Here is a 71,335-nt window from a genome sequence, read left to right as displayed (position 1 = left end):
CAAGCATCATGCTTTGGCTTCAGCAGCAAATTCACCTTTTACAACAAACTGGACACCTTCTGGGGTGGTCCCCCTCATGCTGCCCCAGAACTTTCTCAGGGAAGAACCATAGGAAGTCATCCTGTCTACACCGGCAAGAGATTCCCTGCCTTTAGAAATATGGAAACTCAAGGAGCTATGGACGCAGGGTCTGAGCAGAACATATCACATTCCATTCTTGTCAATGGAATGAGGAAATCTGCTGGGGAAATTTCTCATTCTCCATCCCAACTAAAGAGGCACTTTAAAGCAGATTGTGAAGGATCCAAGGATTATTGTGGGTCATGGATATGAGGAACTAAAGCTTTACATGGAGCCACAGGACTGGGCAGACTGACTTCTTGGCATCCACAGTTTCATGAGGAGTTGGAGATCCAGGACTCACTGATAGGCCAGAAATAAGAGGTAATGTTCCAGTATCGCTCCCAGGTTATAAGAGATCTGAGGCCAGAGGGCTGCCCCATCACCCTGAAGCCTCAGCCATCAGCCAATCTAAACAACAGCAGCCCTCCTTGCTGCCGCCCCCCCGCCCCCAATTCCCCAGGTGCAGCACAGGGTCCCTGCCAACTGCAAGCACCACATCCCCACCTCTAACTGCTACCAAGAGCACTTGGAGGAGGAAGGCAGATCTGGGGGAGGATCAGGGGACAGGGCGGAGGACCACAGACAGCCAGCTGCCTGCAGGGAAGAAGACCACCCCTGCCCCCTTTTGATTTCCGACCAGAATTCTGGCTCCTAAGCCTAAGCCCATGTCCTTACATCGTAAGATCTCGGTAATTCTGTAATCATATTCAGTTGCCATCACATATTGGACCTGCAGATTCATTACTGCTACCGCTGCTGCGAAGTCGCTTCAGTTGTGTCCGACTCTGTGCGACCCCATAGACGGCAGCCCACCAGGCTCTGCCGTCCCTGGGATTCTCCAGGCAAGAACACTGGAGTGGGTTGCCATTTCCTTCTCCAGATTCATTACAAGGACTTCTCAATTTTTGGTAAAGAAAATTTTAAAAATTCACCTTCTTTCCAATATGAAATATTAAGAGATTGTAAAAGTAGGTGCCCAAAATATGATACAATCCTTTAATAACTGACTGATCTCTGATGGATGTTTGAATCGTGACCGGCTTCCCAGCCGGTGGTTGGGTAACGAATCAACATCCTTAACGGCCCAGACCGCGCGAGCGGCCCAGCGTGTACTGCCCTCTGGCATCACCCCGGGTCCGCCGGCCACGGCTTGAGCCTCAGTTCCAGGGACTCGGACAGCAGAGCCCGGCAGAGCTCGGGAGGTGCTGAAGCGCCAGGAGAGACTGTGACCACGACAAATTCAGGTACAAGTTGCCCACTGAGGGTGGGAAGAGCTTCGACTCTGGCCAAACTGCAGAAGGCGAGGAGCTCGGAGGAAGAGCGAAGGGTGTCACTCCGGAGACGGTGCGTCAAGGCGAGAGCCATTGAGGGGGAGGATGTGGACACGTAGAAGGCCCAGGGTGCTGACTCTGAGACATTTTGTGACAGTTTCTGGTTGTTCCTCTGCAGGTAATGAAAGGTTGTTGCTGAACGATAAGACGCGGGATTCTTGGCCTCCGGAGGAGACGAATTCAATCCGGGGCCAGAGACGAGGCTGGATCGCTCAGAGCTTTTGTGTAATAAAGTTTTATTAAAGTATAGAGAAAGCTTCTGACATAGGCATCAGAAGGGGGCAAAAGAGTACCCCCCTCCTAGTCTTTAGCTGTATGTTATATAGTCACTCACAGTCTGTTAATGAAATGAAAGGAATGTCATAAAATTTAGAATGGCATCAGATAATCCATCCCAGGCCATAAAACGATTGACTTGAATCTTGTAGAAGGGCAGAATACCAACAAATAGTTCCGTTTACATAGATTAGGGGAACAATACCTGAGTAAGTAAGGCCGTTTGGCGGAACCAACTTGAAGATAGAGTCTGGGGTTCATTAACATAGCTTAAGACAACATTTCCATACGAAAAAGGAATGTATTGGTTAACTCAAAGTTTGAGAGTAGTTAGCTTTAGGTGAAACCAGGTGTCATGGCAACACAGAATGTTAAGAGAAACCTCCTTTTAAATTTGTATAGAGAAGGAAAAACAGATCGCTGGTTTGTTTCTTCCTGCCGCTTAAGAGAGATAAAAATGTCTGGCACTTACAGCCTCTTTCCTCCATCTGGAGACCCCTGGCCTTCCTGCCTGTTACCCTCTCAGTAACAGCAGGTCGTCTAAAACAACCTCACACAACAGGGCTGCAGGTCCCCTTCACAAGCTATGGAGTCAGTTCAGAGGCGAGTCCCCGAGGGCGAGCGCGGACCTTCCTGCTGCAGAGCCCAGGCGCCTCCCTCTTCTGAAGCCGGTGAGCACCTCCCTCAGCATTCACCTTCAAGTGAAGCGGAAGTGACTCCAGCTCTGATAGCCCCTGTATTGATGGGTTACAAAGGATCATGAGGTGACCATCACCAGGCAGAAAGCACAAGTACTCTACCTTGTCTGTACTCTACCTTCATAGTGGGACCCAGAAGAAGCCTCATCCGTGGAAGTTCTAGGAATTTGAACCCCAAACGCAATGCCCCCTCCGCATACGTTTAAATCAGATATATTAACCTTTTGCCATTATGCGAGAAGGGGCACTCCTGTTTCCTTTGAGGAAGAAGGGCACAGGGAGAAGAAGCATCTTGATGGCATCGCAGCAGCCGGATTTGTAACACTTCACCACACACCTGCTCAGCTGCTTTTCTAGAAGGATCTTTGGCACTTTGGAAAGAGCAAAAATAGTTATGTGGAGATGAGAACCAAGCTCACAGGACAATGATTAGCTGAAAGATCGGATATTAAAATGCAGACCTGTAATCGGACTGTGGGGGAAATCCCAAGAAGGGATGAAGACGGTGATCAGTTCTCTTGTTACCAAATCACAAGTCCAAGTGCCTGATGCACTGTGAGGCAAATCAAAACTAGAACATTGGAGTCTGGACCAGAGAAAGGTTTTATTACAGGTTCATACAAGGAGATGGGTGGCTCATGCACTAAGAATCCCGATGTTACAGAAAGCTTTCAGCAAGCCCCGTTAAAAGCAAAACGTGAGGGAGGGGCGTGGTTAGTTGTTGCAAACTTCTTGATGCCAGATCTTTTGCTCTTGAGTCATTGCATGGTCAGGTAATAATGTTCCCATAAATCTCTACTAAAGGAATGTATTCTTTGTCTTGACAAGAAAGGGCAACGTCCCAAGACACAACTTTCACCCTCCAAGGTCCCTGTCCTGGCTAAGAGGAGGCAGATTTCAGTTGACAGCTCCTTCAGGGCCAGGTTCCCACATGCTGCTCACCTGCCATCCCTGAGGGAGCCACGCACCCAACACAACTGGCCCTCAGTCTCCTCAGGCCCACCCAAATGGCGAGACCAGGTCTCATAGACTGCCACCCATGCAGACAGCCATTGCTACTCATTGCTACTAGATCAGAGAGACAGGGATGGGGGAGAGGTTCACCGCTACCTCAAGGGCTGGGCTATGGCTAGTAGAAGGCCTTAGTGAGGGCTCTGGAACCCTGCAGGAAATAGTGTCCAGCCTGTTCCCTGGGCCCTCCTGCTCACCTGCTGGCCCAAACCTGGGTGAGCTGGAGGGCTTCCCGGAAAAGGCCTGAATCTGCCTCTTACCTTACTTTCCACCTGATGACCACTACACCACTGTCCCTTGGCTCAGTCGCTTTCCTAATGGTCCATCATTGATTGTTCCTTGTGGGCAGAGCCCACTGTGGCGCTGACCAATAGCTGAGCAGGACAACTAACAGGGTGTCTCATTGATAGTTGGTTGCTTGTGGGCGGGGCCCACTGAGGCACTGATCAATGGCTTGGCTAGACCTGTTGCCTAGTGACAGATGGGGTGGGGGGCAGCAATGAGGCACAGCAATGGCTGCCTGCTAAGGACTGTGCTCGTCCTGCTCTGTTACACTCTGATGATGCATTCAGAATATGGGCTTTAGGGTAATCTCCTAAATCACTGTAGAGATGTATCTTAGACTTTTCAACAAGTATCAAGATCGGTGTCAGATACTTTTGAAAGTAAGAATTTTATAAGTTTACACTAAGGAAACTTGAAAAAAATTCCCAGTTCATCTGTCAGAAGATGACTTTCATGTACTTAAGTAGTGTATTAAAGTTTTGTGCTATATCATGCATTGGTCTGAATACTGCTTTTTAAAAAATAATTTTACTTATTAGTTTTTTTAATGTATTGGCTGTGCTGGGTCTTTGTTGCTGTGTGGGCTTTTCTCTAGTTGCAGCAAGCAGGGGCTACTTTGTAGTCGTGTGTGGCTTCTCTTGCTGCTGAGTAGAGGCTCTGGGGAGCACAGGCTTCAGTAGTTTCAGAGAAAAGGCTCGGTAGTTGCAGTTCCTGGGCTCCAGAGCACAGGCTCAATAGTTGCAGTGCACAGGCTTAGTTGTTCCGTGGCATGTGGACTCTTCCCTGATCAAGGATTGAACCTGTGTCTCCTGCATTAGTAGGCAGATTCTTTACCACTGAGCCACCAGGGACGTCCTGAGTACTGCTTTTAATAGAGTATTTTCTTTTTTACTGTAAGCCAAATGAAAGCAAGTAAGTCCAATACTTGCTACTTACCTTTCAGTAAAATACTTAGTTGTGCCATGTGTTACCCAAGATGAATTAGAAAGATAGCATCCTTCTTTTCTGCATAAAGCAGTGAGCAGTCTAGAGAATTGTATGCATATTTGCAAGGGGTTATTGAAATACTGGATGTGAGGTACTTAGGAAGACACTCATAAGACATGCTTAACAAATATGCCTTCCCTTAGGAAGAATGTCATCTTGCATCTTGTTGGGAATAAGGAGTATTTCCAATAGGAGCTAGAGGTGAGGGATCATTCTAGGTGATCATATTTTTCTAAAGCGGCCAGGGGTATAGGAAAAGTCTTAGATGGTGAATGGAGGTGAAGGGAATACCCAAGCTTGTATTTTTCCTGTGTTAAGTTCTTTGATCTAACAGGGAATATGTTCATTTACTGGATGTTAACATTTGGCAAGAAAATATTTTCAAAAGCTACAGTTGAACTGTCATCTTGCCAATATATCATTTTAAATTTTCCCCAAAGAGGGGGACACATCTAGGCTACAGAAACTTCAGTCTCACTTATACACACTTTCATGTCGTCTTAATGGATTGAATGGCTGTCTCCAGAGAAGGTAACACTTATGTTACCAAAGATTTCTTTATCTAATATGTCAGCACCTTTGAACAATGTTAAAAGAATTGTAAAATATTAATTAGAATAAGAAAAATTCTTAAAGGAGAGCTTATGTTAGACCTACAAGTTTTATTTCAGAGACTTTATCCTAATGGAATTACCATGGATAAGTAGGTGATATTGGTTTTTAAAAATAACTTAAACATACAACAAAGGAGATTTGTTAGTAAATTATTGTAACTCCAAATAACAGTATCATACATGGAGCCATTAAACATGATTTTTAAATTGTTGAATGACATAGAAAGATTGTCAATATTAAGTGGGAATAAAGCAGACAAATAATATATGTGGTCTGAGCCCAGTTTTGTAAAATTATGTATGCAGAGGAGAATAGGGTTAGATGTATACACACAAGTGGAAATATATTGAACCTATATGATAACTAAAAGCCATTAATAATAAGATAAATTGAATTTATAGAAAGGAATTTACTGTAAGAAAAAAATTTTTAAAAAATTAACCAGCATTTATTGAGTGCTATATGCCAGACCGATTATAACTGCTTTACACATATTATCCTGTCTAAATTTTGAAATAGTCTTAGACCCTTCTAATTTTATTTTGCAGGTGAGAAAACTGAGAAAAAGACATTAAAAATCTTGCCCAATTTTGCACAGCTAACAAATTGTCGATATTGGCTTGAACTTGAGTGGTCTGACCCCTGAGTCTGCACTCCTGACCACAATTCCGGACTTCCTCTTACTTTGCCAACATAGAATGTAGAAAGATCATGTGAAAATTATCTTCAATTTCCCTCTCTGACTCCACTTTTCATCCTTTTCCATCCAGACTTGTAAAGTGGAAAGATTATGGGATGAACTATATTAACAGGTTCCTCGATCCTCCAGCTACTGGCTGGGTTTTGTCAATGGGGAATGCTTTGCAGAAGACTGAAGGGAGGGAGATAGTGATGGCACAGGGTTTATTTCTCTCCCTACTGAGAGGCTAAGGCCTGTATCATTCTGAAGAAGGATTCTGTTCCTTTCACAGGGGCTTCTATGAGACTCTTTCCTTCCATTTTCTAGTAACTATCTCATCTCTTTGGGCCTAGGGATGGCTAACAGCTGTTCTATCTTGTGATTCCCCTACCAACCACAGTTAAGTTGTCCCTTTGTAAATCAGCTCTCTCAATCCCATTTTAAGTGTCCTAGTTAGAATCCAAACTGATACAGGGTGTGATCCCTGTTTTTAAAAAGCTGACATAGGGCACTTGGGGCATATACCTCAGGAACAGGAAAGCTGAAGACTGTATAAAAAGAGATCATCTGTAGGAGTAAGGTTGATGGTTACAAACTAAGGTGTTTTAAGTTGCATATTCCTGGCCACCTGCATCTTATTCTCCATTCTTATTTTCTACTTTTAGACAGATTAGCTGTAGAGATGTCTGTAAAGCATGCTGCATGGTGATCAAGATGCGCTTTGAAGTTTTGCAATCTCGGTGTCAGAAGTAATTATATCAAAGTAATTCTCACAATGGTTTTCAGAGCAATTTACAGAGCTTGTGACACACATGGACACTGAGTCATAGAGCATTTTATAGACAGCTCTTCATCTGAAACAGATTTACAAGGTCATTAGATAGGATCTCTCTAGAAACAGAAACAGAAAATGGAAACTGAGACAGATTTGAGTCAAAATGTTTTATGGACTTATCTCCTACTCAAGATAACATAAAGCTATACTAACACAGTTCCTTCCCTGCTTTCTCAGTCCTCTAATGTTGAGGCCTTTCTCATTAACTACTGAACTCTTACAAGTCTGAGCAGAACAGATGTTCGAGGACTCGCAACTTGTGAGACGTCAATAGCCAAACACCACAAGTCATGACCTGGTCACTCTTCCACTCCCTTGAGGCATCTGCCTTCTTCTTTTGTAACCAACATGATTGATGGTGAAAATATACAAAAGTTTTATCTCTCTCTCTCTCTCTATATATATATATGTGTATATATATATATATTTTTTTTTTTTTTTTTTTCTTCCAAAATTTGAGGCAAGGACACAGCTGAGTTCTGACTCACACAGGAAAGGGTTGGAGGAGGAGGTGGTGGAGAGTAAGAGATTCTAGAAAGTCGCTTACACAAATAAGGAAAAAGCCAGCAGATCATCTCTTAAAGCTAACGCTGCATCTGCTAGTTCTGTCTGTAGTTGCTTCCTTAACTATATTCAGATCTGTGCTTTCTATAAAATGCAAATAAATTCTGCAATACTTGAAAAGACAAATTTCATGAATGTAATTGTGAGACTGGCTTGTCTGGAACTGATTGGCACTTAGAATTGACACTGATTTCCATATTCCCACGGTTTACTGCTAACCAGAATCTTGTGGAAGAATCCAGGACTGCTGACCACTGTAACCTTTACCCAGGTCTCAGTCTGCTCCATTTCACTCTTTTTCTCCTGAAGATCCCAGGGATTTGGCCTGGTTCTTCTCTTGTTTGGAAGGTTCTTTCTCTATAATGAAATGAATGGTACAGACAAAAAATGTAATTGCCTACTGTCCCTCTACTTTAATATTGCCTTTTTTCATTTGCCTGGTTTTTGTTTGGAACCATGAATCATTTTAAAAATAATATGTTACAGAACTCCAACAGAAATTTGTGGATTATACTGTGACAGGGGTATTGAAGAAGCTGCAGACAAATTGTTAAAGACATAAACACAATTTCATTGCTTAAAAATATCATGTGTTTTATAGAACAACTGCAAACTCAATAATAACCAATATTAAAACAACAAGAACATTTCCAGATTCATAAAAGCCAAAGTTCTCACAAGGATTTATGTGACCATACATACATAAGGCTTCCCTGTTCATCACCAACTCCCGGAGCTTGCTCAACTCATGTCCATCAAGTCAGTGATGCCATCCTCTGTCATCCCCATCTCCTCCTACCTTCAATCTTTCCCAGCATCAGGGTCTTTTTCAATGAATCAGTTCTTTACAGAGATGGGAATCAATCTTTAAGAGATGGGAACACCAGACCACTGTACCTGCCTCCTGAGAAAGCTTTACACATGTCAAGAAGCAACAGTTAGAACCGGACATGGAACAACAGACTGTTTCCAAATTGGGAAAGGAGTACATCAAGGCTGTATATTCCCATGGGAATACAATCTTCCCTCATAGCTCAGTTGGTAAAGAATCTGCCTGCAATGCAGGAGACCCTGGAGAAGGGATAGGCTACCCACTCCAGTATTCTTGGGCTCAGCTGGTAAAGAATCTGCCTGCAATGTGGGAGACCTGGGTTCGATCCCTGGGTTGGGAAGATCCCCTGGAGAAGGGAAAGGCTACCCACTCTAGTAATCTGACCTGGAGAATTCCATGGACTATATAGTCCATGGGGTCACAAAGAGTCAGACATGACTGAGCGACTTTCACTTCACTTCACATACATAAATGATGGGCTCCCCCATCCTCACCCCCATCACTGCCATCCTCTGAATCTCTACCTGGTATGTGCCGCTGGCTCTGATATTTACAGGGAAAGCACCCTATTTCCTTCAGCTTGACTCAACCATCCCCTTCTTTGTAATTAAGTGAAAAATGGCCTGCTTACGAGTTAAACTATTAAGAGGAAATGGAATAGGGAGACCAGAAATAAACCCACAGACCTATGGCCAATTAATTTATGACAAAGCAAGAACATACAATGGATAAAAGACAGTTTCTTCAATACGTGGTGCTGAGAAAACTGAACAGTTATAGCCAAAACAATGAGATTAGGACATTTCCTTCATATCATATACAAAAATAAACCAAAGTGGTTTAAAGACCTAAATGTAAGACCTGAAACCATAAACTCCTAGAAGAGAACATAGGTAGAAGATTCTTTTGACATAAAATCACAGCAATATATAGATGTATAATACATAACATTATATTTTTTATATATGATCTGTCTCCTGAAGCAAAGGAAACTAAAAATGGGACCTTATTAAACTTAAAAGCTGCACAGTAAAGGACATAACTGATGAAATAAAAGGACAACCTATGGAACAGGTGGCAATAGTTACAAACTATATTGCCAACAAAGTTATGTTGCTTTTTCCTGAACACTTTCCAATGGCTTCTCTTCTTGGTAAGAAGTAATAGAGTCATTACAATTGGTCCCCAAGGCCTCCAATTACCTCTAGGACATCACGGTCTACTGCTTTCCACCTCGCCTTTCTGTTCCAGCCACACTGACCAAATTCCACTTATTAGACACTACTAAGAATATTCGAGATGGGCATACCAGACCACATGACCTGCCTCTTGAGAAACCTATACGCAGGTCAGGAAGCAACAGTTAGAACTGAACATGGAAAAACAGACTGGTTCCAAATAGGAAAAGGAGTACGTCAAGGCTGTATATTGTTACCCTGCTTATTTAACTTATGTGCAGAGTACATCATGAGAAATGCTAGGCTGGAAGAAGCACAAGCTGGAATCAAGATTGCCAGGAGAAATATCAATAACCTCAGATATGCAGATGACACCACCCTTATGGCAGAAAGTGAAGAGGAACTAAAAAGCCTCTTGATTAAAGTGAAAGAGGAGAGTGAAAAAGTTGGCTTAAAGCTCAACATTCAGAAAACGAAGATCACGGCATCTGGTCCCATCACTTCATGGCAAATAGATGTGGAGACAGTGGAAGCACTGTCAGACTTTATTTTGGGGGGCTTCAAAATCACTGCAGATGGTGATTGCAGTCATGAAATTAAAAGATGCTTACTCCTTGGAAGGAAAGTTATGACCAACCTAGATAGCATATTAAAAAGCAGAGACATTACTTTGCCAACAAAGGTCCATCTAGTCAAGGCTATGGTTTTTCCAGTGGTCATGTATGGATGTGAGAGTTGGATGGTGAAGAAAGCTGAGTGCTGAAAAATTGATGCTTTTGAACTGTGGTGTTGGAGAAGACTCTTGAGAGTCGCTTGGACTGCAAGGAGATCCAACCAGTCCATCCTAAAGGAGATCAGTCCTGGGTGTTCATTGGAAGGACTGATGCTGAAGCTGAAACTCCAGTACTTTGGCCACCTGATGCGAAGAGTTGACTCATTGGAAGAGACCCTGATGCTGGGAGGGGTTGGGGGCAGGAGGAGAAGGGGACGATGGAGGATGAAATGGCTGGATGGCATCACTGATTCGATGGACACGAGTTTGAGTAAACTCCGGGAGTTGGTGATGGACAGGGAGGCCTGGCATGCTGCGATTCATGGGGTCGCAAAGAGTCAGACACGACTGAGAGACTGAACTGAACTGAAGAATATTCCTATCTCAGGACCTTTGCGCTTGCTATCCTCTCATCTCAGAACGCTCCTTCCCAGTATCCACATGGTTTGAAATCACCTTCTTTTTGTTTGTGCTCGAAGTGTCATCAGAGGGTACTTTCCTGGTTACTTTAAACATAGCACCCACCTTCATTATCCCTTTATTGTTCATCATGGCACTTTTCACTAAAGTGCCACATCATGGCACTACTTTGTCTTTATATTTATTCATGGTGTCTCTTCCCATTAGAAAGTAAGCAGGAGAAGAAGGCTCTTGTTTGGCTGCTATACCCCTAGTATCTTCAAAAGTCAAAGTATTAGTCACTGAGTCGTGCCCGACTCTTTGTGACCCCATGGACTGTAGCCCACCAGGCTCCTCTGTCCATGGAATTCTCCATGCAAGAAGACTGGAGTGGGTTGCCATTTCCTGCTCCAGGGGATCTCCCCAAGCCAGGGATCGAACACGGTTCTCCCGCACTGCAGGCAAACTCTTTACCCACTTAATGCTAGGCATTTTAGTAATAAAAATAAAATGTACAGCAAGATTGCCTTGCCTCAGGCACACCGCTGAGGGATTCATAAGTAGCATATAATTACATCTACAGAGCCCACGTTCTCTGTTTCAGGCGCGGAGCTTAGCGGCTCTGCAGGAGCTCCTGCGGTGGAGCCCGCGCAGCCTATGAGGTCCGGCCGGCGCGGCCTGTGGGTGGAGCTGCGGATCCGCTCCGCCCGGGAGCCGGCGGCTGGACGCGGCACCGCTCGAGCGCGCCCAAGGCGCATGCTCCGCGGGAGCCGAGAGCCCGCTCGGAAGCGAAGGAATCTACGCTGCACGGCCCGGCGGCAGGCGGATCTGATTGGGAGCGCTAGATTGCCTGAGCCTGGCGCCGGCGCGGGCGCGGGCCTCGGGTCCAGCTGGCTCCGCCCCCTCAAGGCTCCCTGCGGCCGCCCCAGCCTCTCGAGCCGGCGCTGCGGCTCTGGACAGCGGCCCGGGAGGACGGCTGCAGGTGAGTGCCGGCCCTGCTGCACTGTTGGGGTGAGGGCGCCGCAGCATCGGCCTTCCTCCGCGGGCTCCGAGGCCAGGGCCCCGCGCCCTCCCGGGTGCTCAAGTCACACCGCCTGTGATCCTCTGCAGGATCCCTCTGCGCTGGTTCCCGGAGCACCCGAGGGCACCCGGGAGTTGAGGGCTCTCTTGACGTTGCTCATCTTTCCCTGGGCTGCAGCGACACCCAGGATTTCTGATTCCCAGCTCCCCCACTTTCTCCTCGTCCTTTACTCGCATTAGCTCCGCCAGGCAGCCCCCAAACCTCGCTTACTTTTTAACCAAAGGCGTGGTCAAGGAACGGCTTGATACCTGTCCTGGTGAATATCCCGGCAATACTATTTAACCACTGGACATTTTACTTCCAGTAATAAACCTGGGTGAGCCTGAGTTTCCTGGAAAAAGAATTTAACGGTACTGCAGAGAGTTGTTGGAGGCTTAATGAACATAGTAGGACCGAAGCACACTGCCTGCGAAATCTGGAGCATAGCAAGAGCTTAAATGGGAGTCAAAATTATTAGTGTTGTTGTTATTATTAGGTAGATAACAAGCTGCTTTGGAGCTTGTCTTTTCTTCAGCTACTGAACTCTGGGCTGCCCAATCCTGTTTTTCAGAATCTGTTGTGTGTCCACGCTTTGCTGGGTCCTGGGGGGGGGGGGGGGGGGGAGGGGTTCACAGTTGACCCAGAGACTGGCTCTGCCCTCAGGCTGGTGTAAAATGAAGACAGAAAAGTACTTCGTTGGGTTGTTAACAGTACCTAAAGAATTGAGATAAAGTTGCAGAGCCCACTGAATCCATCTTGGAGGAGACTTTTTCTCCTTGAACTTCTTAGTCGTGTTTGGCTATTGCCTATAGAACTGTTATGAACATCTTTATACAAGTCTTTGTATTGGGATACACTCATCCATATCTTTTTCAAAAATTAATTAATTTATTTTAATTGGAGGATACTTGCTTTACAATATTGTGATGGTTTTTGCCATACATAGACATGAACCAGCCATGGATGCACGTGTGTCCCCCCGTCATGAATCCCCCTCCCACCTCCCTCCGTACCACATCCCTCTGGGTTGTCCCAGAACACTGGCTTTGAGTGCCCTGCTTCATGCATCTAACTTGCACTGGTCTTACATATGGTAATATACATGTTTCTATGTTATTCTCTCAAATCATCCCACTCTCTCCGTCTCCCACATAGTCCAAAAGTCTGTTCTTTACATCTGTGCCACTTTTTCTGTCTTGCATATAGGGTCGCTGTTACCGTCTTTCTAAATTCCATATTTATGCGTTAATATACAGTATTGGTGTTTCTCTTTCTGATTTACTTTGGCCTGTATGGGCTTCCCTGGTGGCTCAGACGGTAAAGCGTCTGCCTACAATGCGGGAGACCCGGGTTTGATCCCTGGGTCAGGAAGATCCCCTGGAGAAGGAAATGGTAACCCACTCCAGTACTCTTGCCTGGAAAATCCCATGGACTGAGGATCCTGGTAGGCTACAGTCCATGCTGTCGCAGAGAGTTGGACACGACTGGGCGACTTCACTTTGGTCAGTGTAACAGGCTCCAGTTTCGTTCACCTCATTAGAACTGACTCACACGTGTTCCTTTTTATAGCTGAGTAATATTCCATTGTGTATATGTGCCACAGCTTCCTTGTCCATTCGTCTGCCATCATTCATATCTTTAAGGGACTATATTTATTTTAAAATATGTGGGAGGCTGGGACTGTAGTCCCACTTTTGCCTCTAAACCATTGGCGTGTCCTTGGAAGAGTCACTTCATTTTGCCTTTAATATCCATCCTCGAGGTCTTTGCTGTGCTATGATTTTGTGCCATCACTGTTAGAACTATATGGTCTGTGTTGATCCCTGGAGAGGGTCTCAGACGCAGAGAGGGGCAATCTTCTTTCCTTCTATTTCTTGTGCAAGCTCTCTTATCTTTTTCATTTCACTTTTTTCCCCTTGGGTGACAAATTCAAATCCTAACATGTAACTTTGTGCAAAAAGGGAAGTGAGTAACTAGCGAGAATAGGAGCTGATATCAGCTGAACTTCAGAACATTTATTTATTTTTTTTCTTTTATAACTGAGATTTTATTGGTTGTTTTGAGGATCACTACACAGACATTTCAGTTTGTACACAATTCTTCACATACATACCAGAAATCTAAAATATCATGTAGTTGTGATTCTTAACAGTTATTCCAGTGACTTCCCAGCTTAAAATTTGGAGCAAACTTTCCTTAACAGGATATCAAGTACCAATATCTTCAAATATTGATATGTTGTTACATCATAAGTCCCACTGATTCACAATTTAATATCATATACACTACATACCCAAACTGTCAATCGTTCACAGCACATTAACCAAGTTACTAGGAAAACTGGACTACCACGACCAAAGATGTTATAGTATAGTGCACAAAATTCTGACCAGGAGAGCCAAGATCAAAAAGTGGTTTGCTGTAGGAAATAATTCTACCAAAACAATATGGGAAGAGAAGTAATTTAAAGTGTTCAAGACATTAAATGCACAACTGACTCCAAACTGCCATTTAGTATGCTTTTGTATTATAGGATATAAAAGCTACCCCCCATCTAGGGAATGTTAAGCTGACACGCAAGACAATCAAAGCCTCCCATATCCAATATCCCACTATTTTCTGGTTGTACCAAAAAATAAACAACCAGCAAATGATTTCACCTCTTAAAAAAAAGCATTTACACTTAAAAAATGGGATGGGGTGGGATTCCCTCCTTTTTAAAAATGCTTCTAGAGCTACTAAAAAACTTGCATTTACAAAACAGTTGATAAAAATATTCCTCTGGATTGTACAAGAAGGGAAACAGGGACCACTGACAGGACTGAGTGTGTGGTTGTTAATCAGACTTGGCTTCTTTCTCTTCTGCTTCATCAGAGGCTGGGCTCTCCTCGTTTTTAGTCTCTCCATTTTCTGCAGGCAAGTCTTTAGTCTCTTGGTTGGCCACTTCCGCCTGTTTTCCCTTTGCTCTTCTTTTCCCTTTTGTTTGCACTTTTTTATCTGAAGATTTAACCTTTCCCGCCGCCTTTTTTTGCTTCGTTTCCACTTTTGCAGGAGCCGGTTTAGCGGACAGCCTCGCCGATCTCCTCTCGGGGCCCTCCTCCGCCGCCCCGGCGGAGCTGACCTTCCTCTTGGGCATCGAGGCGGCGGGGCGGCCGAGAGCCGGGCGCCCGAGGGCCGCGGCGCGCCGGGAGCCTTCGCGAGGCTACCGCTCCCGCTCCTCCCGCCGCCTGAACTTCAGAACATTTAAATCACAGTTAGAGAGGAAAAGGTGGGAGGTTACCAGGCTCTGGAATTTTGGTGATCTTCCCTTTTCTCAACATATTCTCTTCTGAGTCCTCTCTTCCGCTCTTGCTGCAGGAACATTACGTTTAACTTTGTGGTGAGGAGGTGGGTGGGTGTTGGTGGGCTCCATGTGTCACAAATTAACTGAGGGTGGTGTGTGGGAGGTTTCCTAGTTAAAAAGAATTCCTGAATTTTTTCTTTGAGGTGTGGCTTGAGTCATTTGTTCCGTATTTGTCCTTTGCCTAACTTTTACCTGACGTAAACTGGTTAAGAACCTTGTATGGAAGCATTATTTACCAATGTAATTTTGTGTAGTAAAATTGGTATAGGCAAATAACAACAGACTGTTTTATACAGAATGAAAATGTGGCTCTGGGGTTTGCTGGTCGGTTTGGTCCTTGGGACCCTGCCTTCCCAGGCATCTGGATGGAAGCAGACACCTGTGGATCCCGAAACAAATATGAATGTGGTAAGTTTCTTAAAGGCATCTCCTTCTTAAAACACATCTGTGATCAATGTTATTTTCTGAAATCCAATTACATAGCTACATGAAGCTACAAACTGCATTCTCTTTATATCTCATTATGTTTTTCACGTTCTCTGAATCTCCAGTTCAGTTAGCTGGACTTTACCCACTAGGTAATGTGTATTTTACAAACCTCTTTTTACTGATGAAATCAGTACTTAATCATAAGTAGTTAATCATACTTAATAGGATAAGTGGTATTTTTAGACATTCATTTCATTTTTAAATCTCACTGAATTTGTCTAAACAACAATAAAAAAGTGTTAAAACTTCCAAAGAATGTTAATACTGAATGTATTGAACAAGGACAGATTACAGTGTTCATAGTTCAGTCCAAAAATCAAAGTATCTGAAAACAATTTTATTAGAACGAATAAGCAAAAATAACCCCTCAAGTAATGAAAACATTTCAAAGTTATTAATCTTAAGCAGACAATTAAATCGGAAGATACTTTATTTAGGCATAAAATATCAGGATATTATAGATTGCTACAGAAAACAGCAGGTTTAAAGCAGTGACACAACTGAAGAATCAGGCAGCTTTGGAGATTTTGATAAATTTATAGTCAGTCAAGAGAGTGCAACCTGTTATCAGGGTTCTTAAGGTTACCTTTTATCTCTTGTTCCTAATTTTTTCTTTTTAAGGTTTTTTTAAAATTAAAAACATTTTTCCTTTTTAATTTTTTACTGTAAGAATGATAAACTTAAATCCTTTCAAGTATTTGTGGTAGAGAGAATCACGAGCACTTATTTACATTGTCTTCTGGATAACTGAGTTAGCTGTATGCCACTGAGCTCCTAATTAACAATTGCCCAATGGATTAAGGGGTACAAACTGCTATATGTAAAATAAAGAAGCTTCAAGGATATATTGTACAGCACAGGGAATATAGACAATATTTTATAAAAACTATAAATGGAATTTAACCTTTAAAAATTATGAATCACTATGTTGTATACCTGAAACTTATATTAAACATCTACTATCATTTCAGTTCAGTCGCTCAGTCGTGTCCGACTCTTTGCAACCCCGTGGACTGCAGCAGGCCAGGCCTCCCTGTCCAGCACCAACTCCCTGAGTTTATTCAAACTCATGTCCATTGAGTCGGTGATGCCATCCAGCTATCTCATCCTCTGTCGTCCCCTTCTCCTTCCACCTTCAATCTTTCCCAGCATCAGGGTCTTTTCCAATGAGTCAGTTCTTCCCATCAGGTGGCCAAAGTATTGGAGTTTGAGCTTCAGCAGCAGTCCTTCCAATGAATATTCAGGACTGATTTCCTTTATGATGGACTGGTTGGATCTCCTTGCAGTCCAGTGGACTCTCAAGAGTCTTCAACACCATAGTTCAAAAGCATCAATTCTTTGGCACTCAGCTTTCTTTGTAGTCCAACCCTCACATCCATACATGACTACTGGAAAAACCATAGCTTAAACTAGGTGGACCTTTGTCGGCAAAGTAATGTCTCTCTCTGCTTTTTAATATGCTGTCTAAGTTGGTCATAACTTTTCTTCCAAAGAGTAAGCGTCTTTTAATGTCATGGCTGCAGTCACCAATTGCAGTGATTTTGGAGCCCCCCAAAATAAAGTCAGTCACTGTTTCCACTGTTTCCTCATCTATTTGCCATGAAGTGATGGGACCAGATGCTGTGATCTTCGTTTTCTGAATGTTGAGCTTTAAGCCAACTTTTTCACTCTCCTCTTTCACTTTCATCAGGAGGCTCTTTAGTTCTTCTTCACTTTCTGCCATAAGGGTGGTGTCATCTGCATATCTGAGGTTATTGATAGTTCTCCCGGCAATCTTGATCCCAGCTTGTGCTTCATCCAGTCTGGTGTTTCTCATGATGTACTCTGCACATAAGTTAAACAAGCAGGGTGACAATATACAGCCTTGACGTACTCCTTTCCCTATTTGGAACTAGTCTTGTTCGATGTCTAGTTCTAACTGTTGCTTCTTGACCTGCATACAGGTTTCTCAGGAGGCAGGTCAGATGGTCTGGTAGTCCCATCTCTTTCAGAATTTTCCACAGTTTATTGTGATTCACACAGTCAAAGGCTTTGGCATAGTCAGTAAAGCAGAAATAGATGTTTTTCTGAAACTCTTTTGCTTTTTCGATGATCCTGTGGATGTTGGCAATTTGATCTCTGGTTCCTCTGCCTTTTCTAAACCCAGCTTGAACATCTAAACCCAGTTCATAGTTCATGTACTGCTGAAGCCTGGCTTGGAGAATTTTGAGCATTACTTTGCTAGTGTGTGAGATGAGTGCAATTGTGCAGTAGTTTGAGCATCCCCTCGATAAAAAAAGAAAGGAAACCTAATTGCCCCGTGGATCTTTCCTTCTGTGAATTTGATCATTATTCCTTTTCATCTTTCCCCCTGGTTTTATTGAGATGTAATGGACATATAGCATTGCATTAGTTTAAGATGTATAAGATAGTGACTTGCTCTGGGTCTGTATCATTTTATCTTGTTCAACTCTGCCTTGACATTCTAGTGTAGATTTATTGTTCCATTGATTAAAAACAGATTAATGCTTTTTATCCTTCATTTCCCAGGATGGGGTCTCTTAAAACAAGGAAAATTGTAGATTACAGAATTAACTGGCATATTTAGAAAAGAAAGAAAGACGTGCTTATTTGTGCCTGGGAGCCAGGATGGAACCAAAGAAGCCCAAAGCTCTGGTAAAATAAGGCACGCTTGGTGCAGAACATGTTAGAATGGTGAAACCAAGGTTTAACTAAGCATCTCTGAGTAGAATGCAGGGGTAAAACAAGTGGAGGATTTACTCTTGTGATGGAGATTGGCTACTAGATTGAGCAGACTAAAATTTCAGTAATGATTGGTTTCTTAAATAAAACTTGGTCATTGACTTTTTGTCTTCTCCTTTGCTCCACAGAGTGAAATTATCTTGCGCTGGGGATACCCTAGTGAGGAACATCAGGTTGTGACAGCAGATGGGTATATTCTTTGCCTTAATCGAATTCGCCATGGGAGGAAAAACCGTTCGGACAAAGGTATGGGTGTTTTCAGTGGTGAGGTAGGAAAGTTCTGAAATTTTAATTGCTTTGCTGAAATTTGGCTGGTTTTTATATCAGTCACAAATTCAGATTTAACTTGAAAACATTGAAATGGGATTGTCTTTTAGACCAAAGTACACAACATATTACATTTATGCAAGGTATATTAAAACACTTCTTTTAACGAAGCAAGGACAAGAATCATCTAATTTCATTTTCACTTAAGGATTCAAAGGTCAGGTTTGCTTGAGAATATGCTAAAATATCTCATTGTTATAACAAAGCATTTTTATTTAATAAAGTGATTTGAACATTAAGTAGATAGCTCTTGCTATTTGAAAATTACTTAATTTTTTGAGTAGGTAATGTCACATAGTTCAAAAATTGAAGAGAATAAAAAACTTGTAGTAAAATACCTCCCTCCTATTTCATTCTTTACCTTCCCAGTTTTTTTATGTATCCTTCCAAAATTTCTTTATTTTAAATTTCTTTATCTCTAAAAAAGTGTCTTTAGAAACAAACATAAATGATTATTTTCCCTGTTTGCCTTTTAATTTAGAATGTGGCATATAACACACATTTTTGTTTCTTGAATTTTTTTGTTTAATGTTTTGAATATTTTTCATACAGTACAAAGAGCACTTTATCATTCATCCCTACCAATACATAGTATTCCACTGTATAACTGTCATGATTTATTTAGCAAGTGTTCTCTTAGTGGCATTTGGACTATTTCTACTCTTCTATTTAACAAATACTGCTGCTGTAAATAACCTTGTTTGTGTGCAAGTTTATTATAAGACACTTTCAGAAATAGAATTTTTGGGTCAGAGGATAATATGTGGATTTGTGATTTTGACGTGTATGTGTTAGTCACTCAGTCATGTCCGACTCTTTGTGACCCCATGGACTGTAGCCCTCAGCGCTCCTCTGTCCATGGAATTCTCCAGGCAAGAATACTGGAGTGGGTTACCCTTCCCTTCTCCAAGGGATCTTCCCAACCCAGAGGTCAAATCCAAGTCTTCTTGCATTGGCAGGCAGACTCTTTACCATCAGAACCACCAGGGAGGACCCAGATATTGTTAAATTACTTTCCATGTGGTCTTATTCTGGTAACTATGCTTATTAGGAATACTTGAAAGTTCTTATAGCTTTGGCTTAAAATATATGCGTATTTTTTCTGTGTCTCATAACTCAAGCAAAACTGTGGTTTCCAGTGCAGATTGAGGAATTTCTAGATAGACTTCTTGAAATCACTGAACAGACATCAGAATAAGGATCTGATCCTTAGTCAATTGTCTCTGTAGATATAGATATTTTTTTAAACACTTTTTGTGTTTAGAAACTTTCCTTAGGCTACTAAGGTGAGATTAAGGTAAATGAATAACTGTGACTTCTTCGAAATTTTATGTGAGTAGGAAATTTTTATTCAAAGTGAATTTAAAAGCCCTCTGTGTTAATTGAGCTTTATATTATTGTCTATTTTTCTCTTAATAAAATCTGATTCATCTATGTTTTTCTCCCATAAATTCTAGCCGTAATGAGTCTTTTGATGATGCTACCTGGTGAAGACAGCCAGTGCTCTTTTTGAAATTTAATTTCTGACTCTTGAGAGTTTTATGATTTATAGATCCTCTTAAATGTATGTTACAAAATGAGAAATGAGTTACAACAAGGTCTTCTATTTTTCTTCTGCTCAAAACACACAAAACATTTCAGAGTGAACATATGATCTTGGTTTCCTTCCTCTTTTTTATTTTTAAACTGAGCCTCCTATACAGATTTCAGATTCAATATAAAGAAAGATATGTATTGATACTGTTTCTCTTAAAAGTGGCTAGTTGGCTAATATAATTAGTAATGTGAGCCATTGTTAAAAGATATAGGAAACCTCAGTGAAAACAAGCTTAGAGAATGTGCCTCCTTTTTCCATATCCACCTCCAGGCTTTTCTCTCCTATGTAGCAATTAAAGCAAATAGTGCCAGGTACCTTCCTATGGTATTTATCTCAATCACTGCAGGTGAAATTGCTGTACCCTAGGAGGTGAGCATCCTTCTTGACTTGCTCTCAGGTGATAGGAAGAAGAGATGGGGGAATTCTGGCTGCCCATAAGTACTTTTGTGCTTTCACCTCTGTAGGTCTTGGGTTCTTTGTTTTTAAAAACAGTCGATTGCCTGAGATGATCTCAAAGTTCCCCGTTAGTCTTTATTTCTCCTTAGTTGTATGGGTTAGATTCCTTTTTTTTGCAGGGATATGTGGATTGGGGCAGTGGATATCTTTGGTCTTCAGAATGGGGAACAGATTGAAGGCACTTTAAGTCTGGTCATAGCATCAAGCCCCCACCCTTCTGCTCTTCTTTGCAGAGGCCTCCCTGTAGAGGATCAGTGATGTGTATGTAACACCTGCTGTGAGCTAAGCTCAGAGACAAGTCTGGAAGCAAGCTATGAAGGTGGTCAGTTATCTAAAGGAGTTTGTGATTCTCCTCAGAACGGCATAGGTGCTTCTCTGACGGTTTGCGTTTCCATGGTCCAAGGCTGAGCACGGAGCTGAGGTTCTGCCTGTCCTTCACTCCCATCCTGGAGCAGCGTTGTCAGTGGTGCTAGTTTGGCTTATTTAAGCCAGATAGACAGAAAAAATACATAAAATCCTTCACACCCAACTTGGAAGCTGGCTCATCCATGCCTCTTCCTCTCCTGACTTCCTCTTCTGTTAATAACACCCTCATTATCCTAATGACCAGGACCAGAAACTGCAGTCACTCTTGACTCCCATCCTCCAGGAGCTGACAAGTCCTCTCTAGGCTCCCACGTTACATGGCTTCCGTTTAGCCTTTTCCTCTCTGCCAGGCCACCACCCTGCCTTAAGCTCTTGTGACTGCTTACGTGGCCATCTGAAATAAATAAACTCAGAATCTGAGAGAGAGAAAGAATTTCAAAATAAGGATAGGGCAGTTCATTCTGCTTATCTTTTAAGAAATTAATGTTTTTAATGCATAAGAAAATAATGCCATATGTCTGTACTATTTATAAGTCATTACATGATCCTTTAAAACATAAATTCGTTTATCGAGAATGAAGTGAAGCTGTTCTCCCCACTCTTCTTTTTTTAAAAAATAATTCTTTTAAAATTTATTTTTGACCATCCTGGATCTTCGTTACTGTGTGGGCTTTTCTCTAGTTGTGATGAGCAGGGGCTGCTCTCTAGTTGTGGTTCGCAGGCTTCTCATTGCAGTGGCTTGTGGGCTTCCGTCATAGCTCAGTGGGTGAAGAATCCACCTGCAATGCAGGAGACCCTGGAGAAGGGATAGGCTACCTACTCCAGTATTCTTGGGCTTCCCTTGTAGCTCAGTTGGTAAAGAGTCTGCCTGCAATGTGGGAGATGTGGGTTCGATCCTTGGGTGGGGAAGATCCCTTGGAGAAAGGAAAGGCTATCCACTACAGTATTCTGGCCTGCAGAATTCCATGGACTGTATAGTCCATGCTGTCACAAAGAGTCAGACACGACTGAGTGGCCTTCACTTTCACTTTTTTGCTGAGCACAGGCTCAGGGGGGCAGGCTTCGGTATTTGTGGCGAGTGGGCTCAGTGGTTGGGGCTTGAGGGCTCTAGAGCACAGGCTCAGTAGTGGTGTCAGACGGGCTTAGTTGCTCTGCCTGCCGAATGTGGGATATTCCCTGATCAGAGATTGAACCTGCATGACATGCAGATTCTCTACCACTGACCCACCAGGGAAGCCCCTGCCCTTCTTAGTGTAGTTTTTTTTTTTTTCAGTTTTTGTGTTCTGTTGTGATGCTACAGCCTTACTCCTAGGTTCAGGCATGCTAACAACCCTTCTATAGATGGTTGCAAAGTTGGAGTTTCTGTGAGGGGACTAGGGTTGTGCTGTGCCGCGCTTAATCGCTCAGCCGTGTCTGACTCTGCAACCTCATGGACTGTAGCCCGCCATGCTCCTCTGTCCATGGGGATTCTCCAGGCAAGAATTCTGGAGTGGGTTGCTATGCCCTCCTCCAGGGGATTTTTCCAACTCAGGGATCAAACCCAGGTCTCCTGCATTGCAGGTGGATTCTTTACTTTCTGAGCCACCAGGGAAGCCCAAGAATCCTGGAGTGGGGAGCCTGTCCCTTCTCCATCTTGCCAATGTCACCTCCATTACTTATTTATAGATACCACGTTCCTTGTGGAACCTTCGTTAAAGCTGCGTGGTGAGCGTCTTTCAGTCCTGCCTCAGTGGCCCCTTCCGATTGTATGTAGAGCCTCACTTGGGGATCATCAGAAGATTTTTATCACAGGCCTTGGCTGCATGGCTCTTCTACCATGTCAACTGCTTTCCTTTCTACCAACCTCCTTGCTCTCATCCATCTTATGTAGTTCTGCAGGATTAAACTTCTTAGAGCCCAAGTATAATTATATGATACTGGCATTCAACAATCTTCATGAGTATGATAAATAAAGATAACACCATTCCTTAATGTTGTGTCCTGGCTGATGTCTGTACCATTCACCCTCATTTTGTATAGCAGTGGAGTTTTGAAGTTCACCTTGGATATGTGCAGAGAACTTCATGATTCCCCAAGTTAGTGATTACAGTCATAGGATAGGATGTCTATGGTGTCTTATTCGGTAGAATGGGATAGACTATCTCTTTCATCTGGTTTATGAGGAGTGCTTGAGAACCATTGATGTTTACCCATCATCTAAGAAACATTTCTCATTTCTCATTGGCACAGATTTAAATTGGCACCATAGCCAAATTGCAAATGGTATCGTTGAAGTTGTATCAGTTCATAAGTATTAAAGAGCCACTCTTTCACACTCTCAAATCCAAACGAGTTATTCCCCTTTTGCTAATTTCTTTCTGGGCCTCAGACTCAATCCACTGGAATGGTGATGACCGTGCCTACCATCTTCATTTCTACACATCCTTAAAAACACTTTTTTTCTCCCACGCTTGCAGCCCCACCCAGCTTAACTGCCCACTGTCCCTGGTTGCTTGAGCAGGAAGGAGACCACTTCCCAAACATCTTGCTGACAACCCTCTTGAGGTCCTTTCCTCACTGTTGTGGGGTTGACTTAGGTGTGTACTCCTCCCTACCCCGCCCCCCAGTCCCTCCCGCAGCCGCTTTTTGAAGGCGGCGGCTGTGTCTTTGTCACCTTTGTGTTCTTCACAGCAACCAGCATGGCCGTATTGTCTGTGTGGCTGGCCTCATTCAGAGTTGTGTCTGGCAGTCATCAGAACTGGGATTCTGGAGGAGATGAACGCAACAGATCCTCTCTCAAGTAAAATAAAATAGACACTTGTGCACACACAGGTTTTATATTCGGATGCAGAGAGTTTATGGACCCAGTGGAGAATCCCCTGATTTAGACCATCATTTACCTGTCTAGTCAAACCTCTACGAATTAGGCGGCTTGAAATGTGTATTTAGAAAGCTCTTGGTGACCTGTAGAGCATGTGTGGGCTGCTTCTCTGTGTTACACAACCTTCTCCCTCAAGTGTTGAGCTCCCCCTCCTTTACACTAATTCTGTAAGGGAATTGAAATTCAGAAATTCATCCTTCATAGGGAAGTGATCATATTTTCATCTGCTGAACCTTATTTCAGAAAGTCATGGGATGCTGGCACTGGAAGGATCTCAGAGTCCTGCCTGAACCGAGGATTTAGAGCTTGCATTTTTAACAAAACTCCCTAGTGGATTCCAAGGTAAAATCTTAGGGTTTGGGAACCTGGGTTCTCGAGCAGCGCACCCTCATTTTACTGGGCAAGACAGTTAGGTTCAATGAGGGAAAGGAATTTGCTTTACATCAAAGGCTAGTGGCCCAGCCAGTCTGACTCCAGGTTCAGTGTTCCTTGAACTGGTGTGTGACCTTATGTATTTAATAAGCATTGAGTAAGTTGAATCTATGGGAGTCAAAATATTTATTTTATTTGGCTAAAACACAGGAATAAAGGCCTTGTTCCAAATAGGTAAAACAGCAACAATTATCAGTGAGGCAGACTTACTTCCTGCTTAATTGCGAAATAAACTGTGAACTAAAGCGGTCACCAGATAAAGCGCCAATAGTGGAATTTTGAGTTATAATTGAAAATTCACAACCTGACTTGTGAGTTAGGTTTTTCAGGAAAAGGCCATCAGCCTGTGGGTTTTTTTTTTAAATTAATTTTGATTATATGTTTTAGGATTCCAGCCAATTTCTGAATTTTCTGTTCTTATATGTGATTCCTAAGGAAACCGTTTCCAAAATGCAGTGCCCTCCCAAGCTAAACAGAGGCCTTGATCAACTGGGATGCAATTCCTCCCCCCGGGGTGGCACTGGACACACGTAGGGCCATTAGTCAGTGCCTGGACTTGTTGACTCTGGCTCTCTGAGCTCATGCCCTTGGGCCTTGATGACGCGCTGGGTGTGTGGTTCAGACCCTCTGCCTAACTGAGTGCTGCGAGGCAGTGTTAGCTGCACGGCAGTTTCTTTTGAATTTGCAGATTGGGGCCAGGAGCAGAGTCAGAGTGAAAAGAGGAGATCCTTGGCTCAGCACCCCTCCTTCCTCTATAGAGGAAGCCCTTAGCCCTTGCCTAAGACAGCAAGCCCTGTCTTGCTCCTGTTTGACCTCAGTGTTGTATCAGGGAGGAATTCCCCGGCCACTCACACCCAGTCAGGCCTCTGGCCACACATTCCCATAGCTCTGTGTGTTTCCCTTACAGCAGTTAAGACAGTTAAGACAGTAAATAGTAGTGTATTATGTGGGTGATGATGCTTATAATCTTGGGCTTCCCCACTAGACTATGAGCTCTCGGAGGGCCCAGACCTTTTCGGATTACTTGATAATCTCTCCAGTCCAGGGTTTTCGTCTGCCTGCTAGTGCAGTCCTGGTCCTCCTGGGGCCTGGGTTGACCAAAGTATCTACACTTTATGATGACCACAGCGGGGTAGGATCACCCGGAGCTCAGAGGCACGGCACCTCTGTTAAGGCAGGCTGTGGTAACAGAGAAGGGTGTGGAAAGCAGAAAGGCAGTTTGGCATGGAGGTAATGGGCACTTTAATGTCACGTGATCACACGGTTCCCAGCTCCACCATATACTAATTGTATCTGCATCCTGGGGCAAATTATTTCTTTTATTCTATGCCTCAGAGACCCCATCTATAATGTGGGAAGAGTAACATAAATGGTCTAGCGCCTTCGTGGGTACATAGTAAGCTCTAATTAAGGCTATGCCCTGGGAAATGCACATGGTGTATCTGTGTGTGTGTCGATTTGTTGTTGTTGTTCAGTTGCTAAATTGTGTCTGACTCTTTGCTACCTCATAGACTGTAGCATGCCAGGCTTCCCTGTCCTCCACTATCTCCTGGAGTTTGCTCAAATTCATGTTCATTGAGTTGGTGATGCTGTCTAACCATCTCATCCTCTGTCACCCTTTTCTCCTCCTGCCTTCAGTTATTCCCACCATCAGGGTCTTTTCCAATGAGTTGGCTCTTCGCTTCAGGTGGCCAAAGTACTGGCACTCCGGCTCCAGTCCTTCCAGTTAATATTCAGGGTTGATTTCATTTAGGATTGACCAGTTTGATCTCCTTGCAGTCCAAAAGAATATCAAGAGTCTTCTCCAGCACCACAATTCGAAAGCATCATTTCTTCAGAGCTCAGCCTTCTTTATGTTCCAGCTGTCACATCCGTATGTGACTCCTGGAAAATCCGTAGCTTTGAGTATGCACTGTTTTTTTTTTTCTTTCCTTTCCTTTCTTCATTCCTTCACTATTGCATTTATTTATCCAATTTACCTGCAGTGATGCAGGCAAACTCAGCATCAGGTGCCACTGATGCTGCAGTGAATGAGACAGAATGGTTGCTGCCTTCTTGTTGCTTAGCAATCGTCGTGACCAAGGCTACTGTTGGGGAGAAAGGTGCCCTGAGGACGGGGTATTTCTCTTCCCTGCTCTGTAATCCCAGTACTGTTGTGTTCCTTCCTGCTGAGGGTCATGAGCTTTCTAGCAGGGTAACTGTGAAATGTGAGTGCAGTGATCTGGACTTCCCTAGTGGCTCAGACTTTAAAGATTCTGCCTGTAATGCAGGAGACCTGGGTTCAGTCCCTGGGTTGGGAAGATCCCCTGGAGGAGGGAATGGCAACCCACTCCAGTATTCTTGCCTGGAAAACCCCATGGAGAGAGGAGCCTGGCGGGCTACAGTCCATGGGATTGCAGAGCGTCCTGATCTAGGATTGCCAGTTGTGTAACTCTGCACAGATGACTTAGCTACACTGTACCTCAGAGTCCTTATCTGAAAAATGAGGGTAAAAGCTAGCACCCAACTATTCCCTTAATTTCCTACTGCTGCTATAACAAAACACCACAAACTTAGTGGCTTAAAACAGCACAGATTTTTTTATCTTACTGTTCTGCAGGTCAGAAGTCCTAAGATCAAGGTAGGGCTGCCTGCTGGAGGCACTTGGAAAAGATCCCTTTTCTTGCCTTTTCCAGCATCTGGAAGCTACCCACCTTACCTGCCCCCTTCTCTATCCTCAAAGCCAGTAGCATTTTCCAGTTTCTTTCTCATTCTGACCTTTGTCATTCAGAGGGATCCTTGTGGTTACATTGGGCCTACTGAATAACCTAGGATGATACCCCATCTTAAGATTCTTAATCACATCTGCAAAGTTCCTTTTGCCATATAAGGTAACATGTTCACAGGTTCCAGGAACTAGGAATGGGTTTCCCCAGTGGCTCAGTGGTAAGGAATCCACCTGCCAGTTCAGGAGATTTGGGTTCGATCCCTGGGTTGGGAAGATCCCCTGGAGAAGGAAATGGCAACCCACTCCAGCATTTTTGCCTAGAAAATCCCACGGACAGAGGAACCTGGTCAACTACGGTCCATGGGATCTCAAAGAGTGACTAAACAACTTAGTGACTAAACAACACAACATCTTTGATGGGCCACTGTTTAGCCTACTGCCCCAACTCAGCGAGATGTGTGGTTTCTTATCTGAGATGGTGCATGTAGTGTTTAGCATGGTACGTGACACAGTCAACACTTAGTGCTCTTACTGTAACTGAGATTATGTTTCTGGGGCTAAAGAATGCCCGTTCATGTCGTCTTTCTTCACAGAGCTGTTCTAATAATAATTAATTACTCTAGTACCTTTGTTATTATTATTGTGAGTCACTATTATTTATCAACCACTGTGTCATCCCCCACTTTAGATAAGAACATCTATATTCCAGAGAGGCTGAGTAAATCCTATAGGGTTTCATACCCAGTAAGAACCAAAGACTGTTTCGTGCCAATGTCCTGATCTTTGTGATCTGCTCCTCCACCTCCTCCTTTCGGTTCTTCATTGGACCTCAGCTGAGTTCTCACAGTGCTTTCCAGTGTGGTGGAGGCCCGTTCAGACACTGCCCTGGTGGAGAAGGCCAGTGCCTTGGGAGGTGGGAGGAACTTCCGTAGGCACCCGGTCATCTTCCTCTTGTGCGGCTATGAGCTCAGCAGATTCATTTTTGAAGCCTGAGTAATCCCTTCCTGGCTCCCACCCATGTTTGGCCCTATCGGGGCCATCACGGGACTGCATCTCTTTGCTGGCTTTGCGCTGACTACGTAGGCAACTGATAAAGTCACTCACCCTCTCTGGGCTAAAGGTGCCCATAGGCCTTTTCCTCAGCCTGCAGCCCTTGTCCAGCCAGTTTGGACAAACTCACAGTAGGGCTCTTCAGGAAAGATAGCCCTGGTCCCATTGTGTTGGTCTGTTTCTCAGACAGACCAGGCTGCAGGTGCTGGCATGCGTGGACTAGGCTAGTCCTTGGGACAGTCGCCTGTGTACACAGGGGTGCACAGTAATAGCTAGCTATTACTTCAATCAGCTTCTCTCAGCAGGATGAAGAGAAATCTGATTAAAGTAATTCACTGGAAGATGTGAATGACAGTAGGCTTAACCCTCCTAGAGAGAAACTTCTTTTTCCAAAGTGGAATATTGTGGTTCTGCCTCCCATACTGTCTCCTCTGTCCATCCACTAGAGATTTCTTTCTTCAAAGCACCTGGTCTGACTCCCTCCAGAATAACTTCCCTCTTCTGCTTGTCGTTGCCTGAGGGCCTCCATGTGTTGCAGAATGACTCTCTGTTGTTAGCCTTTCCTGTAGCAAAACAGTTTAAGAGTACACACCCTGGCATTAGTTTATGTGGGTTCAAATCCCAGCTCCCCCACTTACTAACTCTGATCCAGTCTTAGGCAAATGACTTGACTTCTCTTAGCCATAATTTCTTGTTCTGCTAAATGGAAATAGTAGTGACTTCATAGGATTTTCATCACAGTGCTTTAGAACACAGGGGTGCACAGTAATAGCTAGCTATTACTTCAGTCAGTTTCTCTCAGCAGGATGAAGAGAAATCTGATTAAAGTAATTCATTGGAAGATGTGAATGACAGTAGGCTTAACCCTCCTAGAGAGAAACTTCTTTTTCCAGCAAATCCTTGACTGGTGGCAGGTTGGGAGAGATGACATAGTGCCTTCCTTCCTCCCCCTGCCCCATCCCATGGGAGCCAGGTAGGAGCAGGTAGGAGAAGCTGGCAGACTGTCCCAGTGTCCTTGTCTATTCTGCTGCCATTTTGCATTCACTAAAGGTCAGAGGGAAGGGACAAGCAGGTTAGCACCCATTTTCCACCCAGGCCTGGATTTGTTAGTATTTTCTTTTTGTTGGTGGCCCATCATGTCTCATGGAGTCACGGGCATGGGAAGCCAAGTGGGTTATATTCTGTGTGGCTTCTTCCTCAGAGGCCCCTTTTGTTCTGGGAGGAAGGGGAGCTGGCCCCACTTGCAAGGATGTGTGCCCCTGAAGGAAGTCCTTCATATCCCCTCTGTGCCTAGATCAGACAAGGCACCACGCCCTGCCGGGAGTTCCCCAAACCGCTCTGCGTCAGAGCTTCTACAGTGCCCTCTGGGGTCCCGTCTGGCTGAGGCGCGGGATGCAGCGCCAGGTTACTGCAGAGCAAGGCTGCCGAGCCCTTTGTGGGGAGTCTGTCTGTCACTTGAGATTTGTCTCAACCCTTCCTCTCCTGGCTGAGTGAACTTTCTCTTTCCTCTGAGTTTTACTGTGTGGTGGTCTAGCCCTTTCCACACGGGGCTGGAAAGTAATCGTGTCTGTCTCCTTGACTAGAATGAAGCTCCATGGGGAGCACTGCTTACCCACTTTCTTATCCCTGAATCTGGCTCAGTGACTGACACGGAGTATGTACCAGGACGGGTTTACAGAAGATGTAATGTGTGTTTCGAATCACTTGATGATGATGATGATTTTTTTAACTTCCAGTGCTTTCTTAGTATCCAGTGAAGCTCTCAGTGAACATTCCTCCGATGGTTGAGTTGGACGGAGCTGAGAGGCTTGAGGTTGCTGTCAGGCGGAGCCGTTTCTCAGCCATGTGCTTCTCTGCCAGCCCCTTTCCTCCCCTGCTGGGATTTCCCAGGAGAAAGCCATGGGGTCTGCCCTCCCCTTTGCAGTTCTTGGCCCAGATCCTCCAGATTTGAAAACACCTGACTTTGGAAGACCAGATTCACTCCTTTCTTCCGGTCTGGTGTCACCTTTTATATCTGTGGTTGATTGAGCTTTTGGATCCAGCTTGAAGTGAGGGGTGGGGGAACCCCAACAAACAAAAAGAGAATTAGAAAAAAAAACGTGACTTTGATCCACTCCCATCCCCTATGACTGGTGTCTTAACAAGTCACTGAATTTTCTCTACCCTACCCTGCCCTGCTTAAAAGGATCACTACTGCAATCCAGGTAGGTAGTTTGTTTCATTTTGAAACACTTTTCTTTGTTTCTTGTTCTGTTACACACAGACTCTTTTTAACCATGGATTGCAATAGAGGTTGTTTTAGGCAAAGCCAAGTCCATGGAAATTCAACATGTGGGGTAAATACAGGAGCGTAAATACAAACCAAATAAAGGTTTGGGAAACCCTTCCATGGATTATAGAGCAAGGGGTCTGGGAATGTTTTAAGCCTCATGCAGGGGTAAATGGCAGGTTCCGGGTTCAGTAGAGGTATTTGCAGATGTTGTTGAAAGCCTCTTAGCTGCCGTAATTGGCCCCTCAGCCCACCGTGTGTGGTGGGCACACACCTGAGTTGGCTGCCTGCACTTTCCTGGGCTTCATGCTCACCTCTTGCAAAAGCATCCGTGGCTCCTAATTGCTTGTGGAAATCCAGGAGTTATTTACTGGTGGTGTTTAAAGAGTTTCCTGGTATATCTTCAACCTGCCAACTCCCACGTTTCTCCTTTGAACCTTCTGGGGGGATAGGGAGGGAACTGTAGAGAGATTTCAGAGGCATTTGAAATATTCCCTCAAGAAAAGGTAGGGAGCTGACTCCTGGTCCCCACAAACTGGCACCTGCCTCCCCTTCCCGCTCAGTCCTGGCTGCCCCACCCTTTATCCTGCTCTCCCCTCCTTGGCTCTCCCATCCCCCCTGGAACCCGTCCTCCTTTCTCAAGACTCTGCCCTGCAAAGTTGGCTATTACACAGCCTCGGGTTTTCCATTAAGTGTCTGAAGAGGCACAGGTTGGAACCAGCAGCTAGGAGTTTCGCTTCCTGTGTGCTAACCTCCTGCCTTTGCTTAACCCTCCCCAGCGGATACCACCGAGCACAGACGCGCCTTCTGTTAGTGAGGACCAGCCCCAGAGCCTCTTGGAGCAAGGCATTCCTGCCCCACTGGTCCCCTAAGGTCTTTCCTTGGTCAGCCTGACTTCCTGGTCTTTTAATGTCCAATCATCTTTCCCATGAGCTTCCGTGATAGCTCAGTTGGTAAAGAATCCGCCTGCAATGCAGGAGACCCTGGTTCGATTCCTGGGTCAGGAAGATCCACTGGAGAAGGGATAGGCTACTTATTCTTGGGTTCCCTTGTGGCTCAGCTGGTAAAGAATCCACCTGCAATGTGGGAGACCTGGGTTCGATCCCTGGATTGGGAAGATCCCCTGGAGAAGGAAAAGGCTACCCACGCTGGTAGTCTGGCCTGGAGAATTCCATGGAGTGTATAGTCCAAGGGGTCGCAAAGAGTCGGACACGACTGAGCAACTTCCACTTTCACGTTTCCCATGGCCCAGTCCCAAAACACCTTTGATGGGTGAGAAGTGTCTTCATGTGCCCAAGAAAAACAGCTCCCACGCTCTCTTCACACATTATGTGCAGTACAGTTACCCCTGAATGGTAACACCACCTCGGTGTTTTGTTTCTATTTCATCATTTGCTTTGTGATCTTTTGCGACTTCTCTGGTTAGCATGATATCATGTCAGTTTTGATGCTTTGTGCTGCTAACTCCTAAACATGATTGCCTTCCAGGTCCCAAACCAGTGGTGTTCCTGCAGCATGGCTTGCTGGCAGACTCTAGTAACTGGGTCTCAAACCTGCCCAACAACAGCCTGGGCTTCATCCTGGCAGATGCTGGTTTTGACGTGTGGATGGGGAACAGCAGGGGAAACACCTGGTCTCGGAAACACAAGACTCTTTCAGTTTCTCAGGATGAGTTCTGGGCCTTCAGGTATCTTTTGAGTCGATTATGGCAGGGATCTATTTCCTTGGTACCCTCAGTGTAAATATTGGGGAGGCAAATAGATGGGGAATTCAAGATCATATGACATGAAACCAGTGGTTTATGGAAGGTTTCTACACCTTAGCTTTCTCCCTTCCTTCATAAACATGTAGTCCAAATGTTAGGAATTTAATAAATAGCAGTAAGGTAAATTATAAATAAATGGTTACATTGAAGGATTAGATTCAATAAGGAATTTTTAGTTATTTTGGCATTCCTGGTGGTGTGGGTTCTGCTGAGTAAATTGTGTCCCATAACCTTCTCCTTTCCTTCATAAACATGTCCTCCAAATGTTCACTTTTCTTATTTCCAGAAGGTCTCTTCTCTCTCTTAATTCCAGCTGGACCAGTTAATCACTGCATGACATTAAGGATGCATGTGGCAGAAGCCCTCTGTGTCTGTAAAATGGGGATAATAAATACCTGTCTCGTAAGGTCACTGGGGACTTAACAGAGAGGATGCAAGCTGGAAAGAGGCTGGCAGAGAGCCTGACACGTTGGGCGTGGTGGTAACAGCACATGTGTAAAGTCAGCACCAGGGACTCCTTCAGGCTTGCTTCCCATTTGTAATACCAGAACCCACCCAAGGCCATAAAACACAAGAATGAGAGCTTTTACCAAAGGCCTGGCCAGGAGTATATTTGTTGTTACATTATTTGTAATAGCAAAAAGTTGGAAACTCCCAAATGCCCATCAGCAGTGAATGGACAAATAAAGTGTGATGTATTGACACAGTAACCAACCGACAGCTATATGCAAGGGCAGAGACTGAAGTCTCATGCAGGAAGATACGCACTGTTTGATCCCATTCATAGAAAATTTAAAAAATGGATCACACTGTTTTATGAAAAATGAGGAAAGCAGTTCTTTCAGGAGGCATGGTTATCAAGAAGCCCAGAGAAGCTTCTGCAATCCTGGTAATGTTGTTTCCTGTACTCAGGACTGGTGTACCCAGCTGTGTTCAGCGTGCAATGACTTATCAGACCCACACACTTGATATTTGTATGCTGTTGTATTTGTATGCAATGTCTCCATGGAAAGTTTCCTTTTTTTGGATTACAGTTTTGATGAGATGGCAAATTATGACCTACCAGATTCAGTTAACTTCATTCTGAATAAAACTGGCCAAGAACAACTATATTATGTGGGTCATTCTCAAGGCACCACAATAGGTATGTATATAGTAAAAATGGAAGGTTGATAAAATGTCTTGTTACAGAATTTGTGTTTGCCCTTAAAAGTGAAATATTAAAAAATGTTAGTTCAGATGGAGTTTTGTGTTTGTTTTTTAATGCCGAGCAGAAATGATGAAAAGGGCAAAGAATTTTTGTAAAATTGAGTCTTCTCTGGAAATTCATACTTAAACATAAATAGGTAAACATGCTGTATATGGTTCCCATGATTGAAGGAATTAATGTAAGCCACAGCCTATTACGGGGCTTCCCAGGTCGCACTAGTGGTAAAGAATCTAACTGCCATTGCAGGAGAAACAGGAGATACAAGAGATGTGGGTTCAATCCCTGAGACAGGAAGATCCCCTGGAGTAGGAAATGGCAACCCCCTCCAGTATTCTTGCCTAGAAAATTCCATGACAGAGGAGCCTGGCGGGCTACAGTCCAGGGAGCCACTAAGAGTAGGACACGACTGAGCATGCACACACACAGAGCCTGTTACATATCTTCCTAGTTAAATACTATGGGGATATGAGAGGGTAGATAGATGATAAGAAGTTTTATAAATGTAGGGACTTTTATAAAGAAAACAAGGAAATGTGCTGATTTTTTTAAGTGAAATAGACTAAAGCTAATTTTAAGGATGCCATAATATACTTTATTTACAGTTTTTAAAACTCACAAGTATTTTTAATTTATGCTGATGATAAAAGTAATATGTGTTCATTGTAATAGAAACAAAATTTAGCAAAGTTTCAAGAAAAAAAAAAATTGCCCATAATTTGAGCAAACGAGTTCCCCTGAATAGGGACTAGAGACCTGTGTCATAATTGGTTTAATTCCCCCTTTAAGGGTAAGCTATGACTAATATCTTTGTGTTCCTATCACACAATCTCCTTAGAATACTTTCCTAGACAGAAACTATGATATGAAAGGTAAAAATGCTTTAAAGTGTCTCCAGATATGTGGTCAAGTAGCATTGCTCTCATTACCAGCCCTCCCCTCTCTGCCAGCTTGAGAGCCTTCAAGCAAAAAGTGACACGGACATAATTGCCCTTCTTATTAATGGACTTAACCACTTTTTAATCTATATTCCTTCTTCCTTGACTTGTTTATTTGTGTCCTTTGCCCCGCTGCTTTCAAAATTGACATTCTGGGGCCACGTTTAAGGCAAGAAGTGACCCAAGAGGAAGCTAAAAGATATTTTAGAGCTGCTGCTGCTGCTGCTAAATCGCTTCAGTCATGTCTGGCTCTGTGCAACCCCATAGACGGCAGCCCACCAGGCTCTCCCATCCCTGGGATTCTCCAGGCAAGAACATTGGAGTGGGTTTTAGAGCTAGAGGATTCTAAATGTGTAAGTTCCTTTTGAGTCCATGGTGATTGCTTTGAATACCTTTGTACATCGTTCTTAGTGATGAAGGCATGGAGACCGTGGGGTGAAGCTATTAGGAATACAGTCTTCAGTCACTGGCTTACATCATAAAGGAATGGGAAACGTCTCCTGGTTCTAGCAACTTGGATTTCTTCCAGTGTATATCTAGGTTGAAAATTGAAACAAGCACTTAACAAATACTTGATTTACTTATTTAACCAAACTCAGTGTGTGCACACATAGGCGTTCTGTGTGTGCATGTGTGCTCAGTCGTGTCCAAATCTTAGCAACCCCATGGACTATAAGCCCTCCAGGCTCCTCTGACCATGGAATTTTCCAGGCTGGAATACTGGAAAATTCTGTTCTCCAAGAGATCTTCCCAACCCAGGGATCAAACCCGTGTCTCTTGAGTCTCTTGCGTTGGCAGGCAGATTCTTTACCCCTGTGCCACCTGGGAAAGCTACATAGGCATTCAGAGGCCCTCATTTCTAGTTTTGCTTCCTGGCATCGCTTACATAGATAATCAACAAGGACCTACTGTATAGCATAGGGAACTGTACTCAATATCTAGTAAAAGTGAAAGTCACTCAGTCGTGTCCAACTCTTTGCGACCCCATGGACCATTCAGTCCAAGGGATTCTCCAGGCCAGAATACTGGAGTGGGTAGCCGTTCCCTTCTCCAGGGTATCTTCCCAGCCCAGGGATCAAATCCAGCTATCCTGCATTGCAGGCAGATTCTTTACCAGCTGAGCCACCAGGGAAGCCCATTAATACTGGAGCGGGCAGCCTATCCCTTCTCCGGCAGATCTTCCCGACCCAGGAATTGAACCGGGCTCTCCTGCATTTCAGGTAGATTCTTTACCAGCTGAGCTACCAGGGAAGCCCAATGTGGGAGACCTGGGTTTGGTCCCTGAGTTGGGAAGATCCCCGGAGAAGGGATTGGCTACCCGCTCCAGTATTCTGGCCTGTATTCCGGCCATGAGAATTCCATGGACTGTATAGTCCGTGGGGTGGCAGAGTCAGGCACAACTAAACAAACGACTTTCATATTGTTTGCGTGGTTTTCCAGTTGCCACTAGAGGGCGACATGCACCCCCCCCCCCCCCCCCCCCCCCCCCGCCGCCCCACGCCTTGCCTTTGCAGAGGGAAGTCCTAAAGATGGAATTCTGTTCTTTTCCTTTTGTTCTCACAGGTTTTATAGCATTTTCACGGATCCCTGAGCTGGCCAAAAAGATTAAAATGTTTTTTGCCCTGGCTCCTGTGGTTTCAGCTGAGTTCATGACTAGTCCTCTAGTTAAATTAGCATGGATTCCAGATCTTGCTTTCAAGGTATTTGGACCCACCCCACCCCCACTCCCTTCCTTCACAGATGTCCTTTGGTGCTGAAGAATTGGCCTTTAGTAGAAGAATGCGTGCCTTCCTCCCCTACCAATGGAGTAGTGAGTTTCCTTCTTTCCATGATTTTTCTTCCCTGCTTCACCCCTACTTCCAGATCCTGGGGAGTCAGTGAAGGTATCCGTAACTCTACACTGGAGCCTTCTGTTCTCATGGTTAACACATCAGTGCAGCGCCCCGCCTGCCAAGAAAGAGTGCACGAGGAAGGCCAGGAGAAAGGCAGCTTAAACCTCCTTGAAGTTGCCCTTTATTCCGTAGGATGGGCCTGTGCATAGAGGAGTAGGCAGGAGATGGGAGACAGGAGCTTCCCCGTGCCCGACCTTGGCCACACTGATGGTGATCTAAAGACACAGTTACTATTATATTTTATTATATGACCCCTAAGCACAGGCTGATAACGTCATCAGAGATCAATATGTGAAGCCCCCAGGCTGTACTCAAGGAGGCAGTAATTTTTATGAGAAGTTGAGAACCAGCTGAGGCCAGATGCACTATCTATATTCTGGGCATGATACATTTATACACACACATTGGAAACCCCATACAGGAATATATACTTAATGTATACATATCTCTTGGTCATTTAAGAAATATATTCACAGGACGTACAGACACTTCTCTGACCTCAGAATCCAGATTCTCTGTACCACTGGTCAGACAGGCAGATAAGATATGGGCCCCTCTAACCAGATTTATTTTAAATACCTTGGGTAATAGAAGCTTCAGTTTTCATTATAAACAATTAGAGATTACAAACAAAGTACCTTCAACTACCAAGGCTTCTCCTAGTACCTTCCTCATGGTGCTCAGTTTGGGGTCTTTTTCTATGGACCTTGTGGGTGATTTTACATACCTGTATAGGTCCAGAGAGAAACATATTTTTTTAATGTAGACAGTATCCAACTGTGTAACTTGTTGGTAACTGAGTACCTTGGTAAAGACCCTATTTCTAAATATGTCACATAGGGAGATAAAGGGAATGTCTTTTGAGGAAGGGACACAATTCAACCCATAAAACTGCCTTTGGAAGCATTTGAATTTTTCATTCTGCTTATCCTTGTGGATAAGTGTAGCAAAAGTGTAGCAAAAGTGTAAATTATAAGGAGATAATTTGAGTTCACTATAAGGAAGATCTTTTTCCTGTTTCATATTATGTACATACGTGAAGATCTGCCTGGAAGGCATGGTGATTACCCCAGAAATACTTGAGCACAGGTCCAGGGGCCATTGATCAGGTCTGGTGTACACAAGGAGTCAGCAAACATTTTCTGTAAATATTTTTGACTTTATGGGTCACATCATTGCCATTGCAACCACTGAACTCTGCCATTATCATGTGAGGACAGCAAGAGACTATGTGTAAAGAGATAAGCTCAGCTGTGTTCTAATAAAACTTTATAAAAACGGCAAGCTGACAGAGGAGGCATCGTTCTTTATTGCTTAACGGGTACAGAGTTTCAGTCTGAGACACTGAAAGAGTTCTGAAGACCGATAGATAGTGGTGATGGTCACACAACAGTGTGAATATACTGATGCTGAGCTGAACACTGAAAAATGGTTCAAATGGTAAATTTTATATCAAATATTAAAAAGCCCCAAAAAGGAGTGGGCAGGATTTGGCACACTGGCCAGTAGAATTGGATTAGACATATGTGTTCTAAGGAGACACATTGCTGACCAATTACAGTTTCAACTCTTTCTCAGAAGTCACTAGCCATCTATCAATGTCAGATGAAACCTTTTGGGGATGGCCCTGGGATGAGGGATCATTCAGGCCCTTTCCCACTGTAAAAGCCTCTCTGGACTTATTTGATTTGCTGCCTTCATTTTTGCATTTGAGACTTTAACATCTGTGACATCTGCTATAGCCTTAGTAAGCATATCACACAGGTATCCTGGTTTGAATGACTGCTGGTTGCCCTTGCTCATCTGAGTCCCTCTGTGGAGATGGGTGACATGTGTCTGCTTGTGAGGCGGGACATGGAGGCCAGTACATCATAATGAAATGCTGAGAGAGTCTTTTTATTTTATAGGATTTATTTGGGGTCAAAGAATTTTTTCCACAGAGTGCGTTTTTGAAGTGGCTGAGTACACGTATTTGCACTCATGTCATTCTGAAGGAGCTTTGCGGAAATATCTTTTTTGTTCTGTGTGGATTTAATGAGAGAAATTTGAATATGGTATGTATGTTTACGATAACACTTGCTTTAAACTTTCAGTGATTTTATTTTATCTGTGAATATGTGTCTTTGTGCTGGAGGATGTGGGAGAGGCAGGAGTGACCTCAGTAGAGCTCTCAAGAATCTCATTTCAGAGGCACAAGAATCCACCTTGGCAAGTGCCTGAAACACCATCTGTGGCTAGCCTCTGGCCAGCACTTGTCAGTTTCCTACATTGCACCTGTGTGAAAACTATGCAGTGAGGAGATGGGTCATCACTTAAATTCTGATATTTATATTTTTTCAGGAACTTTTTCTTTAAAATAATAGACACATTTAGGTGTGTTTAAATATTGGAATGTCCATTGACACACAAACACCCATTTATATACATTTACTTATTTATTTTATAAAATGTAAACCCTTGGCCAGCAATGTACTAATGTATGGTAATTACCAATTACATTTGTAATTTGTTGTGTTATAGTTTGAAAATAAGTTTTAAAATTCTGAAATGAAGGCTCTAGGAAGTTTTTAAGGGATGTTGATTTTTCTTGTTTCTGATGAAGAAGAAGCAAGGTGTGATTGTCATAGAAAACTTTGGAAATTCAGAAAAACATGCAGGAGAAAACAGAAATGACCGGTAATCTCAGCTGTTACAGCCCCACAGTTACTGTGTTACTGTATTTCCTTTGTGTGTGTGAGGTTATACATATTTTTATAGGATGTATTAACATTTGTGGTCAAAGAATATTTTCCGGCTCTCAAGCTCATGTATTTGAGGTTATGGCTCTGTAGTTTTAATGCTTCCCAGTGTAAACTATGTTTATTATCAATGCCTCCTTCATGCTATTTTCATTCTTTATTCCCACATATTTATTTTGCAGTCTAGAGTGCCTGTGTATGCAACACACAATCCTGCCGGAACTTCTGTGCAAAACATGATACACTGGAGCCAGGTAGGCAATTCAGGAGCGTGGTGGGAGGTTGTAGAAAATCAGCATTGGAAAGTTCTGTGCATTCCAAGAAACAGAAAATCTGCTCACACATCTGGGCTGCCTTCCTTCCAGTGCCCTGGGCTCTTTGTCACTGTTGTCTGTGTTATCCTTCCTTGGGCCGACTGCATTACATGCAAATTCACTAAACAGCTATTGAGGGCTTCCCTGGTGGCTCAGTGGTAAAGAATCCACCTGCTGTTGCAGGAGACACAGGTTCGATCCCTGAGCTGGGATGATCCCCTGGAGGAGGGCATGGCAACCCACTTCAGTATTCTTGCCTGTAGGACCCCCATGGACAGACAAGCCTGCTGAGCTACAGTCCCCTGGGTCACAGAGTCGGACACGACTGAGCAACTAAGCACACGGAGCATTTCAGCATTAACCTATGAACACAGTTTATCTGAAACATCAGTGGATGAGCAGCTAAATCAGTCATGGATATAAATGAGTCACTGAGTTTTAATATAGAGTTTTGATTGTATGATCACATATCACAAAAATATGCATGTTTATTCTAGAAAATGTATAAATTACATATGGCTATAATAATAAAGTTTCTTTTAAGGTGAAAGATAATATCGTTCTGTAATCCCCCACAGAGAAAATGTGCATGCAGGGGTATGAAATGTCTCTGCATTGTACTGTTTCTGGCTGCATATCATTTCAGAAAGTAGTAAAGATATAGATAGAAATCATAATTATAGGAATAGATTGATTTATTTTCTTCTTACTCTCTTATAGCTTGATTTTTTTTTTCCACCTGACAATATGCCAAGGACTTATTTCTACCTTGGGGCATGTTTTTTTGTACAGTTTTTCCCCCAGGCTCTTTTTAAATATGAAATAACTCACCATTTAAGTACCAAACCAAGATGCAGTGGGTGTCTTGGATAGCAGTTTCCAAACATCTGGCAGTCACTGTCTGCATCAGAATCATGTGAGTTGCCTTTAAAAATACACGTTTTAATAGAATACTGTTTTTAAAAAGTAAGGTGGATTGGGTTTGTCGTAGAGCTATTGGATTAGCTGGGTTTACCAGGTGGCTCAGTGGTAAAGAATTCACCTGCTAATGTGGGAGACACAGATTCGATCCCTGGGTTGGGAAGATCCCCTGGAGAAATGAATGGCAACCCACTGCAGTGTTATTGCCTGTAGAATCCCATGGACAGAGGAGCCTGGCAGGCCACAGTGCATGGGGTCACAAAGAGTTGGACATGACAGATCACACTTGGACATTGGATTAACTACAATCCAGGCTTTTGAACTTATACTCATTTCACATCCTAGCAAGGTAATGCTCAAAATTCTTCAAGCTAGGCTTCATTAGTACATGAATCAAGAACTTCCAGATGTACAAGCTAAATTTAGAAAAGGCAGAGGAACCAGAGATCAAATTGCTGGCATCCACTGGATCATAGAAAAATCAAGGGAATTCCAGAAAAACATCTACTTCTACTTCATTGACTGCACTAAAGTGACTGTGTGATTGTGTGGATCACAACAAACTGGAAAATTCTTCAAGAGATGGGAACACCATACCACCTTACCTGCCTCCTGAGAAACCTGTATGCAGGTCCAGAAGCAACAGTTAAGAGTCGGACATGGAACAACAGACTGGTTCCAAATTGGGAAAGGAGTACGATAAGGCTGTATATTGTCTGCTTGTTTAACTTATATGCAGAGTACATCATGCAAAATGCCAGATTGGATGAATCACAAGCTGAAATCAAGATTGCTGGGAGAAATATCAACATCAGATATGCAGATGATACCACTCTAAGGGCAGAAAGTGAAGAGGAACTAAAGAGCCTTTTGAGGAAGGTGAAAGGAGAGAGTGAAAAAGCCAGCTTAGAACTCAGCTTTCAAAAAATTAAGATCCTGGCATCCAGTCCCATCACTTCATGGCAAACAGATAGGGAAAAAGTGGAAACAGTGGCAGATTTTATTTTCCTGGGCTCCAGAATCACTGCTGTGGATGGTGACTACAGCCACGAAATTAAGAGATACTTGCTCCTTAGAAAAAAAGCTATGACCAACCTAGACAGTATATTAAAAAACAGAGACATCACTTTGCTAACAATGGTCCATCTAGTCAAAGCTATGATTTTTCCAGTGGTCATGTACGGATGTGAGAGTTGGACCATAAAGAAGGCTGACTGCCGAAGAATTGATGCTTTGAACTGTGGTGCTGGAGAAAACTCTACGAGTCCCTTGGACAGCAAGAAGATCAAGCCAGTCAATCATAAAGGAAATCAATCCTGAACATTCATTGGAAGGACTAATGCTGAAGCTCCAGTACTTTGGCCACCTGTTGTGAAGAGCCAGTTCATTGAAAAAGACCCTGATGCTGGGAAAGATTGAAGGAAGGCAGGAGGAGAAGTGGGCAACAGAGGATAAAATGGTTGGATGGCATCACCAGTTCAGTGGACATGAGCTTGAACAAAGTCCGGGAGATAGTGAAGGACAGGGAAGCTTGACATGCTGCATTCTGTGCGGTTGCACAGAGTTGGACCTGACTTAATGACAACAACAACAATGCTTTAAAACACAAAGACTCCTGTGTCCCATCCCTAGAGATTCCAGTTCATTTGGACTGAAAAGGCTAAACTTTTGTTTTTAAAAAACAACTTTATTGAGGTATAAGTGGCATACAATATTTAAAGTATACAATGTAGTCTGTTTTGCCATATACACCTGCAAAAGTATCACCACAGTCAAGATAATAAACATATCTATCAGCCCCAGAGGCCCCTGTTAACACCCACTCCCAGAGCCTACTCAAACTCATGTCCATTGAGTTGGTGATGCCATCCAACCATCCTATCCTCTGTCATCCCATTCTCCTCCTGCCTTTAATTTTTCCCAGCATCAGGGTCTTTTCCAATGAGTCAGGTCTTCGCATGGGGTGGTTAAAGTATTGGAGTTTCAGCTTGAGCATCAGTCCTTCCAATGAATATTCAGGGTTGATTTCCTTTAGGATGGACTGCCTCTGGTGCCGAGTGGTGAGAATTTAAATATTGTTTAAAAATTCTGCCCATTAGATTCTACTATTCAACAGGATTTGGGACCCATTGCTTCAGGACATTACTGGCACGTTCATGTCCCAGGAACCCTGGCTGTTGGGAGTGCCATGGGTCACCGCCCCCTGGGCTTGTCCCTACAAACCAGGCAGGATGGGGTGTGAGGTTTTTAGCACCGTGGTGACTGTGAGGCCCAGTACTAAGCATCAGTGACTCAGTGTCAGAGTCTGGCTTAGAAGAGAGGCATCTGCAAGGCAGGGAGCTTGTGACAGGCAGAAGAGCACACACTCACCTCTGAAGTAATGTCTTAGAACCTTCAAAAGTCCTCAAATGTTCACTGCTAAGTGTCCATTCAGGCCCCTGCTTTTCTCCTCAACCACATCTCTGTTTAGTAGGTGGTTTTCTTTGTATACCCTGCCATCAACATATGCTGATCTGCGTGAGCGTTTCTACCCTCAACCCTAATGGACATTGTTCAGGAAGGCCCAGCTTTTGTCATCTCAGAGGTCAATGCTCCCTTGTGCAGAGGATGACTGAGCTGAGCTCAAAGTGTGGCGGCCACGGCTGGCAGTTTCCCCCGTTTCCCCCCCCAGGTTGGCATTCCTTCATGCTGCATGCCTCCCCTGTGTGCTGAGCTCTTGGACTGGCTATAAGCCAGGCTCCTGCTCTCGTCTAGCCCTTTTCTCAAACAGCTGGTGGGAGTCAGAGGCTGTGGATATGAGCAGCGCTCTCAGGTCCGGGGGTGACCATGTGGTTTTAGGTCCTGGCTGCATTGGAATGTGCCCCAAGAATCTTTCTGAAGTCTGGATTCCCTGCAGAAGGTGGCCCTGCCCTTTGCTCTTCTGTTCCCCCTGTCATCCCCTTGTCAAGAAGATAGTTGCTTTCTTTGGCCCTTAAGGGCCATTGTATTCATAGTACCTTTTGAAATGAATCTTTTGTTTAAGTAATTAGCATTCGCTTCTCAATCATTCTAAATGTAGTTCTTTACTGGATTTTTAAATTGAGCTTAAAATCTTATCCTCTTGTATAAGCCTCATGTGTTTCAGATTTCTTCCAAAATCTCTAATCTCCTTGGTGGCTGTGCTCAGAGCCCAGGTCCTCGCCCCTCTTTGAAGAAGGCAGGTCCTAATGTATCTTTTCAGTGCTGTCCAGAATTACTTGTGTGTGTATTAGTTGCTGAGTCATACCCGACTCTTCGCGACCCAGTGGGCTATAGCCCACCAGGCTCCTCCATCTATGGCATTATCCAGGCCAGAATTGGAGTGGGTAGCCTTTCCCTTCTCCAGGGGATCTTTCTGACCCAGGGATTGAACCCAGGTCTTCTGCATTGCAGGCAGATTCTTTACCATCTGAGCCACCCTGGAAGCCCTCAGAATTACTTAGGGCACTCTAAGATAACTTGGGTCTATCCAAGACTTGTTGGGAATCAGAATTCCTGAGGGTATGGCCCTGGGATCTGCTTTTTAGTAAGTACCTTGTAAGATCTGATGTTCTCTATTGTTTGAAACCTGCTGCTTAAGAAATATGCATTAGTTAGGCTCTTCAAAACACTGTAGGAGACATTTAGCAATTTTTTATTACATTTATATGTTCATTATGAAATTTTCAAAAATATGTGAGTACAAAGAAGAAAATACATCACCCGTATGTCTACCACCCATGATAACTACTACTAGTATTTGGGTATTATAGGGGAGGTATAATTTTTCCTTTACCCTCTTAGAGTTTCTGACTGGGACTGCTGTGGGACAGATTAACAGGGGTAAAGCATATGGATTTTTTTCTGTGTTCATGGGAGCCCTCACAAGAAAAATGAAGACTCAAAGAAGTAACTGCTGAAGTGCTAATATACTAGGTTGAACAAAGAGTAGCAGTTGTGGAAAAGTAAACTATCTGAAGAGACTGACAAGATATGAGAGTTATTTTTACAAGGTCTGTTTGTATAGATTCCCACAGCCTCCTCTCTTAGGCTCTGGTGTTGCGCATGCTTCTTCCCCCTGATATAGGGAGGGCTTCTTTCACATGCAAGTTTTGTTGTCTCCTTTTAGAAAGAAAAAAGCTCAGTGTCCTCCTTGGCATCTGCTGGTTTTCAAGTGCTTTTAACTCCAAATTATCATTATGCCAAAGCGGCCTGTTTTGGGTTGGCGTGTCTTGAATTCTTTCAGTGTAGTCTTACAATTTTTTTGTATAGTTGTTTCCATTACAAAAGAAGAGTTACACTACGTGAACTTTTTAATTATTTTGTTTTTATTGAATTAAGTAGCATTGTATTACTTAGGTACAGGCTAAGTTGCTGTATCAGAGACTCTAAAATACAGCAACTAAATAGTTTTCGTCCTCAGAATCCAGTCCAGACATCAGTGGCACGTGATTGTGGAGGCGGGGGCATGACTGCTCCAGGAAGTCCTGCAGGGACCCAGTGCAGGACTGGATATAGGAAATATGATGGAGTGTCTGTAGTGTCTCTCCCCATCCCCGGGGCACTGGCCTCTTCTGTCTGGTTGAAACTGGGTCACGTTCATGGCAGTTTCAGCCCACAGGAAGGAAGCCCATGAGGGATATCGTTCCTACTCTGGCAGCTAGGTGCTTAGCAAAAAAACCTAGAAATTTTATTACTGAAAGGAAGAAGGCAAGGATGGGTCCTGGGGGTACAAATAACAGTCTGTGCCATAGTCAAAAATATTCCTCCAGGTCAATAACTACACTTAGAAATATTTGTAACTGAGAACAGCTTTTTATTGCTTGAATTTATTATTATTTTTATTATTACAATGATAGTGTTTTTTGAGCAATAAAACATCCTAGGATAAGTATTCTTGAATTAGAGATCTGTCCTTATACCTTAGGGAGATGAGTTTCTTAGGATATGGTCTTAGTAGACTTAATGATCAGAAAATAAGTATATGTTTAAGACATAGATATGTATGGTACTTTAGAAAGGTTGACCCTAAGTATAACCATAGTGCATGTTCAATTTTATTTTCTGACTTTTCTCCACTTAATATTGTTTATAAACAGTTTTCTCTTTCTATTTTATTATATATACATTCACAACAGTGGCATACTATGTGTATATTGTAATATAATATATTTAACTAAGTATCTGTCATTGAATGTTAGCTTATTAACAGATTTTTGTTATTATAAATAATCTTCTTCACATTTCCCATCTTCTGAAATGCCCTTTCAAGACACATGTGAGAAAGGGACAAACTGATGTCTGTCTCCAGGGGCAGAACAACTTGCCTTCATATATTTTCACTGACAATTAGAGTTGGGGAGCAGATGCACTAACAGGTGCTGTAAATTCATATCTTATTCTCCTTGTTAAATGTGCTTCAGATATTAGTATCTGTCATTTATCAGGACAAAAGCAGATGCTAAATATTTCCCCTCTAGTGCCTCATCTCACGTTGTTTTCTGTTGCATGAAACAGTAGAATTTTATGCAGTTGAGAAGAGCTAAAAACTTCTCCTGGGGTTTCCTTGGTGGCTCAGATGGTAAAGAACCTGCCTGTAATGCAGGAGACCCAGGTTCAGTTCCTGGGTCAGGAAGATCCCTTGCAGAAGGGAATGGCTACCCACTCTAGTATTCTCATAAATCAAAAGCAGTTCGGCAAAAATCTTTAGATTTTTTTCCATTTGCTAGGCACCACCCTCTGGCCAAAACATGAACAGTTTCTAATTCATTTAGTTCGCCCATTTTGAATTTGTTTCTCCACATATTTTTAATTGGGGGATATAGAGGAAGTATGAATTTGCATTATTTCAAAATTTATGATTAAGTGACTTTTTATTAATATTTTCATATCATGCTATTCAAAATAAGCATACGTTTAAATTTCATATACAACGTCATTTCATGGCTCCAGTCTCAAGTGGTTAGAATGTTCTGGTGTGCAGTATAGTTTGGTGGTTATACTGGTACTGGTACTCAAGAAAAATATTAAATAAAATTATTAAAATGTTAAGTAATATGACTAATCAAATAGAATGGATATAGGAAATATGATGGAGATTGTATGTGATTATATATAAATATATTAACATATATTAATATAAGTATATAGTGTTAATATTAGGCTATATATGTTTGCTAATAAAATTAATATATTTACATACTAATATAAATATATTTATCCATATACTGCTAAGTCGCTTCAGTCGTGTCGCGACCCCACAGACGGCAGCCCACCAGGCTCCGCCGTCCCTGGGATTCTCCAGGCAAGAACACTGGAGTGGGTTGCCATTTCCTTCTCCAATGCAGGGAAGTGAAAAGTGAAAGTAAAGTTACTCAGTTGTGTCCGACTCCCAGCGACCCCATGGACTGCAGCCTACCAGGCTCTCCCGTCCATGGGACTTTGCAGGCAAGAGTACTGGAGTGGGGTCCATTGCCTTCTCTGATTACCCATATAAATATACATTAATCATGTATAAATGTATATTAATCTATATATTATTTGTAATATGTATTCCTTTCCCAAGTAAGATAGTTAACTCTTTAGAAAAGTTTAAGATTCAAATTTCAATAAGAACATCATCATAAAGTTCATCCAGTGGATGCACTGTTGATCCAGTATCGTTCACAGCACGTAAGTGTAGCTGCTTTATTGTGTCATGTAATAGCTACTTTCCAATCATACAGTACGAAATTGAGTCATTTAGGAATGGAGAGAAAAATAATGCCATTTTATTTTAAATCAGTTTGGAAATGAACCTGGGTTTCAGTATAAACTTGGGAGTTGGTGATGGACAGGGAAGCCTAGCATGCTGCAGTCCATGGGGTTGCAGAGTTGGACTTGACTGAGCGACTGAACTGAACTAATAAATTTGGTATCTGGGGAGGTGGCTAACTCTTGCAACCTGTGATGTTAAATCAAATTTCTGTGTTAGATAACTCTCCCCCACCCCCAATTATTTTCTGTCTAGGTTGTTAAATTGCAAAAGTTTCAAGCCTTTGACTTTGGAAGCAGTGCCAAGAATTATTTTCATTACAACCAGGTAAAGTCTTCAAAGTCTTTAGAATTTAAATGGGCCCTGTAAACTCATCAAAGAAGCCAGCCTGAGTTATGAGAATTTTGGCTGGGCTCAGGTGCTGGGGAAATGTCCAAGAGGGTTGACTAGGTAGCCTTTGTTTTCCCCTAGTCAATTCTAGAACAGCCTAAGCTTCCTGGTTCATTTGGACATTGTCCTTTCTCTGGCTTTATATGTGCAACCGTCTTTCTCATATGTCATGGATAGTGATCAGGCACAGATATTAGAGTCAGACAAATCTAGGACTGTTAGCTGGTGGCTGGTGGTGGTGGGGGTATTTGGCCAAATTACATTGCCTAAACCTTTTCTTCCATATACAAATAAATTGACCTGTTTTTTTGAGTGCTAAGGAGTCTACAGTGTGAGGCCCTATGCCCATGTTTTTCTTACTTAATTCTCAGAATATCTGTGTGACATAGATGTCATTATTATTATTAAAGTGAAAGAAACTGAGACTTAGAGAATTTCTATGACTGTGTCACACCCCAGAGGGAGGAGAGGTTTGGGGTATGACTCCAAAACCCCTTCCAAACCACTTGGTTTGGTTTTGCGGTTTGGCATAAACCACCTGGGAGAATGATGCCTTCCTCCCAGGGATGTTACCAGCACAGGGTAACAATTTGATAGCCAGCAGTCATTATAGTATTCTTTTCTTCTGGGTTAGGCTTCTTTTTTGATCTGGCAGTAGCCAGTTAAAAAGTAACCTGAGAGCAGTTTTAAAAATTTAGTCTTTTATTCTTGGATCAGATTTTCTAATCAGTGTTTTCAGGGGATTGTGTTTTTGTCAATTAAAACAACAGAGACAGAGCTTTCTGTGGGTTTTCCTTACAGAGTTTCCCTCCCCTTTACAATGTGAAAGACATGTTGGTGCAGACTGCTGTCTGGAGCGGAGGTCGGGACTGGCTCGCGGACGACAAGGACATCACCCTCTTAGAGATGCAGATCTCCAACCTGGTGTACCACAAGCGCATTCCTGAGTGGGATCATCTTGACTTTATCTGGGGCTTGGATGCTCCCTGGAGACTCTATAATGAAATTATAAATCTAATGAAGAAGTACCATTGAACACCAGACTGGAGACATTTACTGTCAAGTCATGTTAAGTGTGTTCGCTTAATTTCTCTAAAATACTCGTTTTCCTTTCCCAGGCCTTTTATATTTTTATAACCAAGGAAATTATGCTGTTGAAGATGCCTGATTCTCTCCAGTTAGGATCAGAAATGCTTTTGCTTTTTTCATTTAATCATGGCCAAATACAAAGCTGGTGCCTCAACCAGTCTTAAAAATGACACTGATTCATAAACGATCATGACCATTCCATTTATCCTTACAATTTAGAATATACTGTATTGCCTTTTTACTCTCAACACAGGACACATTGACCCATGTTGGAATTTTCAAGATGCCTTGTTCATCAGTAAATAATCTGACACAGACTTAAAAGAAGCTCAGTGTATAAGTACCCAGTTCTTACCTGCTTGCCTTAAAGGGCTCTCGATCGAATGGCCTTATATTTAGAGATCTAAGTGACACCTCCTCATGTTCTCATGTAGTAGGTATGAAATCAACTTCAGTGATACCTCAGCAGTGCAGGTTATAATGATCCTATGATGAATTTTATCAAGCCTAATTGCGAGAGCTGCTATTTAGCAAATGTTTAAATTGCTCAGACTGAGGGAAATAATTTTCTGGAGTCTTCAAAAATAAATTACATTCATAAAAAAAAATACATTCATCATCATCAACAACAACAACAACAACCACTATACTTTAAGTAACTTGACTGATAGATTCAACCACTGATATGCATGAACTCTTCATTGTGTGGCAGGCAATAAATCCACTTGTTTCAGAAGAAAAGTCCTGTGAAGACACGATAGCACTGTTTTTCCAGAAATTACATTGTTCACGTCACTAGCTGCTGAAGCCTGGCCATGGCATGTGTAGAGCAGAAGCCCTGAGGCCACTCAGGAGGAGTGCCTACTTTATTTTCACACAAAAGAAATGTGAATGTGAACATGGTTGTTTTCAGATTAAAACTCAGAGATTTTTTTTTTCTTTTGTATGTGTTCAGATTTTTAATACTCCTGATTTGCATCCCTATGTCAGGACACCCACGTTCACCTGCTTTTCTTGCAGCCCTGTTTCCTTACAGTGCTGTCAGATGAACAGTGACCATTGCTCTGGTTTTCTGATAGAGTTGCTTTGCGATAATAAACAATACTTGGTATTGGTTAATCTGGGCAGACAACGTGAGACTGCTTTATAACATTCAAATGATCTTATTTCAACTTGTTAATAAAACTCAGCCTCCCAGGCCTGAAACATTGTGTGCAGGTGTGAGTTCGCCTTTATTTAATGGTCATTCTGGACTTCCTTCTTTCAGCAGGACTTATGTTTTCTTTCTTGTCTTTCCCCTCGCTCCTCCCTCCTCCTCGTAAACCTCATTGATACTGCCTGTGAACCTTTGGTCCTCTCCCATAGGGAGGAGCATCGTCTTAAACCTAAGGGGGATGGTTTGGAAATCTTCAGGGTCTGCTGAGCAAGGCTGTGAGTGGGGACTAAACCCTGATTAACCCCATCTGCAGGTAGTGGCTGCAGACGGGACCCTAGATTTAAGCTCTGTTCATCAACCTTTCTCCTTAAACAAATGAAGCAACTGAAGCTAGCAGAGGCAACGTCACAGGGCTCCCAAAACAGATTTGGGGGTCTAATGTGATCTCTCCCACTATGTGAGCTTTAAGATCTTACCTCTGTATACCTAGAATCTAACACACAGCCTGGACTATTAGTGAGTCAATAAATATATGTGGACTGACAGAATGTGTGAAAAATGGCAGACTTTGTCATTGAGCTGAATGAAATTAGATGCACAAGTAACACCTGGGAGGGTCTGAAGTGAAATCTGATTTTTCATGGCAAATAAAGTAAAATTGTACAGAAAAGAGTAAAATTGTGTTAGATGTGAAGGATATATGACCCCCGGGGGATGACACTCTTCCTGCTGGCCTTATGTTCCCCTAAAGAAAGAAAACTTCTTTTTCCTTTTATCAAGGCAAACTGGTTTGCCAACCCGGTACAAGATCCTTAAGTATAGGGCCAGAAATAGCATGACTATTTTTGTTGTTTCCCACCAGTAGTGAGAGAGAGAGCTGGCCAGAGAATGGTTTCCGGGTTTTAGATGATTTGGTTTCCCTTCTTTGGTTGCTATAATGGAGGTCTCCCGGTGAACTTGTGGGGAGTAAATCTGCCACTGCCCAGAACATGGGAGTGAATGAACAGGGCCTAAGTTCTGTAGAGTCCACCTTTCATCGTTTTGCTCTTTCCTTGCCAAAGTTTTCTTTGGGGATTTTTCATCAGTACATGGGCCAAGCCAGAGGTAGAGATGTTGCATGGTCATTCTTACTACAGCTGAGTTACAGCAGGGTTGCTAACCCCCTAGGCCACAGACTGGTACCATCTATGGCCTGTTAGGAACCTGGCCACACAGCAGAGGTGAGCAGTAGGTGAGTTAGCCAAAGCCTCATCTGTAATTAGAGCTGTTTTCCACCACTTGCATTACCGGCTGAGCTCCGCCTCCTATCAAATCTAGGAGATCCAACCGTTCTGGGAATTGTGCATGCGAGTGATCTAGGTTTCGTCACTCATGAGAATTTAATGCCCGCTGCTGATCTGAGGTGGAGCCGAGGTGGTGATGCTAATGCTGGAGGGGGCGGCTGCCACTGTCTCCCATCACCGCCAGATTGGACTGTAGTTGCAGGAAAACAAGCTCCGGGCTCCCACTGATTCTGTGTTATGGTGAGTTGTATAATTATTTTATTATATATCACAATGTAATGATGCTAGAAATAAAATGCACAATAAATGAAAGGCGTTTGAATCATCCTGAAACCATCCCCTCACCCCCAGTCTATGGAAAAATGGTCTTCCATAAAACCAGTCCCAGTGCCAGAAAGACTGGGGGCCACAGTGCATTTGCCTTTGTTGTCGGCCTCTTCCTCCTGATGCAGTCGTATAGGCTCTTATATCGTTACAGCCCTACTGTATTCATGTAGCTTTGTTTCACCGTTGGCTGAGAGTACAGAACAAGGTTGGACCTTGCCTTGAGAAGTCCTGTAATAGATTGGGAGGAGTTCTGACTCTGTTGTGTCCCGTTGTGTTTGATACATATTCTTCTGAGAAGAACACAAAGATCTCCAGAAACCTCTAGGGCAAGGAAAAGACTAGTTAATATTCTGTCAGCTTGGATCTCCAAGATCTTGTGTGTGCTTGGGCAAAGCCCATGTGCATGTGCATGAAGTCACAGTTGAGAATGAAGTCTTGTTTTGTTTTTTGTTTTTTTTTTTTTGGTTCATTCGCCATAAGGGGGCACTCTTGCCTTTGCTTCCTCACCTTTTCTGGACTAGGCAGAGAACTGTGGATTTAGGAGCCAGTTGTTAACCTGAGGACTGGTTATTAACGATCAACCATGTTTGTGGTCATTTCTGTCCAAGATCACAACTAATTCTTGCCTAATGCATAACATATGAAAAATTTTCTCAAAGAATAACTGTCCCAAATGGGACATGAAAATAAAAACTTGACAAATAGTTAAGAGTAGTCAGAGACTCAGACAGGAGAGAAGAAGTGCGGAAGGTTTTAATGGAGGCTTCACACTTAATAAGACTGTTGGTATTCAAGCAATGATTATTTTGTGTTTGTGGGTATGAAAGGTGTTAACTTGTTAAATGTAAACATTTAAATTACCCTATAATTGTAACTCATTTTTAATATATGGAGAGATTTTCAAAATGTGACTCCTGAAAGACATCAGGTTATAATAGTACTGATTTTTAAGAAGTTTGTTAGTGATTCATTCAAGAGTATTTATTGAGTATTTATTGTACTGTGCAAGTTTCAAGGTCTGTTTCAAACTAAGCAAGTAAAAGTCTTTCTCTGTGAACTTGTTTTAATAGTATTAAAACAAATACCTTGTATTTTTACCCTTTGCCTTCCTGGGTTTTGAAGCCTCATAAGGCTTTGATCTTTACAACAACCCATTTGATAGGTGAGGGGAGCATTCTCTCTGCTTTATAGGCAATGGTATGCCTCTTAAAGAGATGATTTTGTATGCTTTTATATTTCAAACAGGTCGATAAGAGTTCCAATAATCTCAATAGAAGCACTCATTTACACATGACACAGATGGATTGAAATATAAAGTGTTTAAAACTGAATATGCATTAGCATCTATGTCAAATAGGGCGGCAAGGAATCTCTTAGGGGAGTTAACACTGCCCCCTCCTCCATGTCCATCATCAGCATCCCCTACTGTTTGGGTGCTGGTAATTAAGCTGTTTGGTTTTCAGAGTCTTTTGTAAACTGCCCTATAAATGCATCTTCGATGTCCCATTCCAAAACTAAACTCCTCCTGTAGAGGTGTCAACCTTGAAATCGACACTGCCAGGGTTCTGCTCTCAGTTTAGCTGTAACCTTCTATTGAACCCTAGCTAGTCTTGACTTTTCTGAGACTGAGTCTTCATTTTTACAATGAGGGGTTAGATTTTGATCTTTATCTTCACCTTCTATAAATTTTATGGATTACAGCTGTAAGATGTTACAACATGTCTCATCTCTGATATCTAAGAGTAATCATTTCAGTTACATAGTTGCCAAGACAGTCTTACCTAATTTTGGAAAGAAAAAAAACATAAAGGTCACTCATAAAAAGAAATGGTGTCATTGATAAAAGGTTTTTCCAATTACATGTTCTATATTTTCTGGGAGATGGTGCTTTTTTCACCACATGGAGGTGAAATCCACATGGAGGATTTTTCACCACGATCTTGCGGTGAGTTGGTACCAAACAGCTTTGAGATTGTGTTAAATATGTACACACCTAGTGGGTGTATTCTCAGCAAAGTGATTTGATCTCTAGGATAGCTAGGGAAGAAAGAATTCCTATCCTCCAATTCTGTCAGAAAGACCACGCCAAGATAAAAATACACAGGAAATCAAAACTAGAGAAGCAGAAGAAATAATGTGGCCAAAATCTTAATACCATCAGAAATCAGGAAATACTTCTTTCTATGGAAAAACCATCCCAGTAAGTAAGTAGACCTAAATGACATCACCCGGTGCCCCAGAAAAAATGATTCGTTTTTAACACTTAATTTAAAGTCAATATATCCTAAAATGAGCATTGAGCCCACAAATATTTTTGAACCTTATTACGTGCAAGGTATAATGCTTGACATCGTGGAAAAAAAATCCTAGGAGATGGACTCTGTGCCCCAAAAAGACCTATTCATCTAGCAAGTAATTAAATACATTTTGTGTAAATTAGAAGTGTTTAAAGGTACACGTTTAGGAAAGGTACATACCCGTTTAGGAAATGGCACTACCTAAGAGTAAATAGGGCTCAATTATATTTGAGTCAATTGAATGATACTAGTCAAAATGTTGTGCCTACCTTTTCAGCATTCTCCATGACAGAGTGGACAACTGATGAGAATTTAACTGACTGCTTTCCCTGAGACAACTGCATTTGTATATAGGAGGACTTGGGCAGCTTTGTGGGCTGGAAAGGCAGAGAAGCTGGTAGCTATTCTTCAAAGTGCTGCAAGTTAGAGGGGAGAGCCTAGGCCAAGCAGACTGAGGCTGTGGTTTCCAGGTCTTGCTGCTCAGTTTGACAGAGCATATTCTAACAGGTTTAGGGAGAGAGGGACAGAAGAACCAAGTAAGGAAAAGGACGGGTTGGTTGAGGCTGGGAGCTCAAAGGAGGCAGTCCTGATAGCAATCTATTAGTGAAGTCCAAATTAAGCCACCCACTTATAAAAATCTGTGAGAGAATCCAAAGCATTCCAGCAAAAAGCTGAAACCACAAGAAAAGAACAGCATGTGCGGAACTGAAAGTTGAAGGTTGACTTAATTTTTGTAGATGGCAAATGTGAGTGATATTTTGCTTCTGAGCAGAATTCATTTGTAAGTCTGAGACTTACATATGGATATATTATTATATATTATGAATTGAACTATTATATATCATTCATTTCAGGTCTATATATTGGTCTGTATTTTTGTTGTACTTATTATTTCCTTGTAGTATAACATATGGCATTATATCTTTTATTTTTTGTTATATGACTTTGATTTTAATTGCAAGCTTCCTCAATTACTCCTTAGGTAAAATGTGGAGTATGCATTTAAAATAATAGATGTTTCATTCTGTACCTGGGCTCTAGGCGCTATATTTTCCCTTCTGTTAAGATTATGGCAAAAATAATCTTGGCAGCTGGCAAACCCAGCTCTTCCAAGGACTGCATTTAATCACTTCAAGTAAAACATTTAGCTAATGTCTAGCATACAGTACACGGTAACTTTAACAACAGTATTACTATTTTCTCATTCAGTGTCTAGCAGACATTACACAGTAACTTTAACAATATTATTATTACTATTTTCTCATTTAATGCTTGCAGTAGCCTCATGAGATGGGTATGATTATTATTTCCCTTTGGAAAGGGGGGTTAAGATAAAGCAGAACTTCCTGGAGTGAGGCGCTGGTCCCAACGTCATAGACACAAGAATGGGCAAAGCTAGGATTAGGAGTGACCCTTGGCTTCCGTTTCCATCCCAAACTTCTACTCTCTAGATGTCTCTTTCGTCAGGCCCCCGGATCAACCGCGGAGGTTGTGCTTTTCTTGTAAGTCGCAGGCTCACACACACCCCACCCCCGCTCCCGGCCCAGCCATGACCCATCTGAGCTCTCCTAATGACGACTTTCTCAGGCTCAATCCCGGCCAGTTGACCACAGCTGATGGCGGAGAAACGCAGCGGTGGGGGAGACCTCGCCGTTGGGCTCGCAGCACCGGGGATGGATGGTTTGGGGGATGGCGGCGTCAAGGCCGTGGGGCAAGTTGGCGTCGCGGAGCCAGCAGAGGGAAGGGCTAGGAGGGCGCGACATCATCTGTTCAATCAACAGCCTCCCCGTAGGCTTCAGGGAACGCAAAATTTTTCCCTTTTTCCCTCCAAGTGGGTGGTTTACTGATTGCACTCCTTTCCTCCCTAATGAGATGCAGCGGCTTTTAGCCAGATTTGGATGGGCAGGCTCTGGATGTTAAGTCCAGCCCTTGACTTTTTTTTTGTTTTTGTTTTTTTTTGTTTTTGGTAACGCGAAAGATAAAAGTCTCTGTCCCCTCTCTCGCCGCAGTACCTCCCGGTTCCCGTCGCTGCTTTGGGCGACTCGGGCGCACCGCGAAGGGACGACCCTCCGGCCGCGTTTGGGGGGCTCCTCCGAGGGAGGCTGCGTGCGGTAGGGTCTGGAGCTTTCCTCCAGCCGGCCGGGGAAAGATATGGGAACTGGAGGAGGTTCCCAACCTGCTACCCTTCCAGGCTGATTTCCTGCGCAGATCGCCACCGCTCGCGGCCAGCGACCCGCGCGGTTCCGTCTAAGAAAGGTTAGTTTGCGGATTGCTGCCAGTTAGATCAATAGAGCGCGCCAGCAGAAAGAAAAGACTCGAAATAGGAAAGGTATGTCGCTTTTTAGAGTTTTTTTTTTTTTTTTAAATACAGTCACATTTGTGTCTTTATTAAAACACTCAGACGCAATAATGTATTATTAAAAAAAACACAAGTAATTCTGTCTTGATTGCAAAGGAGTTGTTTCTGGTGATGATGGAAATATTCTCTCTTGTTTGGGGATGGTGATAACCCATAAACTGAGTTGTCAAAACTCGTAGAAACTCTGCACTGAAGCTCTGTGCATTGTATCGTGTATAAATTGTACGTCCCTTAAAACATCAGAACGTAATCCTGTAGGCGTAGTAATTACTACGGGGCATTGCGTAATTGCATATCTGAATGCCATTGAACGCAGCCCTACTTGAGTATTTATAGCAACTAAGCGCAATTCTGTTGGATTATTTATTTTTGCAAGCTCCGCGAAGACGGGAAAGGGAGGACAAACGGCGGCTGACATCACGGGGGGCGGGTCGAAAGCCCTAAGAAAAGCCTTAGGATCCGAGCCCCAGCGCTGCTCGCCACAGCCTCATCATGAACAGCCACAACCGCTCCGAGCTCCACGTCCTCTGCAGCTCTGGCCAGCTGCTCCTGCAGCCCCTCTGGGACCGCCTGAGGACCTGGGAGGCTCTCATGCAGTCGCCCTTCTTTCCTGTCTTCTTCTCCATCACCACCTACGTGGGCTTCTGCCTGCCCTTCGTGGTGCTGGACGTGCTGTGCCCCTGGGTGCCCGCGCTGCGGCGCTACAAGATCCACCCGGACTTCTCGCCGTCGGCGCGGCAGCTGCTGCCTTGCCTCGGGCAGACGCTCTTCCAGCACGTGGTGTTCGTGTTCCCCATGACGCTGCTGCACTGGGCTGTGAGCCCGGCCCTCCTGCCCGTCGAGGCCCCCGAGCTGTCCCAGCTGGTGTGCCACGTGGTGCTCTGCCTGCTGCTCTTCGACACCGAGTTCTTCGTGTGGCATCTGCTGCATCACAGGGTGCCCTGGCTGTACCGGACCTTCCACAAGATGCACCATCAGAATTCGTCGCCGTTCGCGCTGGCCACACAGTACATGAGCGTCGGGGAGCTCTTTTCCTTGGGTTTCTTTGACATGGTGAACATCTTGCTGCTGCGGTGCCACCCTCTCACCACCCTGACCTTCCACGTGGTCAACATCTGGCTGTCGGTGGAGGACCACTCCGGCTACGACTTCCCCTGGTCCACGCACAGACTGGTACCTTTCGGGTGGTTTGGGGGCGTGGCGCACCACGACCTGCATCACTCCCAGTTTAATTGCAACTTCGCACCTTACTTCACACACTGGGACAAAATACTGGGAACTCTGAGGTCTGCTCACGCCAAGTAATGTGCACCGTACCCCTCCCGGCAGAGTGCGTGGTGGGTGCACCTCAGACCTGGGGCATTTCACACTTGAATCAGGACAGACACACTTGAGGTGGACTTGAGGTGGTTTTGTTTTGTTGTTTCTTTTTCCGATGGGTAACTTATTATCTGCTAGAAATTTGCAGAGAAAATCTGATGTATTTTTCACAATCTAATACGGTAATTTATTGTAATGTTTGTATATAAGCAGTTGTATTCTTGATGTGGAATTCTAACTCACTTCAATACCCTTGATTTCTGGGTATAAAAGATCCAAAATCACTGGCATATGTAAATAATCTCTAAAAAGATTTGTTTGTAGAACAAGGTATTTTACTATGTTTGAAGGTGTCCTAGAACTAGGCTAAAAGAATATATTTTTATGGAGCATCTGATCTCTGACTGTAAAAATGAAGCATGGTCCTGCTGGACAGTGACTCAGATTATTGTACTTTTAAAAAATATTTTTGTAGACTTGTATATTTATATTGAAATAAATGTTATTTGTGCTTGAAAAAGAGTCAAGCCCTAAACTCAACAAGTACTGGCTTCTGTCATTTTCACTAGTAGTTTGGCTGATAGAAACTGGAATGGAAGAAGGGAAGTGGGGTGGTAGAAGCTCATGAGTCTGCATCAGCCCAGCTATGGAAAGAGGAGTCCAGTGGTGATGTCTGAAGGAAAGAAGGCAGTAGGAGAAGGGGTCTGTGTGTTGGTCTTGGTCTAGAGATTTCACAGAGGAGAAAACACCATTGTTCTGGGTGTGTTTCAGCTGATTTCTGCATAACAGGGGACTAATGAGACTTACTCTATAAAATTTTACAGAGAGTAAATTTTAAAAGTTTCATTTTGGGGGGAGAAGGGCTGTCTTGGGGGATGAATAGAATTAGTGAAGTCCTTTGCTTTGCAAAACTGTTAAGTGTCTGCTTTAAAGGGGCTCCAGGTGGCGCAGTGGTAAAAAAGTCCTCTTGCCAAGGCAGGACTTGCAGTTTCTATCCCTGGGTGAAGAAGATCGCCTCGAGTAGGAAATGGGAAGCCACTCCAGTGTTCTTGCCTGGAAAATTTCATGGACAGAGGAGACTGGCGGGCTGCAGTCCATGGGATCGCAAAGAGTCAGACACAACTGAGCTTGCATGCAGATAGGGAAGGGATTATATGAATGAGCACACCCCCCCCCCCCCCCCCCCCCCCCCGCCAACAACCTTTCATAAAGCTATCTAATACAAATGACCATCATACAGGTTGTCTCTGCAATTTGAAATTTTTGTATGTTCACTTTTCTTTATGAAGCCATGCATGCAAACTGCATACTCCTTTCTCAAAAAAAGAAAAAGTGAAATTTGGCCCTGGATCCCTAGTTTCTCACCTGCAAAGGAGATTGATTGTGGCCCAGATGTTTTCATAGATTACAGTAAATGTGCCTACAACTGACCACACATCAGTCACCCATCATATACCCCATTCTACTGCTGCCTAATTGTTTTAACTTTATCTTTGGAACATAGTTTAGATAGAAACGGTAAAGTTAAAAAAAAAAATCAAGACAATTTAAAAATCTGAAGGACAGCTGCTTTGCATGGAACTCTAGGCTCATTATATATGCACCAAACTGTCTTGTTTAAAGATGAAAAAAATCCATCTGAAGACTTGATAGCCACACTCTGTACCAGTGCTCCAAACATCTGGCAAAATACAATCAGATTGCCTGGCTGCCTGGCGCTGATTTTCTAACGTTCCCTTCCAATGGCTATGCCTTACTGGCTTCTGGCAATAGTCACCTCCTTGATCATCTGCAGCAGGACCATGCTGGGACTTAAAGACAATGTCGATGAATAGAAGTGAAATTCACAGAAGCAGATAGTGAGGGAAAAAGGCTGCACTGGAGTTAGTGTATTAATATCATGATCCACATGGTGAATGGAGAAAGAAAAGGAGGATGAACAGACTGGTGTAGAATATATAGTATTAGTTGTTTTGAGCAGCTTTAGGCATCCAAAAACAGCCTGCAAATCTTAGATAATGACAGTTAATTAAAGCTCGCTTCCAGAGAAATTTTGAAATGGGTCATCCTGTCTCACTGTGTAAGGGAATTTCCCACTTAGGGCAAATTGTACACATGGAAGTTACTTGGGTTTGGAAACACTTCCCCAGAGTTGGATGTCTTACCAGTTTTTAATACCTCTGGAAGTGGAATGGGGAAGTGGAGAAAATGAGCAATTTCTCAGTTTTGAGAGAATAATAATAATAATGAAATAGTGCACATTTGCTTGAACTTTCTCACATCTTTTCACTTGCTCCTCACAACTGCACTCGAAGGGATGTAGAATAATTTATTATTATTTTTCCAGGTTATGAATGGAAAATTTGTACCTGCACCAGTTAAGTGACTTGCTCCAGATTATAAAATACTTGGAGTTGGAGGCAGTTCTTGAACTTAGGTCTCATAGTGTGTACTGTAACTGTCTTTGGATGATGCTTACGATAATATTCACAACTGGCAATTGAGCTGCAAACTCTGCAATACCAATAAATGGGCTCCCTCTGCTATTCCTCCCCCATCAAACATAGCTTCCACCCCAAATTCAAAGCCTCTGCTTGGCAGGGGAGAAAGCCAGGTCAGTCTTAGCAGGACTTGGGAAAGCATGAAGCATGTCAAAGGCTCTATTTTCTGCATCTCTCATTGCACATCAGATTGCCTGGGAGAGGCAAGGGGACTTGACTTGGGACTTAACTAGCTGAGCAACTCTGGACAAGTTACTTAACCTGTCTGTGCTTGGCTTCTTCATCTGTAAAATGTAGATAATTATAGAACCTACCTCCCAGACCTGTTGTGAGAGATTTTGGGCTTCTATATGTATGTATAACCCTTCTATAAGGGTTAGAGGTCTTGAGTGTATTTGTGTTTGCTGCAAATGATGCTTCACAATGTGAGCCCTGGGACAGTACCAGAATCATAACTTTCTGTCCACACACATGTTTGACCTTTCCCATCTACAGAGAACCAAAAAAAAAGCCAAGTTTTTGATCCTGTTTTTGTCAAAGCTGCTTCTCTCATCATCCTTTCAAAGCCAAAGTGTTGGAAAGAGACAGAAGTCTGTGTTTGTCTGATTCTGCTTCCTCATCACTGAGTCATCCCCCCACCTCTTCCTGAGGCTTTCACTCCCTATTCACTGCTACCTTCCTATTGATAAAATCCAGTGGTTTCCCACCCCTTGATTTTCCACCTCCCCAGCTTTGTTTTAAAGGTTTTTATGTCTGCTCACCAACCTTTAGAATATGGTGCTTACTTGGTTTTAGTGAACTTTCTCTAAGCTGTTTTCCTTCTTAATTCTCCAGCTCTTTCTTCTTCCTTCTCTCTCCTCACTCTCCTTTGTAGAGAGGCAGCCTCAAGCTTCTCCTCGTTTTATTAAAAAACATCCATGTTGTGTGTACTGGCTATCCTTCCTACCGTCTTCTGCTGTACCCTCTAAATCTCCACTCACATTGCATTCTAGTGAACACACAGACACTAAACGTGCATAGGCCATCTGAGTGTGCACATATGCACATCATATGTGTATGCACTATACATATACCTACCACACACAGACTATATGTCCACTTACTGTTATACAGACACAGACATGTATTTGCGCACTAAAGATGTGTGCGTGAACATACATGATATATGTATGAACACTATATACATACAAACATACTTTATAACCCCATTCATGTATATATTGTTGTTGTTTAGTCACTAACTCGTTTCCAACTCTTTTGCAACCCCCATGGACTGTAACCCACCAGGCTCCTCTGTCTGTGGGAGTCTCCAGGCAAGAATACTGGAATGGGTTGCCATTTCCTTCTCTAGGAGATATTCCTGACCCAGGGATTGAACTTGTATCTCCTGCATTAGCAGGTGGATTCTTTACCACTGAGCCACAAGGGAAGCCCATACACATATATATGTACCCACAATATGAATATGTATATATATACTTATATATATGTACAAATGTGACATATATGTGTATGTATTATATATATATACACACACAGAGACACTATATATATATACATCCACCATAATATATACACACATGTATATGTATATATATATATACTCCATGTATATGTGTGTGTGTATATATATATATATATATATATATATATATATACACTCCTTCTCTAAATACACACACATGCTACCATTTCTGTCCTGTTTATCAGTTATCTGTGCCCTTAGTACTAGTCTCATTCTTGATAAATATTGGTTCAGTGTTGCATGAATCCTGGAAGCAGTGGAAACACAGATTTGTCATTAATCATGTTTTTCTTCATTCATTCTCTCCTCCATCAATTTCCGCTTCCTAACTAAGGCCATGCTCACAACCCATGTTCTAGAGAAGGTCACAATCTACTAGGAAAAAGCATCAGGCAAGCAGGTGCATCTAATCTAATGTAGTTTGTGCTATAATGCGGGGAGGGTGTTGACAGATTGGTATGGGTGCCCAAAGAAAGACCGGTCATTTAAACACTAGAAATTGTGAAGGATTTGTGTGCATTCACTGGGTGGGGTAAAGGACATACCTGGAAGAAGAAACAGCACTGTCAATCAGAGAGAGATGAGATAACAGAAACAGAAACAGATCATCAGAGCTCTGAGCACTGGGTGAACAAGGAAGGAACATCAAGGCATATTGTCTTGCCGCTTGACAAGCCGTTGAAGCTGCCTAGAACTTCTTGCTCATTTGCTCTTGTCACAGGGACTTGGGAAATTGTATGGAAAATTGCTTTGAAAAGAAAGTTAGGCCTTGCTATTACTTGTTGGTTTACGATGAGTCCTGGGTGAATTGAAAACTGCACTCGGAAATGATATGCTAGGCAATGGTTCATGAGTGGGATATGAGTGAGGGTCCCACAGATCTTAAGCAAAGGGGTGATATAATCAGATCTGGTGGAAGAAGGTAACTGGCAGCAGAGAATGGTAGTGGTGATCCTAGCTAGGACTGTTGCAGGTTCTGCCTGGATTCCAATCCTTCCTCCACTGTTTTTGAACTTGTGTGTTTGAACAGATTACTTCATTTAAGGCTCAGTTTCCTCATCTGGAAAAAGAAGGCAGTAATACCTATTCAAAGAATTATGGTGAGGAATAAGGAAGATACTTAGAGAACTTAGCACTCTGCTCCACCTAGAGCAAACTATAAATAGTAGCTCCTTTGTTAGAAGTTGTTACAGAAGGGTTATGATTTCAGGTGAGAGATGATAATTGTGTTGCAAAAGAAGTTGAGAGAGGTGGAGAGGAAGACATGGATTTCTGTCTTAACATAAAAGTAATACGGCTCATCGTGTCCCTTGTGACTCAGTGGTAAAGAATCCACCTGCCAATGCAGGAGACACAGGTTTGATCCCTGAGTTGGAAAGATCCCCTAGAGAAGTAAATGGCTACCCACTCCAGTCTTCTTGCCTGGGAAATCCCATGGACAGATGAGTCTGGCCAGCTACCATCCATGGGGTCTCAAAAGAGTCAGACATGACTTAGTAACTAATCAACAATACATGCTCATAGAAAAATGTCAAACCTAGAATACAGTGTAAGGTAAAAAGTAACATCCATCTCCATTTAATGAACTTACTTCCACCCCAGATATAATCACAGTTAACCCTTTTTTAGATGCCAATCCCAAAGTCAGTCATTCAGTGTCTTTTTCTCTCTCTCCCTATCAGCTGGGATGCATTCAATGGTTTGCATTAAATCAATGCATAAAAGGAAGTTGTGAACAGAAATTCTTTGGACAAAGGCCCAAGAGCATTTCCTCTCTTTAAATATCTTTTGCTTATTTCTTTTTTCTGTTCCTTTTGATCATTACTCAAAACAAGAAGAGAAACTCGAGTTGTCTCTCATCCACAGGTCGCATGGTGTCCCTGAACTCTCCGGCCCAGAGGAAAAGCAAAGTTTTCCTCGCTTCTCCTTCTCATGCCTGCAGTGCTTCTTTGGCACCTCTTACAGTGAGGTTTCTATGAGTCTGACATGATTTAGAGACTGAAAAACAACAACAGTGACTTTACCCTCTGCCTTCTAGCGAAGCAACTGCCTTCTCTCCCAGGAGAAAAAGGTTTCTGAAAGAAGCCGTCCTGTCTTATAGATCTTTGATCCCTGCAGGGACCTTTTATTTGAAAAAAGGTCAATAAATGTCTCTGGCATGGAGGTTCAAGGGCTTGGAATCTGAAATGCCTGGGGTTGAGCTGCCTGATTTTCTGCTTTGGGAGAACTCATTGGATCACTCTGAGCACGAGTTTTTCTCTTTCTGCTTCCCTGCGAATTGGGTAGAGTTTGGGGTAATAACTGACCTTGCCTACTTCCTCAGGCTGCTTTGATTCTCCAATGAGATAGAGCAGCAAGTTGCTGAGTGTCTGTGGGACGATGTGGACCTTCGGCCTATGGAGGCATGAAGGCTACACGGTCGCCGTCTCCTTCCATTTCTGCCATGACCACACTCCTCCATGGATGGAGGGCTTCCTCATCGAGCTCCTGCCTCCAGGGCTCCAGACTTGCCTTTACTTGTATTCTTCTCCTCTGCACGCCCTGGCTCTTGCTGCCCTACTGAATGGATCTCAGGAGACGATAGGAGGAGCAGGGAGCCTCAGAGAGTCCAGAAGTACAAGAAGTGGGCCCCGGGACAGCACAGTTTGTAGAGTTAGCCAGAGTGGTAGTGTTTGTCCCAGAGTCAGAAGTAGTGACTGAGACACGCCAGGAGAGGGCTCTTCTTTTTGTCCTAAGGACAGGCTCCAAGCCAGGTGCTGCAGCCTGCTGGATAGGTAGAAAAGGCTTTTAAAAGAAGAAACCTCTTGGAATTGGACAGTAACTGCAAAGAAGTCACCCTCCACTCAGCAGTTTGAATTCCCTGTTAGGACACAAAAAGGAAGAGTGGCCCATGCTTGGCCGTGGGTTTGATCTGTCTGAGATCGAAGGATCTCACCAAGGGAAGATAGCTCACGTGCTGACATTGTCAAGCTTGGAGATTCTACAAATGCTTAGGCTGAGACACCGCTGTCCAGTTTCCCTATTTTATGTATAATGAAACTGAGGTTCAGAGATGGGAAGTGATGTTCCCGGGGTCACACAGCTGGGTTAGAACTCAAAGACCCATGCTCTCCCTGTTTTTCCCTGCCGCTTCCCTCCCATCTCCTGGGTCCTGGGGACTATCTCTTGCTGAGTAGCAGAAGTGCAGTTATGGGACACTGCTTAGAAATTGTTGCAATCTTTATTCTTCATTAATCATTTGCATAAACACACCATAAACAACTTTGCCGATTTGTGGGAACTTGAGTGAAGTGTTCATTTCAAGTTTTGCTGAGATCTAGTTTGCTTTCCCTCATGGGTAGCTGGTGTAAACCTTTATTCCTGTGAACTCTGAAAATCTTGTTTTAGAAAATGTCTAAGAGCATCTGTGGAATGAAGTACAACTCAACAATAAGCAAAAATGAACTATTGATGCATACAAAAACAAAGATGAATCTCAAAATAATTATGCTAGGGAAACCAGACAAAAAAAAGTGTGTACTATATGATTCCATATACATTCCTGGGCTTCCCAGTTAGCATTAGTGGTAAAAAAAAAAAAAAAAACAAAAAAACACCTGCCTGCCAATGCAGAAGATGTGGGGTTTGATCTCCAGGTTGGGATAATCCCCTGGAGAGGAAATGGCAACCCATTCCAGTATCCTTGCCTGGAAAGTTCCAGGGACAGAGGAGAATGGCAGGCTGCAGTCCATAGGGTCACACAGAGCTGGACATGACTAAAGCAACTTAGCATGTAGCATATGGCTCCGTGTATATAAAATTCCAGAAAATGTCAATGAATTCAGAGGACAGAAATTTGTATGACTGTAGTAGCCTGGGGAAGGAAAGCGGCTGCAAAGGTGGATCACTAAAGGGCATGAGAAAGTTTTAGAAATGATGACTGTTCAGTATCTTTGATTGTGGGTTTGATTTCACAGGTGTATACATATGTCAAATTTTATTAAATCATGTACTTTAAATATGTGTAGTTTATTGTATATCAATTGTAGTAGATGATAACGATGACAGTGATGATAAGTTAATCCAGGACCTTATATTTTAATTTTAGTTTTGAAGCTATTTTGCCATGGAAAAAATATGGCAGGAGGCTTAATGATAACATCATAGACACAAATGCACACACATAGGCAGTCTAAGAATCGTCCTTTGCTTATCTGCATTCCTGACCTGTAAGAGTTAGCCTCAGGTCGATAAAGACCTGTTTAAGAACCTGAAAAATCCAGATTGCTTTCTCTAAGGATCTCCCCAACATGCCTCTCTAACCTCTCCCTGGAGTTCAGGAGCAGCCATATTTGACTCTCTGATCCTCTGTTGTGGCCACAGCTTTCTGGACCTGGGTTGGAATCTGATCCACATAGGGATATTATTATCATTTCCCAAGAATTTAGGAACTAAGCAAGTCTACTGCCCTGTGCCATGTGCATGGAAATGCAGAGAAAGATCATCCACAGAACAACGGGAGGATGGGCAGATTTCCAAGGAGGAGAGATGAGACACACACAGCCTGGGAAGGAGAGTGGGGGAGAGAGAGTAGGAAGGGCAATCAGCCATTTTGGTTTCTCCAAAATGGAGACTCCACAGTCTCCATGTGGAACCTTTGGGAACTCCACAGGTTCCAGAGAGTAAGCCCTGCTGTACTACCTGCCTGTTCCATGACTTTCCAATACATTCCTCTTCTCGACTATTTAAATGGCCTTCTGGTTCTTGTCAAAGAGAACACTGATGAAAGCATGAGGGTTCTGTGCTGTCTTCCTGCCTTTAGGTTGAAGGAGGCGATCTCTTTGGTGTAATCAGTCTAGGGGTTATGGATGGTTTCCTTCAGTGACCAATGAATAGGCACATCATATGTGATGGCCAGAGGCTGTGTAGGTCCACAGCCCAGATGGACAAACTGATCCAGTGTGGTTCTTAGGAGAATGGGAAGCACATATTGTTTTAACATTATGTATTGATTGTTGTTGCTTTTTAGTTGCTCAGTTGTGTCTGACTCTTTGTGACTCCATGGACTGCAGCATGCCAGGCTTCCCTGTCCTTCCCTGTCCATCTCCCAGAGTTTGCTCAAACTCATGTCCATTGTGTCAGTGATGCTATGCAACCATCTCATCCTCTGTCATCCCTTCTTCTCCTGTCCTCAATCTTTCCCAGCATCAGGGTCTTTTCCAGTGAGTTGGCTCTTTGCATCAGGGGGCCAAAGTAATGGAGCTTCAGCTTTAGCATTAGTTCTTCCAGTAAATATTCAGGGTTGATTTCCTTTAGGATTGACTGGTTTGTTCTTCTTGCAGTCCGAGGGACTCTCAAAAGTCTTCTCCAGCACCACAATTTGAAAACATTTGTTCTTAGGTACTCAGCCTTCTTTATGGGCCATCTCTCACATCTGTACATGGCTAGTGGAAAAACCATAACTTTGACTAGATGGATCTTTGTCAGTAAAGTGACATCTCTGATTTTTAATAAACTGTCTAGGTTTGTCATAGCTTTTCTTCCAAGGAGCAAGGGTCCTTTAATTTCATGGCTGCTGTCAGCATCTGCAGTGATTTTGGAGCCCAAGAAAATAAAGTCTGTCACTGTTTATTGATAGTAGCAATAAATCTCATCTTGACCTTCTGTTGCCTGAGGTGGGCAAGCACTGCTGTTTTATAACTGCAGATCAAATTTGTACTAAGACATCCTAAGTCCCATCAAAGAGACTTGGAATCAGAGCCACACCCACCCAAGTCTGCTTTCCCCACAGAGGACATATCTCTATATCCTACAAGGCCCAACAGTGGCACATTGGAATCTCCATGGGTATGAGGTCTCTGCTGATGTTAGCAGCTTGCTAACCCATAGCCCAACTTCCTCTGCTGGCCTAATTTTCCACTGGATGAATCTTGGTGTTTTCCTTGTCTCTGTCTCCTGTTGTGTCTTTATTGTTGCCATTTTCTTTCATTTTGTTTTGTTTCATTCTCCAGTTAATGTTTATCAAATGTGTACTGTGTGCCAGCCTCTATTTGACTCATTGTACATATGGTAACTCATTTAATTTCTCACAGCAACCCCAAGAGTGAAAGAGAGGTTAAGAAACTTACCCCTTATCACTCAGCTAGTATGCACAGAGCTGGTACACATACCAGACCAACTGGTTCCAGAACCCACACTAGTTGTCATTCTTCCTCAGTAGTTCACTTTTACTTTGTCATGTCAAATTCTCATGCTCTTGCAGAAAAATGAGTCAAAAGTTGTTTGTGTGCGTGTGTTAGTTGCTCAGTCATGTCTGACTCTTTGCAACCCCATGGACTATTGCTCGCGAGGCTCCTCTGTCCCTGGAATTCTCCAGGAAAGAATACTGGAGTGGGTAGCCATTCTCTTCTCTAGGGAATCTTCCCAGCCCAGAGATAGAACTCGGGTCTCCCACATTGCAGGCAGATTTTTTACCATCTGAACCACCAGGGAAGCCCAAAATTTGCTTAGAAGAGTTTGTATTTGGTCTTTCCTTTGTGACCCTGTTCCTCTATCTGCAAGAAAAAGATGGCTTCCTACAAGCAGGGCTTATACTGTTATCAAGGGAGACTGGAAGATGAACTCATTAAGGAGGACATTTCCAGAGGCAGCTTTTCCCTGTATTACCCACAATTGGGCTTACTCAGCAAGATGTTTTAAGACTGGATTGGAGGACCAACACTGTCAGTTCAGTTCAGTTCAGTCGCTCAGGCATATCTGACTCTTTGTGACCCTATGGACTGCAGCACGCCAGGCCTCCCTGTCCATCACCAACTCCCAGAGTTTACTCAAACTCATGTCCATTGGGTTGATTATGCCATCCAACCATCTCATCCTCTGTTGTTCCCTTCTCCTCCCACCTTCATCCTTCCCAGCTTCAGGGTCTTTTCAAATGAGTCAGTGCTTCACATCAGGTGGCCAAAATACTGGCGTTTCAGCTTTAGCATCAACCCTTCCAATGAATATTCAGGACTGTTTTCCTTTAGGATGGACTAGTTGGATCTCCTTGCAGTCCAAGGGACTCTCAAGAGTCTTTTCCAACACCACAGTACAAAAGCATCAATTCTTTAGCACTCAGCTTACTTTATAGTGCAACTCTCACATCTATACATGACTACTGGAAAAACCATAGCTTTGACTAGATGGACCTTTGTCAGCAATGTAATGTCTCTGCTTTTTAATACGCTGCCTAGGTTGGTCATAACTTTTCTTCCAAGGAGTAAGCATCTTCTAATTTCATGGCTGCAGTCACCATCTGCAGTGATTTTGGAGTACCACCCCCCAACCCAGAATAAAGTCTGTCACTGTTTCCACTGTTTCCCCATCTATTTGCCATGAAGTCATGGGACCAGATGCCATGATCTTAGTTTTCTGAATGTTGAGCTTTAAGCCAACTTTTTCACTCTCCTCTTTCACTTTCATCAAGAGGCTCTTTAGTTCTTTTCCACTTTATGCCTTAAAGGTGGTGTCATCTGCATATCTGAGGTTATTGATATTTCTCCCTGCAATCTTGATTCCAGCTCGTGCTTCATCCAGCCCAGCGCTTCTCATGATGTACTCTGCATGTAAGTTAAATAAGCAGGGTGATAATATACAGCTTTGACATCCTCCTTTCCCTATTTGGAACCAGTCTGTTGTTCCATGTCCAGTTCTAACCATTGCTTCCTGACCTGCATACAGGTTTCTCAAGAGGCAGGTCAGGTGGTCTGGTATTCCAATCTCTTTCAGAATTTTCCACAGTTTGTGGTGATCCACACAGTCAAAGCCTTTGGCATAGTCTATAAAGCAGAAATAGATATTTTTCTGGAACTCTCTTGCTTTTTCGATGATCCAGCAGATGTTGGCAATTTGATCTCTAGTTTCTCTGCCTTTTCTAAAATCAGCTTGAACATCTGGAAGTTCACAGTTCATATACTGCTGAAGCCTGGCTTGGAGAATTTTGAGCATTACTTTACTAGCATGTGAAATGAGTACAATTGTGTGGTAGTTTGAGCATTCTTTGGCATTGCCTTTCTTTGGGATTGGAATGAAAATGGATCTTTTCCAGTCCTGTGGCCTCTGCTGAGTTTTCCAAATTTGCTGGCATATTGAGTGCAGCACTTTCACAGCATCATCTTTTAGGATTTGAAATAGCTCAACTGGAATTCCATCACCTCTACTAGCTTTGTTCATAGTGATGCTTCCTCAGGCCCACTTGACTTCACATTCCAGGATGTCTGGCTCTAGGTGAGTGATCACACCATCATGATTATCTGGGTCTTGAAGACCTTTTTTGTACAGTTCTGTGTATTCTTGCCACCTCTTCTTAATATCTTCTGCTTCTGTTAGGTCCCTACCATTTCTGTCCTTTATTGAGCCCATCTTTGCATGAAATGTTCCCTTGGTATCTCTAATTTTCTTGAAGAGATCTCTAGTCTTTCCCATCCTATAATTACCTCCCAAAAGCTCAACTCCAAATACCATTGCATTGAGGGTTAGAATTTCAATTTATGAATATAGGAGGTAGGGATTCATTCAGTCTATAACAATACTTGAAAAGAGTATTTGTTCTAGTGCGGGGAGTGTTCTGTAATAGTCAATTGCATCAAGTTGATTAAGTGTTATCCAAGTCCCTCATATATTTATTTTCTTTCTACTTGTTTTGCCAGTTTTTGAAAGTGAGTTTTTGAAGTTTCCGCTTTATAATTGTGAATGTGTCTATTTCTCATTTTATTTCTATCAGTTTTTGCTTCATGTACTCTGAACTCTCTTGTATAAGGAGCAGAAACCTTTACAGCTATTAGGCACTTCTAGTTTATTGAGCACCAACTATGTGATGTTGACTAAAAAAGATGTCCCACTTGAGAGTTGCAAGTTAAGTTTTATTTGGGGCAAAATGAGGACTGCAGCCTGGGAGGCAGCATCTCAGATATAGCTCTGAGAGACTGCTCCAAAGCAGCAGTGGGGGAAGGTCAATATATAAGGTTTCAGTGATGGGGGAGTTCAGTACCTCAAGCACTCATTTTACAAAAGGGTTTTTTTGATATCATGAGGCTCTGATGTCACCAGGAAGGGATTTAGTGCTTCTCTAGATATGAGGAGATGCAAGGACTGAGATCATAAAATCTGTTCCTGAAAACATCCAACTGTCTAAAGACCTGTCCAACCAGATTCCCTGGAGCAGAGTGCCTCACTCCACCCTGAACTCTATCAAGGGTTGTTGAAAGTCAACAGCTATAACGCATAGGGTTCAGTCTACGCAGAGGTAGATTGATGCTTTAGTTGTTCAGTCACTGGCAATGCTCTTGGTAAGTGCCAATTTGTAGTTGACAGTGACAAGCATTCTCTAACCAGGTTTCTTTACATTAACTGTATTGGTTTTTAATATTTATTTATTTATTTTTGGCTATGCTGGGTCTTCCTTGGTGCATGTGGGCTCCCTTTAGTTGTGGTGACTGGGGGTTACTCTCTGGCTGTGCTGAGCAGGCTTCTCATTGTGGAGGCTTCTCTGTTGCCATGTGTGGACCGAGTCACACTGCAGCACGCAGAATCCTCTTAGACCAGGCACCGAACCTGTGTCTCCTGCATTGGCAGATGAACTCCCAGCTACTGGACCATCAGGGAAGTCCTCCTTTGTTGTTAAAAATGCATCCAAAAATCAGTATCTGAGTTTTAGAGGGGAGAAGAATTCTGACACAAAGTGGTGAAGAACTTTGCACAAAGTTTTACATAGTAGGATAAAAACCCAGCCAGTTAGATCCCAGAGTCCTCAGTTTTAACTATTATGTTGTTTTAGGTGTGGAGTGGGGATTGGAACTTTGGGCAAGGTCAGGGTAAGGAATATGATTGTACTGTAGCCTCCCTCAATATTTTGGCCTTTTGTTGTAGTTGTTGATCTGGCTCAAATCTTGGCATATCATGCACACCTGTTATCAGATGAGAGCCATTTCCTACCAGAACAGAAGTAATTTATGTTGGAGCCAACTTTCAAATTCCACCTGTTTCTATTCCTGTCTCTTTGTCTCTGTGGCCTGAAAGCTGATTTCTCTCTTTGTTCCTGGATTGTACAAAAGCAGTCTGAAGATGGCCAATGAAAAAAGATGGAGGCACCTTAAATAGACTTGGGCAAGTCCATGAAACCTGTTGACAATGGATCTCAGTAGCCAACGGCTCTCAGTAGCCAACCTCACTTTCTCAGTAGAGATTCCTTCAAGTGCCTCCTACAACCCCCTTTTTTTCTGCTTTAATCACTATGAGACAGGGAAATTAGACCTTTAAAGAA

General features: G+C 43.1%; 3 protein-coding genes across 5 annotated transcripts; 2 read left to right on the top strand and 1 right to left on the bottom strand.

Moving 5' to 3' along the window:
- The first annotated feature begins 11,411 nt into the window (after window positions 1–11,411).
- Window positions 11,412–49,499, top strand: LIPA (lipase A, lysosomal acid type). 2 transcript variants are annotated; one of them, XM_061162133.1, is made up of 10 exons: window positions 11,412–11,567; window positions 15,285–15,396; window positions 18,348–18,465; window positions 31,772–31,970; window positions 33,083–33,192; window positions 35,757–35,893; window positions 37,993–38,139; window positions 39,006–39,077; window positions 47,065–47,136; window positions 48,001–49,499. In XM_061162133.1, exons 2-10 carry the CDS (start codon window positions 15,286–15,288, stop codon window positions 48,232–48,234), a joined length of 1,200 nt encoding a protein of 399 aa, XP_061018116.1. In that variant the 5' UTR covers window positions 11,412–11,567; window position 15,285; the 3' UTR covers window positions 48,235–49,499. The 2 variants fall into 2 exon arrangements, with proteins under 2 accessions (XP_061018116.1, XP_061018117.1); XM_061162134.1 differs by lacking the exon at window positions 11,412–11,567 and adding an exon at window positions 14,895–14,913.
- Window positions 13,773–14,820, bottom strand: LOC133070228 (non-histone chromosomal protein HMG-14-like). Its single transcript, XM_061162135.1, has one exon. The coding sequence runs from the start codon at window positions 14,779–14,781 to the stop codon at window positions 14,482–14,484; it is 300 nt and encodes a 99-aa protein (XP_061018118.1). The 5' UTR covers window positions 14,782–14,820; the 3' UTR covers window positions 13,773–14,481.
- Window positions 49,500–55,370: 5,871 nt separating the features above from the next.
- CH25H (cholesterol 25-hydroxylase) lies at window positions 55,371–57,573 on the top strand. Of its 2 annotated transcripts, none has more exons than XM_061162132.1 (2): window positions 55,371–55,607; window positions 56,087–57,573. In XM_061162132.1, exon 2 carries the CDS (start codon window positions 56,203–56,205, stop codon window positions 57,013–57,015), a length of 813 nt encoding a protein of 270 aa, XP_061018115.1. In that variant the 5' UTR covers window positions 55,371–55,607; window positions 56,087–56,202; the 3' UTR covers window positions 57,016–57,573. The 2 variants fall into 2 exon arrangements, with proteins under 2 accessions (XP_061018115.1, XP_061018114.1); XM_061162131.1 differs by having other exon boundaries at window positions 55,371–55,680.
- Window positions 57,574–71,335: the final 13,762 nt, after the last annotated feature.

This window comes from Dama dama, chromosome 15, assembly GCF_033118175.1.
Source record: "Dama dama isolate Ldn47 chromosome 15, ASM3311817v1, whole genome shotgun sequence".
Taxonomy (NCBI): Eukaryota; Metazoa; Chordata; class Mammalia; order Artiodactyla; family Cervidae; genus Dama; species Dama dama.
The sequence above is the reverse complement of the archived record's forward strand: the minus strand, read 5'-3'. Positions and strand labels throughout refer to the sequence as shown.

What these genes read in the sequence shown, in the direction of transcription:
- CH25H (XM_061162132.1), top strand. Translation starts at nt 56,203, where the DNA reads ATGAACAGCCACAACCGCTCCGAGCTCCACGTCCTCTGCAGCTCTGGC.
- LIPA (XM_061162133.1), top strand. Translation starts at nt 15,286, where the DNA reads ATGAAAATGTGGCTCTGGGGTTTGCTGGTCGGTTTGGTCCTTGGGACC. An exon ending in CCGAAACAAATATGAATGTG is followed by an intron (nt 15,397 to 18,347) that starts GTAAGTTTCTTA and finishes TTTGCTCCACAG; the next exon opens with AGTGAAATTATCTTGCGCTG. An exon ending in ATTATTTTCATTACAACCAG is followed by an intron (nt 47,137 to 48,000) that starts GTAAAGTCTTCA and finishes TTTTCCTTACAG; the next exon opens with AGTTTCCCTCCCCTTTACAA.
- LOC133070228 (XM_061162135.1), bottom strand. Translation starts at nt 14,781, where the DNA reads ATGCCCAAGAGGAAGGTCAGCTCCGCCGGGGCGGCGGAGGAGGGCCCC.